At 33.8% G+C, this 72,089-nt stretch overlaps 1 protein-coding gene and 1 pseudogene across 1 annotated transcript; both read right to left on the bottom strand.

Moving 5' to 3' along the window:
* Positions 1-12,756: 12,756 nt before the first annotated feature.
* On the bottom strand, positions 12,757-43,608 carry LOC139855860 (peroxidase 43-like; annotated as a pseudogene).
* Positions 43,609-49,720: 6,112 nt separating this feature from the next.
* Positions 49,721-51,263, bottom strand: LOC139851980 (delta(12)-fatty-acid desaturase FAD2-like). Its single transcript, XM_071841184.1, has one exon. It carries the CDS (start codon positions 51,197-51,199, stop codon positions 50,060-50,062), a length of 1,140 nt encoding a protein of 379 aa, XP_071697285.1. The 5' UTR covers positions 51,200-51,263; the 3' UTR covers positions 49,721-50,059.
* Positions 51,264-72,089: the final 20,826 nt, after the last annotated feature.

Genomic DNA, 72,089 nt, shown 5'->3' with positions numbered 1-72,089 from the left:
GTTCAAAAAATGGATTATCGGAAATTTGAATTGGAGTACTTGGTCGACTGGATGAAGATTCTAAAGAAAAATCAACGGAGGTAATATTTGCTAAGTGTCTTGATCTAGTTACAGGTGGTGAACGTACAAAAGGTGGTGAACGTCTTGCTCGGTGCATTCACTGAATATCCTATTAGTTTTTTTTAAAAAGGAAAGAAAAATTATATAAGTTATCCAATCAATAGACTTTTCTGATTTTGCCCACGTTTCGAATAGTCAAAAGATGCAGCAGAGGGGCAGGATTCGTTTGGTCTTAATATAATTGAGGACTGTTTGGCTCCAATAACCCGGTCCACGTAAAAATCCAACTATTACTACGAACCAGAAAATTTTGATGTCTATTAATTTAACTACTTAAAATAAATTTTCGTAATTTTAAGAAATTTAGATAAGAAGTAGAATAAAAATCTATGTCCTAAAAACTAGAATAGCGAGAAATAAGAAAGAAAAAGAACGCGTCGAAAAAGAAAAAGAAAAGGGTTGAAAAATAAAAGGCGTCGAAAAATAAGAAATAAAAAGAAATGACTTATAGAACTTAAAAACACTCGACTAACCCAACCTTATTACTATCACTAACTTAAAATTATAATCGCAAATTGAGATTACTAATTGGAATGATAATTGATACATAGGTAAAAGGTGTCTAAAAATATTAAAGCTTACAAGAAAAACTATATCCCAAATGGCAATAACTTAAAAAGAAACTAAAACTTAAAAAGGCGTCGCAAAATTCTAAAGCACCTAAATCTTAGTCTAAAGAAAAAGCACTTAAGGGATTTTACGGCAAGGCCTAAAATCTAGAAATAAAAATAACTATGGCAAAAACTATGAATTAAAAATAAATACGAGCGAAAAATACAAAAATTACGCTAAACTATTAAAAAGGGACAAAATATAAAAATATATAAAAAGTTGTAAAAATTACAATTTTTATAAAAATATTATTTTTATATTATTTATTTAATAAAACTATTAATTTTACAATTTAAATAAACTAATTAAACTAAAAATACAAATTAAATAAATAACACTAAATTAAATTATATAATATATAACCCTAATTAGGGTTTAAATATAATAATAATAATTATTATCCGTAATTAATGCAGGCTGCAGTCAACTGTGGCGTGTCAGACGGGCTCATGCGATCGCATGAGTCCTAAGCTATCCGGCCATGCGATCGCATGGGCTAGGGTTTTGGGCCACAGAGTGGGCTGCTACAGTACCGGACTCGAGTTTTACTATATTGTTTTTTTTATTTTCTGTTTTTGCTGTAAAATATATTTATAAAATATATTTATAAATTAAATAAAACTTATATTTTTACAAACTAAAAAATAGAAATAAAGAAATTTTATAAAACTTAAATATTTACCAAACTCTTAAAAATATTTATATTTTTGTTTTTCTTTTAATATTTTTGAATATTTAAAATGTATTTTTACAAAAGCGTATTTTTTTTTTATAAAAGTAAACTAAAAAGAAATTTTTTTTTTATATATATATTAGCGTTGCGCTTCCGGCTTTTAAGCTAGATTGATCCCCGGCAGCGGCGCCAAAAATACTTGATGTTATGCGAGGTGTATATAAAATAGCTTTTAAATTTTACAAGGAAATACTATTAAATACGATACAATTTTACACAAGATATTTATTTATTTATAGAATGGATATACTTAAACCTTGCTACAACACTTATAGGCAGTGTACCTAATCGTACAGTAGTGTAGTTTTTAGTAAGTCCGGTTCGTTCCACAGGGAAAATCTTTAAACAAAGCTTAACGCTATATTAGTTTACTTTTATAAAAATACAAATATATATATAAGTAATATATTATTATAAAGGGGGATTTTTACCGTTTAATGACCGGTTTGTCGATTTTAAAACTTTAGTCGCAGTTAAAACCAAATGTAAAATAATAAATAAATACAAGACTTAATTTAAAGCGTAAAGTAAATAACGATAATGAAATTGCGAATAATAAAAGTGCGATAAAATAAACTTGCGATAATTAAAAAGTACGATAATTAAAAGTGCAATTAAATACAATAACAATAAAAATGCGATAATTAGAAGTGCAATTAAATATAAAATAAAGGAAATTAAATATGAAATAAAAGAATTATGCTTATTTAAACTTCCGTAATCATGATGTTTGACGTGTAAATTTTAGTTTTATGCCCATGGGTTAATTGTCCTTTGTCCTGGATTATTTAATATGTCCGTCTGGTTTTTGTCCATAACATTCCATCAGTCATAAATATAAAGTGCGAGTGTCCTCGTCAAATTATCCTTATACCCGAAGTCAAATATTCCAACTAATTGGGGACTTAAACTGTAACAAGATTTTAATACTTTGTTTAATAATTACACCAGGTTATCGACTGCGTGTAACCCAAGGTTTTAATACTTTGTTAACAATTATGCCAAGTGTCCTTGTACATAATTTCACCCCTGTTTTAATAATTCTAGTGGCTATTAATCCATTCCCGTGTCCGGTTAAATGAACGATTATTCGTACATATAAATACCCTTCCCATCGTGTCCGATTGAGTGTATATGGTTATTTATAGGGACGTCCAATTGTAAATCTTTATATTAAAATTAACAAACTATCATTTAGTTAAACAAATATAAAGCCCATTAATAGCCCATAGTCTAATTTCCACAAGTGTCGTTCTTTTGTCCAAACCCCAATTATGGTACAAAGCCCAATTACCCAATTTTAATATTTTTAGCCCAACATCATGAAAACTTCGGATTAAATAAGCATAATAATAACTTAGCTACGAGACATTAATGTAAAAATGTTGAACATAACTTACAATGATTAAAAATAGCGTAGCGTTACACGGACAGAATTTCGACTTACACCCTTACAACATTCGCTAACATACCCTTATTATTAGGATTTAAAATTAAAATTAAAATTAAAATATAAATATAAATATAAATATAAATATTACGTTGAGTGAAGAAGAAAAAGATGTGTTTATTTTGGCCAAAACGCGTTGAATTTATAGGACATGGGCTGGATTTCAGAGCCATGCGATCACATGGTTTTTGTGCCTCCAGGCCATGCGATCGCATGGCCAGCTGGGAGAAGTCACATATCTTTGTTTTCTTTCTTGCCGACGTTTATAAATAATAATATAATATATAAATAATTATAAGAATTATTTAAATATTATATTTTATTTATGTGCATAGTTAACTTGTAATTTTTAGTCCGTTGCGTCGAGCGTTGAGAGTTGTCTCTGGTCCCGGTTCCGGATTTTTGAACGTCCTTGCGTACAATTTAATATCTTGTACTTTGCGTTTTGAATCTTGTACTCTTGTAATTTTGAGACGTTTCTTATTAATAATTGGAACCTCATTGATTGTATTTTGTACTTTTGAGCTTTTTGGTCGTTTGCGTCTTCAATTCGTCGAATCTGTCTTTTGTCTTCACCTTTTATTATTTAAATGAATATCACTTGTAAATAGAACAGTTGCAACTAAAAGCTTGTCTTTCTTGAGGAATAATGCTATGAAATATATGTTCGTTTTTAGCATTATCACATGTCACATGGGTCAAGATTGCATTTGAACCACTCACAAACTAAGTCATCCACACGCGTGACATCTGGTATGTGCGAGGGACCCAACACTGGTACTAAGATCATTATTTAATTAGAACAATATGTTATACTCTTGGGTGCAGAAGAGTCATTACACGCGCGTATAAGCCTCTATTCGTGAAAGGACCCGTTCATATACATTATAAACGATTCACAATAGTTGATTACATCGCGAGGTATTTGACCTCTATATGATACGTTTTACAAACATTGCATTCGTTTTTAAAAGACAAACTTTCTTTACATCTAAAATTGACGGCATGCATACCATTTCATATTACATCCAACTATAATTGACTTAATATTAATCTTGATGAACTCAACGACTCGAATGCAACGTCTTTCAAAGTATGTCATGAATGACTCCAAGTAATATCCTTAAAATGAGCTAATGCACAGCGGAAGATTTCTTTAATACCTGAGAATAAACATGCTTTAAAGTGTCAACCAAAAGGTTGGTGAGTTCATTAGTTTATCATAATCAATCATTTTCGTAATAGTAATAGACCACAAGATTTCTGTTTATAAATATATGTACACTCGCAAGTGTATAAAAGTATTCTATAAGTTGTAGGCACCCGGTAACAAGCCTTAACGTTCATGTTTTACCCTCTGAAGTACACCAGATCAGGTGTGTTTAAAATAACCTCGAAGTACTAAAGCATCCCATAGTCAGGATGGGGTTTGTCAGGCCCAATAGATCTATCTTTAGGATTCGCGCCTACCGTACATAGACAAGTAGTTTAATGTTACCAAGCTAAGGGTATATTTCTGGTTTAAACCCACGTAGAATTTGTTTTAGTACTTGTGCCTATTTCGTAAAACATTTATAAAACAGCGCATGTATTCTCAGCCCAAAAATATATATTGCAAAAGCAATTAAAAAGGGAGCAAATGAAACTCACAATACTGTATTTCGTAGCAATTATGTATATGACGGAACTGAACAAGTGCAGGGTTTGTCTCGGATTCACGAACCTATATTAAGTATATATATTTATATGTTGGTCAATATCTGTCTAACAATTTAGGTCAAGTCGTAGTGTATCACAATCCTAATGCTCGAGACCGACATGCAAAAGTCAACAAAAGTCAACTTGACCCAAAATGACTTCCAAAATCTATACATGTTTATTATATAACTTATATATAGTCGTTTTATATATTTAAATATATTTATCAGATCTTATTATACTAAATAATACAAGCCATTTATTAATAAATAAAAATTTATATTTAAATTCATATATGATAAAAATATACTTTTATATATCTCAAGTAATAAAATTTATAAAATTCACTTGATATCATAAAAATATAGTGGTATGTATTATTAATGTAATTATATTACGTGTGGTAAAAATATCTTTGTACGCATATTTATTTGATTAAATAATATTGATAATAATAATAATGATACAAATAATAAAATGATAGTTTCAATAAAAATATTAATTTTTAGTAATAAAGATAATTTTAGTAATAACATCAACTGATAACAATTATAATAATAGTTTTAATAATAATATTAAAATTAATAATAATTCAGTTGACCATATCTTTTAATCCGTTCATTGAACCCACACGATTTCTAAATACATGCATATCATATACCTTATCTCAGTAGCATATGTATCAAATTCGTGATTTATCATAAACTATTTAACGACGAAACTAAGCATACAAACATGTATAATCATATATACTCGAGCACTAGTCAGGGATACACTATGAATATAAAAAAAATAAGATATGAATGCTCACGTATCAATATTGTGATTCAATATTGCAGGAAAGTACGTAGAAGCAACGAAAATGATAAACGTTAGGTTGACCTCACGAGCAATACCCTCGAACAATACCCATAACCTCCATAGCTATAACCCATAATTTCCTTAGCTCTATCCCGTTTGAAAACTTATTTTGAAATCGTCTGAATATAACTCCGTCGTAGTATTTTATGTATACTAATAATATCTTGAAATAATACTAAGTAAATATATATATGTAATTCGATTGAGAGAGTTTAGAGAAATATATTTTCAAGTTTCTATGAAATAATGAAACCTATTAAATTCTATTTATAATAGATTTTTGAATTATTAAAGTGAATTATTAAAGTGAATTATTAAAGTGAATTATTAAAGTATGAATTATTAAAGTGAATTATTAAAGTATGAATTATTAAAGTATGAATTATTAAAGTGAATTATTAAAGTATGAATTATTAAAGTGAATTATTAAAGTATAAATTATTAAAGTGAATTATTAAAGTATAAATTATTAAAGTATGAATTATTAAAGTGAATTATTAAAGTGAATTATTAAAGTTAAAGTAAAGTAAAAGTAAAGTAAAAGTAAAGTAAAGGTAAAGTTAAAGTATAGTAAAAGTATAAAACTATGTACGTATAATACGCGTATAAATATATTTAATATTAATTTAAATCGTTATATCATAAAACATTTTAGAAAAGTAGTATTATATATATTCATAATAGGTTTCAAGTTTTTAAATTACAGTCTGTTGGTGAAGCATGAGATAAAGTCCAAAGGTTTAATAAACGTATGAAATCATCTTAATGAAAAATGTCGAGTTACTTAACTTGTCGATATCCAACATCTAAGTTATTTACACTCCACATTCTTACTTATAGATCACTTTACCATTTTCCGAATATTGTCAAAAAGAATAGATTTCTTAAATCACAGTGGACCTCATAACATTGGCCCATAATCATATCATCATGTATCTGATAATTCAATCATTTGATATTATCTCTTAATTCTGTCGATAAATATATTGAAACAAATACGTTCATGTAAAGTATCATATATATCAAATACTTTGTTAATGTTTTCAGTTATTATATATTATATATACATATCTATATACACATAATTGTTCGTGAATCGTCAAACACGGTCAAAGGGTAATTGATTACATGAATGTAGTTCCAAACTTTTTGAGATTCAACATTACAAATTCTGCTTATCGTGTCGGAAACATATAAAGGTTAGGTTTAAATTTGGTCGAAAATTTCCGGGTCGTCACAATTCGCATGATTGGCGCTTTAGTGCACGTGCAGAAATTCTCACTTTTTTAAACATCACTCGTGCGAGTGAGCATCTCACTCCCGTGGGTGCTGAAGAAGAACAAAACAAACTGTTTTCAGGTTCTAGTACCCAAATTTTGATTTCTGCTTTTTGTGGTCATTTTGTTGGTGCACAAAGGTCATATAACAAGTATATGAACTAAACCAATCAACAAATGATCAAAACGTGTTTACTTTACTCGTGTTATCCATTACTAACCTTGTGTTGAGTTTGTCTCGTGGACAAGTCAATAAAATTTTAGGCAGTAAACACGGGTGTATCATCGGGTCAAGACCCTTTCTTAACTCAAATTTAACTATGATCAAATTCAACTTTTAAACTGTAATCAAATTCAACTATTAAACTGTAATCAAATTCAACTATATACATTATTCTATTAGCATTAACAAATATTAGCCAATACAAAATTCATTCCAAGAACTATTAAAGTCTTTACATAAGAGTCTAATATTTCCTTTACATCATAATAGTAGATGACTTAATTTGTTTAAACAAAGTTGACTATTAAACTCTTTGCATACTTATCTAATATTTTTATCAAAACCCGTCTTGGTTTTAATTCTTCCTATTGTCATCATGGATTGAGTGAAGTATGACTCAAATGATGAACCTACCACCATATATAAATCGACTAACATCTTCGTCGTCGGGTCATCTATTTATGCTGCATCGGATTGCAGCATTACAAAACCGTGTCTGATGTTATCAAGAATTTTAAAGTCAAAAGTGTCTTCGCTCCCATGATCCATTGGTAGCCTGATGTCAGAATTTCCGCTTTTAGGACATGTTGATGACAGTTCATGTAGAAAAATAAGGTTTAACTCGGGTCTGGACCTCCCTTTATGTATGTTGTGTTCACCTTTAGCTAATTTTCTACATGTTATTCGTTTGAGATAATACATAATTCAAATTAGTACATTTGTAATATGTATAACCTAAATAAGCAACTTAATTCCTTTATTTTCAGTTAGTTATTAAACTTTTACATGTGCGTCTAATATTTCCATTTGAACTAGTCTTGCTTCCAATTCTACCCTTTCGTACCATCGATTATATAAAGTTTACCTCAAAAGATAATTCTCCCACCAAAAAAGATTCCAATAATGCCTTCGTTATCGGGTCATCCATTAACGTTGTATCAGATCGTAGCACAGTAAAACCGCGTCTGATGTTATCAAGAGTTTTAGTGGCGGATGTTGGGATCGAATGGTGAGGTGCACCTTAGGCACCACACATATCCACCATATAATGAGTGGAAAGTTGTGGATCTTGCCGAAAGTGCAAGGTTGATTCTCAAAGAAATCGAAGAAGCCTTTTAATATTAAAGAATATCCGACGTACTCCCAGAAGCGAGGAGCTGGCAAGAATCCTGATAAAATTCCCATTGTATATGGAAAGTACGTACTCAACAAATTTTTACACTAGCCATTGGATGTTGTGTTTGTTATACTTAATATCAATGCTTAATTATTTACCATATGTCCCCAATATTACTATGTCCTATCTATCGTTGTAATTGTAATTAACATTGGATACCATTATTATTTCTTAAGAAATATTGATTATTGAGATGAATAATAAAATGGCGTGGTTGCACAGATGGCTCAGAAGCTAAACACCTTATTTCAAGAAATACTGAAATTATTAAACTTTAACAAAAAACTATTCGTAAAATTGTGGTTATTAATAAATATTCAAGTCATTTAAAGGAAATGATAGGTAAGAAAAGTAAAGAAATGGTATGATTATAGAATTACTTTTCCTTTGATTTCCTTCCTTTGTTTTGTACAAATAAAAAGGGAAAAATATCGATAATGACCTTTTATTATTTAACAGTTTTATACATAAATCAAAGTTCTTTAAAATGTTAAATGTGGCATCACCACATCAACTAAATTACTAAACACTTGGTCTGTCTTATTTCTTATTTTATATATTTAAATTAAACTGTAAATTAACTTTGTTATCAAACTAAACCATTATTGCCTTTTGTTTAGGTTAGATAAATTTCGTACACATGCTTCTAACATTTCCATTCCAAACCATTCTTTGTCATGATTCTTCCCAATTTCACCTTCACGCTTATAGATTTCGTTTCAAGCAGTGATCCTCCAACTACATAAGGTTCCACTAACGCCTTCCCATTTTTACCATGGATTGAGTGAAGTCTGACTCAATTGATGAACCTACCACCAGATATGAATCGACTAATGTCTTCATTGTCGGGTCATCTAGTAATGCTGCATCAGATTGCAGCATTATAAAACCTTGTCTGATGTTATCAAGAATTTTAAAGTCAAAAGTGTCTCCGCTCCCGTGATCCATTGGTAACCTGATGTCGGAATCTCCGCTTTTAGGACATGTTAATGAAATTTCAGGTAGAAAAGTAAGGTATAACTCAGGTCTGAACCTCCCTGTATGTATATTGTGTTCACCTTTAGCTAATTTTCTACATGCTATTCATTTGAGATAAGACATACTTCAAATTAGTACATTTGTAATATGCATAACCTAAATAAGCAACTTAATTCCTTTATTTCCAGTTAGTTATTAAACTTTTACATGTGCGTCAAATATTACCATTTGAACTAGTCTTGCTTCTGATTCTACCCTTTCGTACCGTCGATTATATAAAGTTTGCCTCAAAAGATAATTCTCCACCAAATATGATTCCAATAATTCCTTCGTTGTTGGTTCGTCCATTAGCGTAGTATCAGATTGTAGCACAGCAAAACCGCGTCTGATGTTATCAAGAGTTTTAGTGGCGGATGCTGGGATCGAATGGTGAGGTGCACCTTAGGCACCACACATATCCACCATATAATGAGTGGAAAGTTGTGGATCTTACCGAAAGTGCTAGGTTGATTCTCAAAGAAATCAAAGAAGCCTTTTAATGTTAAAGAACATCCGACGTACTCCCAGAAGCGGGGAGCTGGCAAGAATCCTGATAAAAGTCTTCCCATTGTATATGGCAAGTATGTACTCTACAAATTTTCCCACTAGTCATTGGATGTTGTGTTCGTTATTCTTAATATCAATTCTTAATTATTTACCTTATGTCTCTAATACTACTATGTCCTATCTATCGTTGTAATTGTAAGTAACATTGAATACCACTATTATTTCTTAAGAAATATTGACTATTGAGATGAATAAAATGGTGCAGTTGCACAGATGCCTCAGAAGTTCAAGCTCAAGTGCTCAACACTTTAGTTCAAGAAATACTGAAATAATTAAACTTTAACGAAAAAACTATTTGTAAAATTGTGGTTATTAATAAAAATTTCAAGTCATTTAAAGGAAAAGGAAAGTAAAGAAATGGTATGATTATAAAATTACTTTTCCTTTGATTTCCTTCCTTTGTTTTGTACAATAAAAAGGGGGAAAAATCGATAATGACATTTTATTATTTAATAGTTTTTATACATATATCAAAAATCTTTAAAATGTTAAACGTGGCATAACCACATCAACTAAATCACTAAACACTTTTCCTATCTTATTTCTTATTTTATATATTTAAATTAAACTGTAAATTAACTTTGTTATCAAACTAAACCACTATTGCCTTTGTTTAGGTTAGATAAATTTCGTACACATGCTTCTAACAATTCCATCGCAAACCATTCTTTGTCATGGTTCTTCCCAATTTCAACATCGCGCTTATATATTTCGTTTCAAACTGTGAACCTCCAACTACATACGGTTCCTCTAACGCCTTCCCATTTTCACCATGGATTGAGTGAAGTCTAAATCAATTGATGAACCTACCACCAGATATGAATCGACTAACGTCTTCGTCGTCGGATCATCTATTAATGCTGCATCGGATTGCAGCATTATAAAACCCCGTCTAATGTTATCAAGAATTTTAAAGTCAAAAGTGTCTCCGCTCCCGTGATCCATTGGTAACCTGATGTCGGAATCTCCGCTTTTAGGACATGTTGATGAAATTTCAGGTATAAAAGTAAGGTATAACTCAGGTCTGGACCTCCCTGTATGTATGTTGTGTTCACCTTTAGATAATTTTCTACATGCTATTCATTTGAGATAAGACATGCTTCAAATTAGTACATTTGTAATATGTATAACCTAAATAAGCAACTTAATTCCTTTATTTCCAGTTAGTTATTAAACTTTTACATGTGCGTCTAATATTTCCATTTAAACTAGTCTTGCTTCCGATTCTACCCTTTTGTACCATCGATTATATAAAGTTTGCCTCAAAAGATAATTCTCCCACCAAAAATGATTCCAATAATTCCTTCGTTGTCGGGTCGTCCATTAGCGCTGTATCAGATTGTAGCACAACAAAACCGAGTCTGATGTTATCAAGAGTTTTAGGGCGGATGTTGGGATCGAATGGTGAGGTGCACCTTAGGCACCACACATATCCACCATATAATGAGTGGAAAGTTGTGGACCTTGCCGAAAGTGCTAGGTTGATTCTCAAATAAATCGAAGAAGCCTTTTAATGTTAAAGAATATCCGACGTACTCCCAGAAGCTGGGAGCTGGCAAGAATCATGATAGAAGTCTTCCCATTGTATATGGCAAGTACGTACTTTACAAATTTGCCCACTAGCCATTGGATGTTGTGTTTGTTATACTTAATATCAATGCTTAATTATTTACCTTATGTCTCCAATATTACTATGTCCTATAAATCGGTGTAATTGTAATTAACATCGGATACCATTATTATTTCTTAATAAATATTGATTATTGAGATGAATTATTTACCTTATGTCTCCAATAAGCTCAACACCTTATTTCAAGAAATTCTGAAATCATTAAACTTTTACAAAAAAACTGTTTGTAAAATTGTGGTTATTAATAAATATTTCAAGTCATTTAAAGGAAATGATAGGAAATGAAAGTAAAGAAATGGTATGATTATAAAATTATTTTTCCTTTGATTGCCTTCCTTTATTTTGTACAAATAAAAAGGGAAAAAATCGATAATGACCTTTAATTATTTAACAGTTTTTATACATATATCAAATATCTTTAAAATGTTAAACGTGACATAACCACTTAAACTAAATTATTAAACACTTGTCCTATCTTATTTCTTATTTTATATATTTAAATTAAACTGCAAATTAAATTTATTATCAAACTAAACCACTATTGCCTTTTGTTTAGGTTAGATAAATTTCGTACACATGCTTCTAACATTTCCATCGCAAACCATTCTTTGTCATGATTCTTCCCAATTTCACCTTCGCGCTTATAGATTTCGCTTCAAACAGTGATCCTCTAACTACGTACGGTTCCACTAACGCCTTTGTGGTCGGATCATCCATTAATGTTTTATCAGATTGAAGCACCACAACCCAACTTTATTTGTTGTCCATGATCTTCATGTCAAACGTGTCTTCTCCGCTCCTATTATCCATTTCCAACCTCGTTTTGACTTCGTCTGATGGACAAGTCAATAAAAGTTTATGCATTAAACATGGGTGTATCATCGGGTCAAGACCCTTAGATCAAATTCAATTGTGATCAAATTAAACTATTAAACTGTAATCAAATTCAAACTATCTATTTTAATAGAAGTAACAAAGACTAGCCAATACGTTATTCATTCACAAACTATTAAAGTCTTTACATAAGAGTCTAATATTTCCAAATAGCAGATGACTTAATTCCTTTAAGCAAAGTTAACTATTAAACTCTTTGCATAGTCGTCTAATATTTTCATCAGAACCACTCTTGGTTCCAATTCTTCCCATTCTCGTCATGGATTGAGTGAATTCTGACTCAAATGATGAACCTACCACCAGATATGAATCGACTAACGTCTTCGTCGTCGGGTCTTCTATTAATGCCGCATCGGATTGCAGCACTATAATGTGTTCATCTTTAGCTAATTTTGTATATGCTACTCATGATAAGACATACTCCAAATTAATATATTCATATTCATAATATATATACTCTATAACCCAAATAAGTGACTTAATTCCTTTATTCAAAGTTAATTATTAAACTTATTACATATACGTCTAATATTTCCATTTGAACCAGTTGTGCTTCCGATTCTACCCATTCGCACCATCGATTGTATAAAGTCTGCCTCAAAAGATAATCCTCCCTCCAAATACGATTCCAATAATCCCTTCGTTGTCGGGTCGTCCATTAGCGCTGCATCAGATTGTAGCACCGCAAAACCGCGTATGATGTTATCAAGAATTTTTATGTCAAAAGTCTCCCCGCTCCCACGATCCATTGGCAACCTGATGCTTGAATCACCGTTTTTAGGACATGTCGATGACATTTCAGGTAGGAAACTAAGGTTTATACTCGGGTCTGGACCTCCACGTGACTGAAAGTTATATAGCCGGTCTTGCATGAAGAAACATGCAGTTGTACCAATTGTATGTGCAGCTGAAATCATTAGATAATAAAAGTTATAAAAATACATATATACTACATATTTCTAGACCGAAGAAGTGTGTTGTCAGTTAAAGTCGAATTTACTCTGTCAAAATTTGTGACGGTCAGTCAAATAAAGTGAATGTTGATGAATGTTACACTAGTCTCTGACTTGACTAAAAAGTCCATGTAAAATCTAGACCAACTAATCCCTGAATAGTAACTTATGCATCCTCCGACATGTAACTTTTACTGGCAGTATTATGCCTTCATATATAGTTGCCAAGTTGGTGATTGTCAAGTACATTTGATAGACAACAAAAGACGAAAATAAAAATAAAAATAGGTATTAGACCATACGTTACGTTCAGTGACGGAACTTGAACCTGACTTCAGAAGGGGTAAAATTAATGATAGAGGGTAAACACTAAAAAAAACCTTATTTTTCAGTAATGTTTTTTTCTTTAGTGTACTTTTTTTTTCAAATCCAGGTGAGACGGATACCACCCTACGGATACACTAAGATTCGCACCTGGTTACGCCAATAAACCCATATCGTGGGTTGCACATGTGGCAACAAGCAGCACCCAAATTTCATGTTAGATCATTTTTAACTGTGACCCAAGTGACAGTGACGTGGAGGTGGAGTCAAATGATGGACAATGCTACAATCTCAAGAAAAAGTGATTTTCTGACTATGACGTGACAATGTCTTGGAATATAATGAAGGTAAATAATGGTGATTGTAAATTTGAGTGAGTGAAAAAGTTTTAGATAATGTGGTAAAATATAATTGGAATTTGAGTGGAAAAAAGATAATTAATAATATAAATATATCCGTGTTAAATTGTGATTGATTGAATCATACTCAAACGCCATCCTTTCCTCCGTTATTTGGTTGACCAACGATGCCCTACCGTCACCGGTGACGCTGCTTTACCGGCATCACCGTCGCCAGATCACCGTCACCGAGGTCTTCTAACGCCGCGATAAAAGTTGTCTTATGGTGCATGTGCTTTAAGCGCGAGCGGGTGTGGGTTGGATTCCCACGACTAAACCAATGCGCGCTGAGGATGACAACCCTGAATTTGTTTGGCTAATCTTTTTTTATTTTTATTTCAAAATACAGTACTAGTATTATATTTTATCCAATCTACAAATCATATTTAACATGTCAAAAAATGTTAGTTAAATATGTAGAAAGAAAGTCATTTCTAATAATCAGATTAGTTTTTATGGGATAATTAAGCATTAGACTATTACTCCGTATCATATGAATGCATTAGCAAGATGCAAGTATAAGAAAGGGAAAATAATGACGATTAGTCCTTGAATATTGGGCTGGGCCATAAAACTAAATGTAAAGTTTCTATCAGCCGAGTGATGGACCTTGGGTTTTCATATACTCCTTTCGTCTCATAACAATCGTCCACTTACTTTTTGCACACAGTTTTAGAAAATTTCACTAACTTCATGCTCCATCAATCAAAAATTTTCCCTCTCCAGAATAACCTCTTCTGATTGGTTGAAACACAAAGTTGACACTTGTAATGGGACGTTCCAAAATAAAAACGTGGACACTTTAAGTGAGACGGATGGAGTAGTTTTTTAAGTAGTACTATAGAAATTCTTCTAGTTTTCATATTTAGTACAAACATATTCCCAGCAGGGGCAACCACCCCCTCCAACTATGGAGGTTCCGCCCCTGTCCACCATAATACAACATTTTCAATTCACACTGTCACATCAAATGAAAACTCCACTCACACTTACACCATCAACTCACACCACCAAATGGTGTTTGGATAACCCTTTCAATCATTAAATGTAACTCACAACGTTACTGCTTAAGGTGGGGACAATATGGCATTGAATTGGACCCTCTCAACCAGGTGAAAAAGTCAAAGAAAACACCCAATGAGGCCAAATATTATAAATATTGGCTTTTATTGAAATACCATGCGGATAGCATATCGATAGCATCAACCGAATAATAATATCGATTACTAAGACCACTCACAACTATGACATACTTTTTTAAAAAGACTGACTGTCACATCAGTGTCACATCAGCACTTCTTTAGAATGACTGCTACCAACCATAACACACTTCTTCTAAAGGACTAGGACCCACTCATCTTCATTTAATTTAAAAACAAAATTTTAAAAATATATTAAAACATTGCAGAGAATGATAGGTGGGAGCTAAAGTAACATTAAATTTAACAAATTTATTAATTTAACTTATAATTTTGTACAGTTTGAATGTAACAACACAAAAATGCCTTTGTTTTGCATGTTATTTATGAAAATATAAAATATAATACTTGGATGCATGAACAAATCAAATGAGGTTAAAAATATAGGGCCCACCAAACCCACATGTTACCGTCTTCTAAAGTTTATAAAATGAGAATGTCCACTTATGTCAAAAAAAAAAAAAATAGAAGGAAAAAGAATGTCAAATACCTATGGCGTCTTTTTCATTTTTAGAAATGACCTCCCAAATAAGTAACCATTGGGAGTAGTCTAACTGTTGGGTTTATTATTTTATTTCCATTTATGTAAAAGTAATGGTCCAAGCCCAACAAAAATAGGCCCAAATATTGTTTGACTTGGTCAAGCATTAGAGGGCATCTTTATTTCAAACTTGTGCAGCTGTCTTCATACGTAAGAGTGCAAGAGAGATTAAGAAAAAGAGTCAAAACCCTAATTCCCGTCTACAGTGACAGCAGGTCAGAAAACCTTCGATCCCCGGAGATCCGACCGTTGAATCTTCTTCATTTTTGGGCTGTGTCTTCCTGACATCAGTGCCAACATTTTCAACCGTTGAATTTGTCTCAAGTGTTCTGTAACTTGAGTTACAGCAGGTCGAACAGTAGCAGAATTTTGGGTGATGAAATTCTTCTTTTGTCTTTAATTGTTTCATATACTTGTTGATTATTGTTGTTCAAGAGTATGATGATGTTGTATGCCTCTAGTTGATCTAGAGAAGGATTATTGTATTGCTCTCTTTGTTGATGATAGTGAAATTTAAGTGGCTTACGAGTCCCGTGGTTTTTACTCTCGATTTTGAGGGGTTTTTCACGTAAAAAGTCTCATGTTTTAGTGTGCGCTTGATTATTGTTTAGCTACTGATTTGGAACAGATTTGGGTTGGTTTTGATATAGCTTGTTTGTTAGTTTCCTCACGGGTTCATACGGGTCGGGAAATGCTTGTCAAACGGGTTTGTTTCCGCTTTGTAGATTGCCCGTTGTGACCTATTTTCCCATCAAATTTGTATCTAGAGCTAGGTTATTTGATTTGACTTGTGTGAAAGATGGAAGCTAATACAAGTAAGATGATTAGTTTAAATGGTTCAAATTATCATGTTTGGAAAGGCAAGATGGAGGATCTTCTTTATGTGAAAGATTATTATTTGCCTGTTTTTACTGAGGATAAACCTGAGGAAAAATCTGATGCTCAATGGAAAATTTTGCATAGACAAGTATGTGAGTATATTCGGCAGTGGGTTGATGATAATTTTGTGAATCATATTACTGAGGAGACTGATGCTAAAGCCTTATGGAAAAAGCTTGAGCAGTTATATGAACGAAAGACTGGGAATAACAAGTTGATCTTAATTAAGCAGATGATGGCTTTGAAGTATCATGATGAGACTCCTATTACAGATCACCTAAATGCATATCAGGGTATTATAAATCAGCTTGCAGGTATGGGTATCAAGTTTGAGGATGAGATTCAGGGTCTCTGGTTACTTGGTACATTACCGGACTCTTGGGAGACTTTTAGGACATCTTTGTCCAACTCTGCACCGAATGGTACTATCACCATGGAATTGGCTAAGGGTAGTATTTTGAATGAAGAGATGAGAAGAAAGTCACAAGGTTCCTCTTCACAGTCAGATATCTTGGTCACAGAAACGCGGGGGAGAAGTCATAGTAGAGGTCAGGGTAAAAGAGGCAATCATCGTAGCAGCTCACGCAAAGGTAAATTTGCTAATGTTGAGTGTTATAATTGTCATGAAAAGGGGCACACAAAGTGGTATTGTCCAAAGTTGAAGAATGAGAAGAAAAAGTCATATGACAAGAATAAACAAAAGAAAAGTAATGGTGGTGATGATGATAAGGTTGAAGTTAACGCTATTACAGATGAGTTCTTTGTTTGTATTGATTATGATATGATCAATCTTACTCACGATGACACGAGTTGGATTGTTGATAGTGGTGCTACATGTCATGTTGCAATTTGTAGAGATCACTTCTCATCTTACACTCCAGGTGACTATGGATTTGCTAGGATGGGTAATACCGGGTTATCAAAGATCGTTGGTATTGGAGATGTTTGTTTGAAATTTGACATGGGAATGGAGTTAGTTTTGCATAATGTAAAACATGTTCCGGATATGAGACTTAATGTTATTTCAACAGGCATTCTTGATGATGATGGTTATTATAACGGTTTTGGTAATGGTATTTGGAAACTAACTCTTGGTTCTATGATAGTGGGAAGAGGCAAGAAAGACTCAAGATTATACATCACGCGTCCGAAGATCATCCAGAACATTGTTAACGCAGTGGACAATGTTGATTCTACTGAGTTGTGGCATAAAAGACTTGGCCACATGAGTGAAAAGGGGATGTCTATCTTGTTTAAGAAGAATGTGTTGTTGGGTGTTAGTGATATTAATTTGAGTAAGTGTTCTCACTGTTTAGCAGGGAAACAGACCAGAGCTGTGTTTAAGAGTCATTCTCCTTTTCGAATGGAGAACGTACTTGATCTAGTACATTCGGATGTTTGTGGGCCTATGAAGACTAGGACACTTGGTGGATGTTCCTACTTTTTTACATTCATCGATGATCATTCCAGGAAGGTGTGGGTTTATACCTTAAAGTCAAAGGATCAAGTATTTGAGAAGTTTAAGGAATTTCATGCACTAGTTGAAAGGCAAACGGGGAAGAAGCTCAAGTGTATTCGAACTGATAATGGCGGTGAATACATTGGGAGCTTTGATGCTTATTGTAAGGAGAATGGTATTCGGCATCAAAAGACTCCACCAAAGACACCTCAATTGAATGGCTTAGCAGAAAGGATGAACAGAACTTTGGTTGAGAGAGTTAGATGTTTGCTTTCACATACAGGGTTGTCCGATTCCTTTTAGGGTGAGGCTTTAAATACGGCAGTTCATATTATTAATCTAACCCCTTGTGTTCCTTTGCGTTTTGATGTTCCTAACAGGGTTTGGAGCGGCAAAGATGTTTCTTACCGTCATTTACGAGTTTTTTGATGTAAAGCTTTTGTTCATGTTCCCAAAGATGAAAGGTCAAAGCTTGAAATGAAGACTAAGCCATGTGTATTTCTCGGCTATGGTGAAGATGATTTTGGGTACATGTTATATGATCCAGTTCAAAAGAAACTTGTACGAAGCCGAGATGTTATTTTTTCAGAAGATCAAATGTTGAAAGATGTTGAGAAGACAGAGTCAGTTCCTCAACACAATGCCGATCTTGTTGATTTGGATCTAGTTCCTCCACAACATGTTGATTCAAATGTTGGAGATGATGTTCAGAATGATGAACATGGTACTGATATTGGTGATGCTCCGGAGCAGGTAGAGATTCCAGTACCAGATGTGCCCCCATTTGTCCCACTTAGGCGGTCTACCCGAGACCGTCATCCTTCTATTAGATATTCTGCTGATGAGTATGTATTAGTTACTGATGGGGGAGAGCCAGAATGTTATTTAGAAGCAATGAAAGATAAGCATAAGAAAGAGTGGGGTGAAGCTATGCAAGATGAGATGAATTCTTTGTATGAGAACAATACTTATGACCTGGTAAAGTTACCTAAAGGCAAAAGAGCTTTGAGAAACAAATGGGTATTCAAAGTGAAGACAGATGAGCTTACTTCACAACCAAGGTACAAAGCTAGGTTAGTCGTTAAAGGATTCAGCCAGAAAAAGGGTATTGATTTTGATGAGATTTTCTCTCCGGTCGTGAAGATGGGATCTATTCGAGTGGTTCTTGGGTTAGCTGCTAGTCTTGATCTTGAGGTTGAACAGATGGATGTCAAGACTGCTTTTCTTCACGGTGATTTGGATAAGGAAATCTACATGATGCAACCTGAAGGTTTTCGGGTTAAGGGTAAAGAAAATTATCTTTGTAGACTTCAGAAAAGTCTATATGGGTTGAAGCAAGCACCGAGACAGTGGTATAAGAAGTTTGAGTCGGTTATAGGAAAGCAAGGCTACCGAAAGACAACTTCAGATCATTGTGTTTTCTTTCAGAGGTTTGGTGATGATGATTTCATCATATTGTTGTTATACGTTGATGATATGTTGATTGTTGGTAAAAATATTAAAAGAATTGCGCAGTTGAAGCGAGAATTGAGCAAGTCTTTTGCTATGAAAGACTTGGGGCCAGCAAAACAGATTCTTGGCATTTGGATTTCTAGAGATAGAGGTGCTAACACGTTACATATATCACAAGAGCAATACATTGAAAAGGTGCTTAGTAGATTCAACATGGAGAATGCTAAAGTGGTTAGTTCCCCTCTTACTAACAACTTTAAGCTAACAGATAGAGATTGCCCTTCTTCAAAGGAGGATGTTGAGGAGATGGATAAAGTTCCATATGCTTCAGCGGTTGGTAGCTTGATGTATGCTATGGTGTGTACTAGGCCTGATATAGCTCATGCGGTAGGTGTTGTTAGTCGGTTTATGTCAAATCCGGGTAAGAAGCATTGGGAAGCGGTTAAATGGATTATGAGATACTTACGAAGTACTTTAAAGTTAGGTATCACATTCGGAAATGGAGAGCTGATGCTTGTTGGTTATACAGACTCAGATATGGCAGGAAACAAAGATAACATGAAATCCACTTCTGGATATTTGATGACTTTCACAGGGGGAGCAGTTTCATGGCAATCAAGGTTACAAAAGTGTGTTGCATTGTCTACAACCAAGGCTGAGTATATGGCAGCAACAGAAGCGTGCAAAGAACTATTGTGGATGAAAAGGTTTCTACAAGACCTTGGGTTTAAGAAATCACGATATGTGGTTCTTTGTGATAATGAGAATGCGATTCATTTGGCTAAAAATTCTATGTATCATAAGCGGACAAAACATATAAATGTGCGGTATCATTGGATTAGAGAACGTCTTGAAGATGGTTTGTTTGAACTTGATAAAGTTCATACCGATGATAATGGTTCCGACATGTTCACAAAGACTTTAGTAAGTGAGAAGCTCAAGGTATGTTGCTCGATCGTCGGGATGGCGAACTCTTCCACATAATTGGAAAGGGGGAGATTTGTTGGGTTTATTATTTTGTTTCCATTTATGTGAAAGTAATGGCCCAAGCCCAACAAAAATAGGCCCAAATATTGTTTGACTTGGTCAAGCATTGGAGGGCATCTTTATTTCAAACTTGTGCAGCTGTCTTCATACGTAATAGTGCAAGAGAGATCAAGAAAAAGAGTCAAAACCCCAATTCCCGTCTACAGTGACAGCAGGCCAGAAAACCTTCGATCCCCGGAGATCCGACCGTTGAATCTTCTTCATTTTTGGGCTGTGTCTTCCTGACATCAGTGCCAACATTTTCAACCGTTGAATTCGTCTCAAGTGTTCTGTAGCTTGAGTTACAGCAGGTCGAACAGTAGCAGAATTTTGGGTGATGAAATTCTTCTTTTGTCTTTAATTGTTTCATATACTTGTTGATTATTGTTGTTCAAGAGTGATAATGCTAAAAACGAACATATATTTCATAGCATTATTCCTCAAGAAAGACAAGCTTTTAGTTGCAATTGTTCTATTTAAAAGTGATATTCGTTTAAATAATAAAAGGTGAAGACAAAAGACAGATTCGACGAATTGAAGACGCAAACGACCAAAAAGCTCAAAAGTACAAAATACAATCAAAGAGGTTCCAATTATTGATAAGAAACGTCTTGAAATTACAAGAGTACAAGATTCAAAACGCAAAGTACAAGATATTAAATTGTACGCAAGGACGTTCGAAAATCCGGAACCGGGACCAGAGTCAACTCTCAACGCTCGACGCAACGGACTAAAAATTACAAGTCAACTATGCACTTAAATATAATATAATATTTAAATAATTCTTATAATTATTTATATATTATATAAATAAAATAAACCGTCGGCAAGAAAGACTCCAAACTGGAGTGAGCTGTATTTACAAACTCCGCGACTCGCGGAGTTTGAAGGCAAAAAGGGCCGCGAGTCGCGGAGCCCCAAATTCTGAAATTCCCTATAAAGCCAACCGAATTCTGATCATTTTTTTCATAACATATATCTATCTCTCTCTCAATATATACGTAAAAATATATATATAATTTATATTTTAATTTTAATTTTAATTTTAAATCCTAATAATAAGGGTATGTTAGCGAATATTGTAAGGGTGTAAGTCGAATTTCTGTCCGTGTAACGCTACGCTATTTTTAATCATTGTAAGTTATGTTCAACCTTTTTAATTTAATGTCTCGTAGCTAAGTTATTATTATGCTTATTTAATCCGAAGTAATCATGATGTTGGGCTAATTACTAAAATTGGGTAATTGGGCTTTGTACCATAATTGGGGTTTGGACAAAAGAACGACACTTGTAGAAATTAGACTATGGGCTATTAATGGGCTTTATATTTGTTTAACTAAATGATAGTTTGTTAGTGTTAATATAAAGATTTACAATTGGGCGTCCCTATAAATTACCATATACACTCGATCGGACACGATGGGTGGGGTATTTATATGTACGAATAATCGTTCATTTAACCGGACACGGGAATGGATTAATAGCCACTAGAATAATTAAAACAGGGGTGAAATTATGTACAAGGACACTTGGTATAATTGATAACAAAATATTAAAACCTTGGGTTACACTCAGTCGACATCCTGGTGTAATTATCAAACAAAGTATTAAAATCTTGTTACAGTTTAAGTCCCCAATTAGTTGGAATATTTAACTTCGGGTATAAGGATAATTTGACGAGGACACTCGCACTTTATATTTATGACTGATGGACTGTTATGGACAAAAATCAGACGGACATATTAAATAATCCAGGACAAAGGACAATTAACCCATGGGCATAAAACTAAAATCAACACGTCAAACATCATGATTACGGAAGTTTAAATAAGCATAATTCTTTTATTTCATATTTAATTTCCTTTATTTTATATTTAATTGCATTTCTAATTATCGCATTTTTATTGTTATTGTATTTAATTGCACTTTTAATTATCGTACTTTTTAATTATCGCAAGTTTATTTTATCGCACTTTTATTATTCGAAATTTCATTATCGTTATTTACTTTACGCTTTAATTTAAGTCTTGTATTTATTTTTAATATTTTACATTTGGTTTTAACTGCGACTAAAGTTTTAAAATCGACAAACCGGTCATTAAACGGTAAAAACCCCCCTTTATAATAATAATATTACTTATATATATATATTTGTATTTTTATAAAAGTAAACTAATATAGCGTTAAGCTTTGTTTAAAGATTTCCCTGTGGAACAAACCGGACTTACTAAAAACTACACTACTGTACGATTAGGTACACTGCCTATAAGTGTTGTAGCAAGGTTTAAGTATATCCATTCTCTAAATAAATAAATATCTTGTGTAAAATTGTATCGTATTTAATAGTATTTCTTGTAAAATTTAATAGTATTTTATATACACCTCGCGAAACATCAAGTTATTTTTGGCGCCGCTGCCGGGGAACTCTTAAACGCCGGAAGCGCAACGCTAATATAAAAAAAAAAATATTTTTAGTTTACTTTTATTAAAATTCGTTTTTATAAAAATACATTTTAAATATTCGAAAATATAAAAAGAAAAACAAAAATATAAATATTTTTAAGATTTTGTCAAATATTTAAGTTTTATAAAGTTTCTTTATTTTTTATTTAAGTATTTTGTTTTTATTTAAAAAGAGAAAAAAAAATAAAAAACCGAAAAAATAAAAAATAAAATATATATATAAATCTAGTTTTACGATTTTTATTTTTAAAATTATAAAGTAGTTCTATTTTTTATTCTAGTTTTTAAAATATAAGTTTTTATTATATAAATATTTTTATTTAAACAGAAAATAAATAAAATATAAAATAAAAATAAAAACGCGTCAATTTAAACTGTACCAGAGTTGAATTTTGGAACCCCGCGACTCGCGGAGTTTTACGCTTGAAATACCGCAACTCGCGGAACTACTCTGACACAGGCACACAGCAACCCTAATTTGGCATTTATTACGGAATTTTAATTATTATTATTAATTAATTAGTATTTAGGGTTAATTAATTTATTATTTAGTTTAAAGATTTAATTAATTTGTAATAATTATTTTTAATTAGTTTTATTTATGTAAAATTAATAGTTTTAATAAATAAATAATATAAAAATAATATTTTTATAAAAATTGTACTTTTTACAACTTTTTGTATATTTTTATATTTTGTCCCTTTTTAATTGTTTTAGCGTAATATTTTTATTTTTAGCTCATATTTAGTTTTAAACTTAGTTTTTGCCATCGTTATTTTTACTTCTAGATTTTTAGGCTTTCCCGTAGAATTCCTTAAGTGCTTTTTCTTTAGACTAAGATTTAGGTACTTTAGAATTTTGCGACGTCTTTTTAAGTTTTAGTTTCTTTTTAAGTTATTTCCATTTGGGATATAGTTTTTCCTGTAAGCTTTAATATTTTTAGACACCTTTTACCTATGTATCAATTATCATTCCAATTAGTAATCTCAATTTGCGATTATAATTTTAAGTTAGTTGTAGTAATAAGGTTAGGTTAGTCAAGTGTTTTTAAGTTTTATAAGTTTCTTTTATTTTTCCGTCACCTTTTATTTTTCAACCATTTTTCTTTTTCGACCTTTTTCGACGAGCTCTTTTTCTTTCTTATTTCTCGCTATTCTAGTTTTGAGGACATAGATTTTTATTCTACTTCTTATCTAAATTTCTTAAAATTACGAAAATTTATTTTAAGTGGTTAAATTGATAGACATCAAAATTTTCTGGTTCGTAGTAATAGTTGGATTTGTACGTGGACCGGGTTATTGGAGCCAAACAGTCCTCAATTATATTGAGACCAAACGAATCCTGCCCCTCTGCTGCATCTTTTGGCTATTCGAAACGTGGGCAAAATCAGAAAAGTCTATTGATTAGATAACTTATTATAATTTTTCTTTCCTTTTAAAAATTAATAGGATATTCAGTGAATGCATCGAGCAAGACGTTCACCACCTTTTGTACGTTCACCACCTGTAACTAGATCAAGACATTTAGCAAATATTACCGCCGTTGATTTTTCTTTAGAATCGTCATCCAGTCGACCAAGTACTCCAGTTCAAATTTCCGATAATCCATTTTTTGAACCCGACCTCACAATTGAGAATCTGGAGAATATTCAGGAACGATTCGTAGATCCTGAACCATTAAATTTTCCTCCGGAACCACCAATCATACAAACAGAGATTGTTGAGGAACGAACCATTAAATCAGAATCCTCTAGTGATTCCGATTCAACAAATTCAATTATGGAGAATCTGGAACCTTTAAGTATGGAAGACCGAATGAGAGCTAAACGCACTGGCCAAGTTCACGCAATTACTCATCCAGACATTAATGCGCCAGATTATGAAATCAAAGGACAAATTCTACACATGGTGACTAATCAATGCCAATTTAGTGGTGCGCCGAAGGAAGATCCAAATGAACATCTTCGTACCTTTAATAGGATCTGTACACTATTTAAAATCCGAGAAGTGGAGGATGAACAGATATATCTCATGTTATTTCCCTGGACTTTAAAGGGAGAAGCCAAAGATTGGTTGGAATCGTTACCTGAAGGGGCGATTGATACATGGGATGTTTTAGTTGAAAAATTTCTTAAACAATTCTTTCCTGCATCTAAAGCTGTAAGACTTCAAGCAGAAATTGTTACGTTTACATAGAAACCAAATGAAACTCTATATGAGGCGTGGACAAGATTTGGAAAGTTATTAAGAGGATGTCCGCAACATGGTTTAGACACCTGTCAAATAGTACAAATATTCTACCAAGGATGCGACATCACTACAAGGAAAGACATAGATATAGCAGCTGGTGGTTCTATTATGAAGAAAACCGAAACTGATGCTTACAAAATTATTGATAACACTGCTTCCCACTCACATGAGTGGCACCAAGAAAAAGATATCGTTAGATCATCTAAAGCAGCTAGAGCCGATTCTAGCTATGACTTAGATTCCATTTCCGCAAAGATAGATGCTGTCGAGAGACGAATGGAGAAGATGACTAAAGATATTCACTCAATACGAATTAGTTGTGAGCAGTGTGGAGGACCACATTTGACAAAAGATTGTCTCAGTATTGAATTAATAATGGAACAAAGAGAGAATATTTCATACATAAACCAAAGGCCTGGAAATAATTATCAGAATAATTATCAACCGCCAAGACCTATTTACAATCAAAACCAGAATTATAACAGAAATATTCCGTACAACAACCAACAAGGTCCTAGCAATCAACAAGTATCCAATAATACTTACAATCAGCAAAGACCTAATTTTCAAAACAAACCACCACAACAAACCGATGATAAAAATCCGAATTTAGAAGATATGATGATGAAGCTAGTTGAAACTCAAACGCAGTTTTTCACATCTCAGAAACAAACTAATGAACAAAATGCTCAAGCATTTAGAAATCAACAAGCTTCTATTCAAAATCTGGAACAAGAAGTAAGTAACCTAGCAAGGTTAATAGGTGAAAGAAAACCGGGAAGTCTACCTAGTGATACAAATGCTAACCCCCGGAATGAAACAGCTAAAGCCATTACCACAAGAAGTGGTACAACACTTAAACCACCTGAAATACCTGTAACTTCTGATGAAGCTATTCCTACTCCACAAGAACCACAACCTGATCAAGATAAGGAAAAAGAACCGGTAGTTGAAAAGGTTAATGAAGATAACACAGTTAAGGCTAAACCATATTTTAAACCATACCAACCACCACTTCCTTACCCGAGTAAAATGAAGAAAGAGAAACTTGAAGCCGAGCAATCCAAATTCTTGGATATGTTTAAACAGATAAATGTAAATCTTCCTTTCATTGATGTGATTTCAGGAATGCCTAGATATGCTAAATTCTTGAAATATCTAATCTCAAATAGAAAGAAAATGGAAGAACTCTCGGCTGTTACCATGAATGCTAATTGTTCAGCAGTGCTGTTGAATAAGATACCAGAAAAACTATCTGATCCAGGAAGTTTCATAATTCCATGTTTTCTGGGTAGTCTTAGTTCAATAGAAGCATTGGCAGACTTAGGTGCTAGTATAAATCTAATGCCGTATTCACTATACGCTAAACTAGACCTTGGAGAATTGAAACCAACAAGAATAAGCATACAACTAGCCGATAGATCAATAAAATATCCTAGAGGGATAATGGAGAACATGCTAGTTAAAGTTGGTACTTTAGTATTTCCAGTAGATTTTGTTGTTCTGGACATGGAAGAAGATTCTCAAGTTCCTCTCATATTAGGAAGACCATTCTTAAACACGGCTAAAGCAATGATAGACGTGTTCGGTAAGAAATTGACCCTAAGTATAGAGGACGAGGGTGTTACCTTTTCAGTTGATAGAGCAATGCAACAACCACAATCTGCAGATGATACATGTTATTATATTCAAACCATAGATGCACATGCAGAATTATTAGAAGAATTTCCAGAATTACAAGGAACAGGAGAATGTTCTTTAGGAGAAGGTAATGAACCAATTGATGAAGCTGAAATGTTAGCTACACTTATAGCTAATGGATATGAACCAACAACAGAAGAAATTCAAATGCTAAAAGAAGAAGACAGATATCGATACAAATCATCGATAGAAGAACCTCCGAAATTAGAGTTAAAGCCACTTCCAAACCATTTGGAATACGCTTATTTACATGGTGAATCTGAATTACCTATAATAATATCGTCTTCTCTTACTAAAAATGAGAAGTCACAACTCATTTCTGTGTTGAAAGCTCATAAACCAGCCATTGCATGGAAGATTCATGATATTAAAGGAATAAGTCCTTCGTATTGCACACATAAAATCCTTATGGAAGAAGGTCATAAAACGTATGTGCAACGCCAACGAAGACTAAATCCTAATATGCAAGATGTAGTTAAGAAAGAGATTATTAAACTGCTAGATGCAGGTTTTATATATCCAATCTCTGATAGTCCATGGGTAAGCCCAGTTCAATGCGTGCCTAAGAAGGGTGGCATGACTGTCATTACAAATGAGAAAAATGAGCTTATTCCTACTAGGACTATAACAGGATGGCGTGTATGTATTGATTATAGAAAATTAAATGACGCCACCAGAAAAGATCACTTTCCCTTACCTTTCATAGATCAAATGTTGGAAAGATTAGCCGGAAATAGTTACTATTGTTTTCTAGATGGATTTTCCGGATATTTTCAAATTCCAATAGCACCCGAGGACCAAGAGAAAACCACATTCACGTGCCCTTATGGTACTTTTGCTTACAAACGCATGCCATTTGGACTTTGTAACGCCCCTGCAACCTTTCAAAGGTGTATGATGGCGATTTTTCACGACATGATAGAAGAATGCATGAAAGTTTTCATGGATGAGTTTTCAGTCTTCGGTGATACATTTGAAACATGTCTAGCTAATCTGGAACGAATGCTTATTAGATGCGAACAATCAAATCTAGTACTTAATTGGGAGAAATGCCATTTCATGGTTAAAGAAGGCATCATTCTTGGACATAAAATTTCAAAAGAAGGAATTGAAGTGGATAGAGCTAAAGTAGATGTAATTGCTAAACTTCCACAACCCACCAATGTTAGAGGAGTTAGGAGTTTTCTAGGGCATGCCGGTTTTTATCGACGTTTCATAAAAGATTTTTCTAAAATTGCCACTCCTATAAATAAACTCCTAGAAAAGGATGCTCCATTCATCTTTTTCGATGAGTGTATCAAATCTTTTAATATTCTTAAAGAGAAACTCACTAATGCGTCGATCATGATAACACCAAATTGGAATCTACCATTTGAACTAATGTGCGATGCAAGTAATTTTGCAATGGGAGCCGTTTTAGGACAAAGGATTGAAAAACGATTTCAACCTATATATTATGCTAGTAAGACGTTACAAGGAGCACAAACGAACTATACAACTACTGAAAAAGAACTCCTTGCTATTGTCTTTGCTTTTGACAAATTTCGATCATATCTCGTTCTAGCAAAAACGGTGGTCTATACCGACCATTCTGCTCTTAGATACATATTTTCAAAACAAGATGCTAAACCAAGATTAATCCGTTGGATCTTACTCTTACAAGAGTTTGATATTGAAATCCGAGATAAAAGAGGAGCAGAAAATCTCGCCGCTGATCATCTTTCTCGTCTTGAAAATCCCGAGTTAGAAGTTCTAAATGAATCCGCCATACAAGACAACTTTCCTGATGAATATCTATTGAAGATAGATTATAAAGAAATTCCATGGTTTGCAGACTATACAAACTACTTAGTTTGTGGATTCCTTGAAAAAGGATTATCGTACCAAAAACGAAAGAAATTCTTCAGTGATATAAAACACTATTTTTGGGAAGATCCACATCTGTTTAAAAGTTGTCCCGATGGAATAATACGCCGATGTGTATTTGGAGATGAAGCTAGTAAAATATTAAACCATTGTCACACAGGACCAACAGGAGGGCATTATGGGCCTCAACTAACAGCAAGAAAAGTTTATGATGCTGGATTCTATTGGCCTACAATTTACAAAGACGCACACCTTCTTTGCAAATCCTGTGATGCTTGTTAAAGGGCCGGAAAAATAAGCCAACGTGATGAAATGCCACAAAATGTCATACAAGTATGTGAAGTATTTGACATTTGGGGTATTGACTTTATGGGTCCATTTCCAAAATCTCATAATAATCTATATATACTCGTAGCCATTGATTATGTATCTAAATGGGCGGAAGCACAAGCTCTCCCAACTAACGATGCACGAGTTGTAGTCAACTTTTTAAAACGTCTTTTTGCAAGGTTTGGAACACCGAAAGCTTTAATAAGTGATCGGGGTACTCATTTCTGTAATAATCAACTTGAGAAAGTTCTTAAAAGATATGGAGTAACTCATAAAATCTCAACCGCATATCATCCACAAACAAGTGGACAAGTTGAAAATACCAACCGAGCTTTAAAACGTATTCTAGAGAAAACCGTAGGATCAAATCCGAAGGAATGTTCCATTAAATTGGAGGATGCACTCTGGACTTTTAGAACAGCCTACAAAACTCTAATTGGAACCACACCTTTTAGACTTGTTTATGGAAAAGCATGTCATCTTCCAGTAGAAATTGAACACAAAGCATTTTGGGCTTTGAAGACATGTAATCTTAATTTACATGAAGCCGGACGTCTACGGTTAAGTCAACTAAACGAATTAGAAGAATTAAGACATGAAGCATACGAAAATTCGTTAATCTATAAAGAAAGAACGAAGAAATGGCATGATAAAAGAATCAGAAGTTCAAAAGAATTTACAGAAGGAGACAGAGTTCTTCTTTTCAATTCACGATTCAAGCTATTTCCTGAAAAATTGAAATCAAGATGGTCTGGACCATTCATAGTCAAAAGAGTTTTCCCATACGGAACGATAGAATTAATAAATTCAAATGGAATTGAATTTAAAGTTAATGGTCACAGAATTAAACATTACATACATGGTCCGATGGAAGTTGACAATGAAGTTAATCACAATTTCGATACCACAGCTAACTAAGTGTGGGGAGAATCAAGTCTTTAAAGGGGTTTATGTATTTCTGTTAGAGTTAGATTGTCTGTTTTCATGTAGTTCTCGAAAATGGAACCCGAATGGTCTTTCCCTAGCAGACCCTAAAGAACTAGTCTTCTCCTCCCATTCTGAATTTTTATTTTTCTAGGTTTTTACAAAATGAAGACTGCCTGTGAACTAAACCATGGTCTAATGCTACACGCTTTGATCACTAAACGTAATAATGACACACTTACGAGTGAAATAGTATCAGTAATCAGAGAAAGAATGGACGGAGTTAGAAAAGAATCCAGATGCGAAGATAATAAGTTACAATTTGGTAAAGGAAAATCAAAATCCGCAGCGAAAAGAAGAGCACGACACCTAGAAAGATGTCACAAATGCGGAAAATGGTCACATGGAGGTAAATGTTCAAATAATCAAACCTATTCAAATACCGAATTTGTTACTTTATGCAGAGACGGACCGTTCATATGTTTAGAAGAAAAGACACTGAATGCTCGAGGTTATGCCTATGTAGCCATGGAAAACCAATTAAACCGACTATCTTATGAATGGGATAGATCATATAACTAAGAATACTATCTCACAGGTAAGTCTGTACAGTTTTTATTTTTTTTATTTATTTTTTATTTTTAACCTTTTGATAATAAACGCTAATTTGTTCGCTATAAAGTATTAAATTAGTATTGAATAAAATTAGGTTTGGCGACCGAAATTATTGATATCATTCAAAAATTTATTACATCACTGCGAAATTTAACGTTTATTCTTAAGGTATAAATATCTTTAATCAATCAACCCAAAATATTTCAAAAATTCGTCATGAGTTAAATTAGGTATTGGAACCAAAATTACTTTACCGAAAAGAGGGGCGCATATTTTTGATAATATTTGATTGATTAAAGTGGGATAAAAAGCCAAAAAGATTTTTTAATTTTATTTTTACCATGTTTTTAAAATTAATATTTAAATCTTAAATTAATATTGTAAACTTTGTAAAAATAATATTTTTTAAATTGTAAATATTTGAAAAATTAATATAAGTTTGGTGTGAATTTATAATATGAATTTTTAAATTAAGTTTGGTGTGAATTTTTAATTTTAAAAAAAAATGAATTTTTAATTTTATGCATTTCAAATTTTAAGTTTGGTGTGAATTTTTAATATTAATTTTGAATTTTATATTTAAATTGTGTGAATTTAAAAACAAAAATTTACTTTATCTCATTAAGTTAAAAATATGATTTTTAAAATTCGTCGTAAGTTGAAGACTAGGTCTTTAAACCGAAATTGCTTTACCCAAGGGAGGGACGAGAACTTTTATTATCATTATTTTTAATCTTATTGAATTAAAGTATGCCAAAAACATTAAAAAATCCAAAAATCTTAGCTTTTAAAACAATCGCTACAAAAAGACAAATTTTAAAATTTTGTCGAAGGACGGACTAGGACATCGATCCGAAACGACCTCGTCCTAAATAACAACGGAAACAAAATTTTAAAATTAATTACTTAATTGTTTTAATTAGTATAAGATATATATAAAAAAAAAAAAATAACAAACTCCGCGACTCGCGGAGTTTGAAGCTTTAAACCCCGCGACTCGCGGAGGGATCGAATTACAGAAAAAAAAATAAGAGCTGGAACAGCTCAGTCCACACAACACCCACAGAAAACACTGCGAAAACAAACCTCAAAAACCCGAAAAAAAAACCCCAAAATCACAATTTTTAACCGTTAATCATCAAATCTTTTACTAAAATCATGTTGAGAAGGATGCTATCAAGGAATTACTCAAGAAAAACGGTAAATTTCTACACCTAAACACCATTTAATCCGAAAATTAGTGTTCTTCAGCAATTTTTTTCCCAATTTGATTTTGATGCTTTTTAGTGTAATTATGCTTAAATTGTTTATGTATTATGCTTGTATAACCTAGATTGATGCTATTTAACATGATTAGAAGCCTTAAACTTCAAATTTTGAGTAATCTAGGGTTTGTGTTCTTGAGCAAATTTGGGGCTTTTTGATATAAACAGGTTATGGCCGATTTTTGTCATGAATTGTTGCTAAATTAAGTAGTGTAACATGTTTAGGTAGTTAAATGAACCAAACTTTGAGCCTAAACATGATTTTGAGAATTAAAGTGGACTTTTTCAAGTCTAAAAATTCATGAACTTGATTTTTGAAAGATAATGCCATTTGAAACTTGTTTAATTGCTAGCAATGATTATTTTGACATGTTATTTGAGTTAAACGCTTATGAACTTGGCGAACATTTTCGTATATGCTTATTTGAAAAAGTGTAGATTTGATGAAAATATGAAAATGAGCTTAAGTTTGATATAAATTGATCATGTCATTGTAATTATTTTGATTGATGATTTTGCTGACACTAATGCATATTTGGATGCACAAAAATTGTGTTTGATGTGTTTTGTAGACTGAAAGGGGTGAATCTTCATCCCAAGCTCGCAATGCTCCTGATGAGAATGCGGAACAACAGGAGGTGGATAACTACTACAAGCAAGATATACCTCATCCAGTCATGACATTTTCTGATATGCACTTGGAAGATTTGCACCCGAATCTGAGATTTGACAGACTTTGGATAGATTATCCAAAATACCAAAGGGGTTTGCATACTCTTCATTCTAAAGTTGTTGAGATACCTAGGGTCATAGAATGGGGACCATTAGAAGCTGTAGAATTGGCCGGGCCAATTAGGGAATTACTTGCACAGAGGTATGGTAATTCTACTTTTAATGACTGGGTACGTTTATTCACCATGCGTAGACCTGTATATAAAGTATGGTGTGAAGAATTGTTGTGTAGTATAGAATTAAATGATCGGGTAGCTAGTTTAACCGATCGATCTTTTATTATATTTTTGTTAGGAGGTTCGATGCGCCACATGTCTTTACTAGACATGGCTCAGGCTTTACGTATATATATGCCTGAGGAGTTAGCATCTGCCGATTGTAGAGGGTTGATACTAAATGGTAGAAAGATAGATGAAAATTTTGATACACACGGTGTATGGAGTCAAATGACAAGCCATCACCGATTCAAAGGGGGAAATTACTCCTATTTGGATATAGATAGAGCTGAATTAAGAGTAATTCATAGGTGTTTAGCTAATTCGATTACACAAAGAGGTAAGAACAAGGAAAAGGTAAATGAACAGGATTTGTTTTACCATATGTGTATTCGAGACCCACAAAGCGCTGTAAGTATACCTTATTGGGTGGGTTATTATTTATCAGCTATGGTTAGGGGGATGAGACCGCATAGCATAATAGGAGGTGGTATTTTTATTACTTTGATTGCTGAATATCTCGGTGTGGATATAAGTCGGGGGGGATTATTAGTCGAAGAACTAGAACCCCGGGATATAATAGGTTTAAATGTATACCATGGTGCAAAAGTTTTGAAGAGGCGAAATAACGCCGCAGTACAATACCATGGTAGACATCCACAGGTTGAGAGAAACCAACAGCAAGGTAATGTAGGAGGGGGAAATGAAATGCAAGAAATGCAAAGGTTTATAGCTTCACAGGAGTACGAAAATGCTAGACAGAGAGCATTTGAAGATTGGCAAGTTCATCAAAACCAAATCATAGCTCATTGCCAACATATAGGTAGAAACTATATTCCTACTCCAAAACCCATATTCCCTCCCTGGTCTATAGAGATGCAACCACCGTATCCTACGTATAACCCTGCCGAAGCATTCTATAGCACCTATGGTTATGCTTGGAACCCCTATTGGTATCAGTATCATCCCTAGTCTACTTAGTTTTATTTATTTTGTAATTTGTAATATTGATACGTTTAATACTTACGTTAATATTGTAATAGTTTTTATAATTTTCTAACTTTTATTCTTAGATTTTAATGATTTTTGAATGTGGGGTAATATACCAAACTTCAAAAATATGTATATATGTTTGCAGTTTATCTTATGTACACAACAGGGTAAAACAACGCATTTTCAAAGACTGGCATTAAGTTCAGCAAAAGCAACTAATTTTGACGACAAGATGCAAAATATATGTGAAATAACAACAAGACGGAATGAACAAATGATGTGCACCATTTATCATTCAGCAAACAAACGCCAATATATTTGGAAACTTTGGTAAAAATTTAATCATTTTCACACAAATCACCCTCAATAATTTAAATTGTTACTGATTTCTTGCAAATGAGGGCATTGCAAGATCTTAAGTGTGGGAAGGGGTTAAATTCTTTCGGATTTTAAAATTTTTACTTTATACACTTGGTTACCATTAGAAATACTAGTAAAGTAGTAGTTGTATTAGAATCTAGTGCTCTCTGATAATAAAGAACAGCCCTAGTCTTATATACTGACTACCCAATTCTAGTAAAATTTTTCAAAATTTTCAATTAAATGAACTCAAAATCATGTTTATACATATTTATGAACGATAAAACTAGGTTTTAACACCGAAATTATTGTTACCTCAGAAAGGACATAAATTGAGAAACAAACCAAAATGTTAAAATTCATTTAAAATGGAATAGAGGACGATAAAAAGGAAAATAAAAGCCAAGTGTGGGAAAATTTACCAAGTTATCTTAAACATATGTCACATATATCTGTAACAAATAACTGAAAATACTTTTGCTTTGGACTAAACTAAACTGTTTTACCCGATGAAAGAAAAGAAAAGATGGATCTACACGATGAATCAATTCCATCATTAAAAGGAAGTAAAGTCTTCCGAAAAAGACACGCGCTTCTTGATTTAGGTCATGAAGTTGTCGTCCAGACCAGCTGTAGGTTGACGAAAAATCTAGAAAAGTCATCACTAAAATCAGCAGGAAATCCACGGACCTCAGCATCAAACAGGGTCGCCAAGTGGTCAGATTTATCCTAACCATGAGAAGAATTTATCTCGTACAATGGGGGGGCACCATGCAAATTAGCTGGATAAGACTAATGAATCAGATCCCCAGAAAGGATAATCTCCTTAAAGATTAAAAATCAGCTTTTAAAGCCTGATATTACTCAATCCTAGAGATTGACCTTAAAGATTGAGAATTACAAACTCATGGAATTCAATGATATCTAAACTCGAGCTTGAACGAGAAAATATTTTGATTAAAATTACAAACCGATTTGTTTTCTGAAAACCCTATTTTCAATGCGTTCATTACCATTGAACGTAAAATCCTAGGAATTCACCTGGAATTCATTAGGTCACCTGAACTAAATCGGGTGTCAACCGTAAGAACGGTGGTTGCATAGCTTGGTCAAAGACAGGACCTTGTGCCAGACCGAAAAATCATAAGGGTGAGCTTTACTATTGCTCCTACCAAGGATAGTAATTGCGTCCGACACGTTATAAACCATAATTAAAAGCATGTCAGGGGACACTGCCTTAACAGTTGCTTGTTCAACGCTTTCCTTTACAACCGGACGGTAGTTTACCGAAAGGTAATATATGGGACAAGTAAACTGGACGTGTTGCTTTCCAAATACAAGGTTAGCAAGTGGGTGACACAAAACCGCAAGTTTTGAGCTAAAATTTTCAAATCTGAAACCCACCAAACCCACACAAATATTTTGCAAATACCGGTGAAGGGTTATTCCGAAAAACTTATCTAAGGTAAAAGCTAGATTTAATTTTCAAAAGATCAAATGTTTTCATTGATCCAATTTCCTTAATGGATCTAAATTTTTATAGTCATGTGGGACTGTAAACCATATTGTTACTACCATTGTTTATACCGCCGTATAGAAATCACTGATGTACAAAGTGTGAAGAATAAAGAAGTGATTCTAGTATTTCAAGACGATATTGCTTGAGGACAAGCAACGCTTAAGTGTGGGAATATTTGATAATGCTAAAAACGAACATATATTTCATAGCATTATTCCTCAAGAAAGACAAGCTTTTAGTTGCAATTGTTCTATTTAAAAGTGATATTCGTTTAAATAATAAAAGGTGAAGACAAAAGACAGATTCGACGAATTGAAGACGCAAACGACCAAAAAGCTCAAAAGTACAAAATACAATCAAAGAGGTTCCAATTATTGATAAGAAACGTCTTGAAATTACAAGAGTACAAGATTCAAAACGCAAAGTACAAGATATTAAATTGTACGCAAGGACGTTCGAAAATCCGGAACCGGGACCAGAGTCAACTCTCAACGCTCGACGCAACGGACTAAAAATTACAAGTCAACTATGCACATAAATATAATATAATATTTAAATAATTCTTATAATTATTTATATATTATATAAATAAAATAAACCGTCGGCAAGAAAGACTCCAAACTGGAGTGAGCTGTATTTACAAACTCCGCGACTCGCGGAGTTTGAAGGCAAAAAGGGCCGCGAGTCGCGGAGCCCCAAATTCTGAAATTCCCTATAAAGCCAACCGAATTCTGATCATTTTTTTCATAACATATATCTATCTCTCTCTCAATATATACGTAAAAATATATATATAATTTATATTTTAATTTTAATTTTAAATCCTAATAATAAGGGTATGTTAGCGAATATTGTAAGGGTGTAAGTCGAATTTCTGTCAGTGTAACGCTACGCTATTTTTAATCATTGTAAGTTATGTTCAACCTTTTTAATTTAATGTCTCGTAGCTAAGTTATTATTATGCTTATTTAATCCGAAGTAATCATGATGTTGGGCTAATTACTAAAATTGGGTAATTGGGCTTTGTACCATAATTGGGGTTTGGACAAAAGAACGACACTTGTGAAAATTAGACTATGGGCTATTAATGGGCTTTATATTTGTTTAACTAAATGATAGTTTGTTAGTGTTAATATAAAGATTTACAATTGGGCGTCTCTATAAATTACCATATACACTCGATCGGACACGATGGGCGGGGTATTTATATGTACGAATAATCGTTCATTTAACCGGACACGGGAATGGATTAATAGCCACTAGAATAATTAAAACAGGGGTGAAATTATGTACAAGGACACTTGGTATAATTGATAACAAAATATTAAAACCTTGGGTTACACTCAGTCGACATTCTGGTGTAATTATCAAACAAAGTATTAAAATCTTGTTATAGTTTAAGTCCCCAATTAGTTGGAATATTTAACTTCGGGTATAAGGATAATTTGACGAGGACACTCGCACTTTATATTTATGACTGATGGACTGTTATGGACAAAAACCAGACGGACATATTAAATAATCCAGGACAAAGGACAATTAACCCATGGGCATAAAACTAAAATCAACACGTCAAACATCATGATTACGGAAGTTTAAATAAGCATAATTCTTTTATTTCATATTTAATTTCCTTTATTTTATATTTAATTGCACTTCTAATTATCGCATTTTTATTGTTATTGTATTTAATTGCACTTTTAATTATCGTACTTTTTAATTATCGCAAGTTTATTTTATCGCACTTTTATTATTCGAAATTTCATTATCGTTATTTACTTTACGCTTTAATTTAAGTCTTGTATTTATTTTTAATATTTTACATTTGGTTTTAACTGCGACTAAAGTTTTAAAATCGACAAACCGGTCATTAAACGGTAAAAACCCCCTTTATAATAATAATATTACTTATATATATATTTGTATTTTTATAAAAGTAAACTAATATAGCGTTAAGCTTTGTTTAAAGATTTCCCTGTGGAACGAACCGGACTTACTAAAAACTACACTACTGTACGATTAAGTACACTGCCTATAAGTGTTGTAGCAAGGTTTAAGTATATCCATTCTCTAAATAAATAAATATCTTGTGTAAAATTGTATCGTATTTAATAGTATTTCTTGTAAAATTTAATAGTATTTTATATACACCTCGCGAAACATCAAAGAGTATGATGATGTTGTATGCCTCTAGTTGATCTAGAGAAGGATTATTGTATTGCTCTCTTTGTTGATGATAGTGGAATTTAAGTGGCTTACGAGTCCCGTGGTTTTTACTCTCGATTTTGAGGGGTTTTTCACGTAAAAAGTCTCGTGTTTTAGTGTGTGCTTGATTATTGTTTAGCTACTGATTTGGAACAGATTTGGGTTGGTTTTGATATAGCTTGTTTGTTAGCTTCCTCACGGGTTCATACGGGTCGAGAAATGCTTGTCAAACGGGTTTGTTTCCGCTTTGTAGATTGCCCGTTGTGACCTATTTTCCCATCACTAACTACCATTTTCAATGGTAAATACACATAATTATATCACGAATGCCGGTCTCATTTTAGGACTTTGAAATCACTTTTTTTTTTTTTATATACATGAAAAGCAACAAAACTTGTATAGTTGTATAGGACTTTAAATCACTACTTTAAAATTAATTAGTTACTTCAATATGCTATACCAATGGTCCTTTAATATATAAATTACATTTTATTACGATTAAATCCTAAATATGTTGACAAGGATTACTTTATACACGGGCTATATATATATATATATATATATATATATATATATATATATATATATATATATATATATATATATATATATATATATATATATATATATATATATATATAGGCAGGATCAATGGGGAAGTAACCAATCAGGAGGAAGCGGGGGGAAGCAAAAAAAGTTTTTTTTCGTTTTTTTTGGAATTTTTTTTTTTCGACATCAAGATCACACGAAAATATGAACATTTAGAAAAGACACTTCGTGATGAATGTTTTTATTTAGGCAGGAAAACGATCGACAAAAATAACATTCAAGATAATATTGTTCGTGAAGAATGTGAACGTTTTTTTCATGTTTTTTGAAGTAAAATTTAGCCCGATTTAGAGTTTTAGGGTTTAGGGTTTGGTGTTTTGGGTTTATTCCATAAACCCAGAACACCAAACCCTAAACCCTAAACCTTAAAAATCTAAACCGTTCGTGTTAAAAACTCAATCTAAATCCTAAATCTGAACCCTAAATCTAAACCCTAAACCCTAAATTTCTAAACTCTAATATCTAAACCCTATAAACCCTAATATCTAAACCCTAATATCTAAAACCTCAACATACGCTCGAAAAATACGATAATTGTTATATATTACTTCTTCGAGCGTTTTCCCGCCAAAATAAAAACATTTATCACAAAGTGTCTTTATTAAATGTTCATATTTTCCTCCAATCTATAATGTTCGTGAACAAATTTTTTTAAAAAAACGAAGAATTGGTTACTTCCCTCTTGATCCTACCATTATATATGTATGTATGTATATATATATATATATATATATATATATATATATATATATATATATATATATATATATATATATATATATATATATATATACAGTACTTTAAGATCTACTTTCTATATATATATATATATATATATATATATATATATATATATATATATATATATACAGTACTTTAAGATCTATTTTCTACATTGATTGCCTTCGAGCAAATAGAAAGAAAGGTATCATTTTTAAAGTGAATTTTGAAAAAGCTTTTGATTGTATTAATTGAATTTTTTTTTGTTAGAAGTTATGATGTGTATGGGGTTCGGTTCTTAATGGTGTAAATGGATTCGATTGTGCCTTAATACGGCGTCTATTTCCATTCTTGTAGATGGTTCTCCGACGAATGAATTTTCTCTTGGAAGGGGTATTAGGCAAGGTGATCCGCTATCGCCTTTCTTATTTATTTTAGCGGCGGAAGGACTTAATATTCTTACTAAAGTTGCGCTTAATTCGGGACTTTTTAAGGGTGTTGAAATTGGGGTAGATAAAGTCTCCGTCTCTCATCTTCAATATGAGGATGACACCATTTTCTTGGGGGAATATAGTCGGTCGAATGGCGTAGTCTTCAAAATCTTCTTAAATGTTTTGAGCTTGCTTCCGGGTTAAAGGTGAATTTTAATAAAAGTTGTTTGTATGGTATTGGGGTAAAAAATGATGAGTTACTCGTGATTGCTAATCAATTCGGATGTCAAGTGGGCTCCATCTCGTTCACGTATCTTGGACTTCCGATTGGGTGTAGGATGAAAAAGCTAAAAGACTGGAACCCGGTTGTTGAAAAAATTAAAAAATCGTCTTTCGAATTGAAAAATGCGATCGATGTCATATGGAGGAAGATTAGTTCTTATCAAATCGGTCCTCTCGAGTCTTCCATTTTATTTCTTCTCGCTTTATCGTGCCCCACAATGTGTGTTAAAATTACTTGAGAGTGTGAGGAGAACGTTTTTTTGAGGAGGGGCGGAATCGGGTTCAAAAATTTCTTGGGTTAAATGGGATACTATCCTAAATTCGTATGGTAATGAGGGTTAAACATTGGGTCTCTTAAGGGTAAAAATTTAGCTCTACTCTCAAAGTGGTGGTGGAGGTTTAAAACTGAAACCAACGCTCTTTGGGTTAGAGTCATACGTAGCATTTACGGTTCGTGTGGTGGCTTGGAGATGGATGGTGATTTAAATTACCTCCCATCCTTGGGCACGTGGTATAATATTATTGTTAAAGGTAACATCGTTGAAGATTTGGGAATCGGATTCAAGAATTCTTTCGCTAAAGTTATTGGGAACGAGGCGGATACATCGTTTTGGCATGAGGTTTGGATCGGGAATAATAAATTGTGTGATGCTTTTCCACGGTTGTATCGTTTGGAAACAGTTAAACAAGCGGTTGTATCCATTCGTGAAACAGAGGGGAGCTCGAACAGTTTTACATGGGCTTGGGCCCATCAACCTATGGGCCATAGCATTGGGGATCTTGAAGATTTGGAACAGTTTATCTCGGGTATAAAGATTGGTGAGGAAAAGGATCGATGCAAATGGATCTTAGATGGCGGTAAACAATTCACCATTAAGAAACTGTCGGAGTTGTGTGACGAAAAACTTTCAGCATCGGGTAACAATTCGGGGGAGACAATACGCAATAATTCGGTACCAAAAAAGATTGAAGTTTTCGTTTGGCGACTTATGAAGAAAAGGCTTCCGGTGAGGATCGAGTTGGATAAAAGAGGCATTGACCTACATAGTGTGCGATGTCCTTTATGTGATGATGTCCTTGAAACAACGGATCATACCGTAGTCTTTTGCTCTCATGCGCATGATATTTGGACTCGGGTTTTTAGTTGGTGGGGATTGGGTGCTTTCTCGAATCTTAGCTTCAACGAGATTCTAAGAGGCAATTCCGGCGCCCCAATGACTACATTCGGGAAGAAAATTTGGCAAGCAATCGAATGAATAAGTGTGTATTACATTTGGAAAAATCGTAATAATAAAGTGTTTCGTGGGAATTCGTGGAGTGCTTCAGTTACTCTTAATGAAATTCAAGTTAATTCCTTCGAATGGATCTCTCTTCGTTCAAAGGGGAAAAAATTCGAGTGGCTTACTTGGTTGAGTAATCCGCACTCATATCTCTCGTGTTAGTTTAGTAGTTTGGTTGCCCATTTTGCAACCTATCTCGTATTGTAATCTTAGACATTGTACTTGTAAATTTTAAGTTGTGAGTAATAAAATTCCTTGCTTTTCAAGAAAAAAAAGAAAAAAAGATCTACTTTCTACTTTAGTATATATGACCTCCTGAACTTAGTCAATCAATATTAGACATGTTGTTATAAGATGAAATAAATCTATAAATATTTAATTTTTTCTCATTTATTGCAAAAGCAAACAATTTCGAGAATCAATAATGTGCAGTTGGTAGTTGGTAAATTTACTTACAGAAGTAGTAAATACTATGATGATCAATATGTTTTCTTTTATTCTAAGAATACGAAGTTAGCTATTGTCAATGTTTTATTCAATTCTCCTTAATGTTGATATCACTTTTTTTTTTTTTTTTTTTTTATATAAATCTATTTAATTTATGTATCAATTTCTTCTAGTTACACTAATATTCACAGATTTAACATCATATCATATTATACCGGCCCGGTGGCCAGTGTGGGTCCTAGAATCCCATTAGTGTAATTTTTTTTTATAGAATGTATATTTTAAAACGTGTAGAACATCACTAAATTTAAGGATATAACTTCATATTTTTTAAAAATTTATGATTGTTTTTAAATAAACAACCTTTAAAGTGCACTTAAAATATAATTACCTTTGAAAATATTTTCGGAGCCCCCATTGAGTTTTCATTTGAATTCGGCCATTGATTACACCTCATAGTACTTTGAGCTTTCTTGTAATATTAGCTACTCTAAACAAAGGGCATTTGGCCCAACGGTATCGTGGTGGCCCTCCAACCAAGAGGTTGAGGGTTCAAGTCTCACTTGAGACATATTCGTAGTTGTAAATATTCGTGTTAATGGTGTGTGTGAGTTTACCTTTAAAAAAAAAATATTAGCTACTCTAGTAGTGTGTAAATCAGTTATTGTAGTTGTACACTTGTATAACCATGAAGAAAGATAGAAAACTGAAAAAGTTAAACAGAAAATTACCACTAAGAACCACAAGGTCTTTCTCATTAAGGCCTTTTTCAATAAACTTTTGCTTCAAAACTTGAATTGATTCTGTAACATCAGGCATTCTTGCAGCCAAATCCACATCTGACACTAAACCATCTTTTCTCCCAGTTTCAATTTGGTAATTAGGCCCATGACTCTGTCAAAAAAATATAATTACCATCATCAACAATAAAACCAATGTAAAAAACATTTCTTTTGTACTCTTTATTATTATTATTATTATTATTATTATTATTATTATTATTATTATTATTATTATTATTATTATTATTATTATTATTATTAACGACTGTCAGGAGTCACTGACGGGGTCAAACGCGACGTCCGTACTCACTCACCGATCATTTCCCTAGACGAACCAATACAGTTCTACCGCCCCTCAGAAATAAACGCCCACGAAGAATCCATACGGGCATCGCGTGTGATAAAAACCCCTCTGATGAGGCTCAAACGCATACCCGTCCGAAATCTCCGATGCGTGAAATGGACGGGTAACTACAACGGAATTATTTTTGTAGCACATGGAAATCGAACCCCTGACCTCCCTTATGAGAAATCAAGTCTGACCCCATCGAGCGGAGTCAAGGCATGCCTTATGGTAGCGACTGCCTTTTAGGTACCACCAATGCACAAACACCTTGCGATTTTTTACTCTTTATTAAGTATTACTTACAACAGCAACAGCATCTCTTGCAGCCATAGCAACAATATCCGCACAAGAAACAACACCAGGACACATGCTTTCCAAATTTGCTTTTGCATTTTCGATTACATCCTATCCTTGTACCCCTTGATGCCCAAATGCCGTTCTCTCCGATTTTTCTCCGTTGTCTATCAAAATCGACCCGTCACACCCCTGTAAATTTCCATTTCAAACCGTATGCAATAAGCAAATGAACCGTTTTAATAATAAACATATAGATAGATTAAAAACGAACCTCAACGAAACAATCATGAAAGTGAAGCCTGAGTAATATAGCAGGAATTTGAGGATTAGACCTGGCTGCATCTCTCACGATTTTAGTAACAACAGATTCTGCATTTGGACACAACTTACTATAAAATCCTACTCGAAGTTCGGCTTCTGAAAACCCGATAAACAATTCGAATAATATGATCATAAACAATACCACCACCATTCTCATCTTCATCATTTTGAAGAAATATTTAAAAAGAGAAATATGTTAATGGTGATGATATGGTTATGGTGGCAGAGAAGAGTAAATTAGCATTTAAGCTTTTGCCAACAGAATACAAATATACAATCTGCTGGATAGTATTTATATATTGTTTTCATATACTCCGTATTATACAACTTTAATTTTTTTATTTGTTTTGACGTGCTTTAATGCTAACTAGTTTACGAACCCTCGCTTCGCGCCGGGGTTCAGTTTTCAATGTATTTTATAGTTTGTAAAATTATTTTGTGGCTAACGATGATGTCGTTGAAGCGCAACTCGAGTCGAACTAAAAGTTATAATCCGTAAAAAATTTAAATGTTATTTTAAATTAACAATATATGTGCATCTCTGCGTTTCGCTATGGATTGTCGACTTTTATAAATTTAACGCAAAATTGACGTGTATGAAAAGTACCTCGAATATTTACATTTTTTAAAAAGAGTCCATTTTGCGTATAGTTAGTGACATTGTGTTCCTAAAATTATTTCGAGTTTAACGATGGTGTCGGAAAAATTTAACTCGTTGCGAGCGAGAAGATATGACCCGTTGAATATTTGGATGAAGTTTAGTTAAGATTTTTTATGAAAATGATTATTTAACACTTTACTCCCTGTTTGTGGGGCCGGTTTTAATTTTTGAACAAAGTTTGGGGAGTTTTTTTTAAAAAAGGGAAAAAAAAGTGAAAACAAAAAAAAATAAAAAAAATAAAAAAAAGGTGAAATGACGAAATATATTATATAATATTATTATTGTTATAATAATGGGAAGGCGAGTCGGGTCGGGTCGGGGTAAGGGAGTAGGGTTGTGTGATGACCCGGAAATTTCTGATCAAATTTAAACTTAATCTTTGTATGATCAACATTTTCGACACGATAAGCAAAGTCTGTAAAACTGAATCTCAAAATTTTTGAACTATTCAAATACCTTTCGGTTATTCTCAACGATTCGCGAACCATTATATGTAAATAGATACATATATATACTATAACTTGAAAATGTAACAAAGTTTTAATTGCATGATACCGTACATTAAACTTATTGGTTTATATATCTATTTGAATATATATGATTTCAAGTTATTTAGTAAACGATAATAACATTCGATTATTGATTCGATTGATATTTAGATAAGTTAACTAAAACGTTTAAGATGAACCAGTAAAACACTAATTTGCTACAGTGTTTTCAAATTGCCACATTACTCAAAATGCTACAGTGTTTTCGAAAATCACTATTTGCTACAGTGAAATTGACTTTGCTACAGTGAATTGCTACAGTAAATGACCAAAACACTCAAATGTATAAGTTATAATTTGAGTGATATAATTTAGGGATAATTTAAGTTATATTGTGACAAAGGTACGAGTCACAAAACGAAAAGTACTAGTTTTCTAAGCGTACAAAAATGCGTTCGAGAAACCGGAACCGGGATATAAGTCGAGTGATGACGTACGACTTATCGGAACGAAAATTACAAATCAACTATGCACGTGAATTTAATATAATATATAATTAATTATATAAATTATATATATTATATTAATATTTAATTATGTCGACGAACTACAAAACAAATCAAATGTGAGCTGTCATTTAAGCTCATGCGATCGCATGAGCATACCAAAGAAACTCCATGCGATCGCATGGAGGCTGGATCCAGAAAACATCTATAAATTCAGTCGAATTCGTTCCATTTTTTTTCACATATATTACTCCGTATAATATTTATTATTATTATTATTATTATTATTATTATTATTATTATTATTATTAAGATTATTATTAATCTTATTATTTTTATTATTAGTGTTATTATTTTTGCGATACAAAAATAATAATGTACATAAAATATTACGACGGAGTGCTGTCCAAGTAATTTTCAAAACGAGTTCCAAGCGAGCTAGAGCTAAGGAAAATATGGGTTATTACCAAGGAGGTTATGGGTAATGTTCGGGGGTATTTTTGTGAAGCAAATCTCGTGTTTATCATCTCCGATGCGTCTACGTGCTTTTCTACAATATTGTATATCAATATTAAACAGTGAGTTTATAGTATCCCTTTTTAAATACTTTAAATATTTTTGGACTGAGAATACATGCAAATGCTTTATTAAACGATATACAATATTTATATGCGTGAGTTTCATTTGCTCCCTTTTTAATTGCTTTTGCAATATATATTTTTGGGCTGAGAATACATGCACTTTATTTTAAACGCAATGGATACAAGTACATACTAAATTCTACACTGAGTTTGAACCGAAAATCCCTTAGCTTTGGTAACTAGTAGCTGCCAGTTATAAGAACTGGTGGGCGCGAGTAGTAGTATATGGATCCATAGGGCTTGACATCCCCGTCCGAGCTAGAGCACTAGCCTTTTAACGGACGTATGCTATTTGAGAAGCGTACACGTTGGTTTGCGTGTATTATTAAGATGATTATACAAAGGGTATAAATTATATATACGTTAAGTTTAGTTACCAGGGTGCTCAATTTCGTAGAATATTTTGATAAACGTTTCTGGATGAAACAACTGAAATCTTGTAATCCACTTTTATTTACAGATTATGCGAAACACTAAAACTATGAACTCACCAACCTTTGTGTTGACACTTGTTAGCATGTTTATTCTCAGGTTCCCTAGAAGTCTTCCGCTGTTTGTTTACATGTTATACAAGCTATGTGCATGGAGTCTTGCATGCTTTATTCAAGAAAACGTTGCATTCACAAAACCATCATCATGTATCTATTTTGACTGCATTGTCAACGGAAGTATTATTGTAAACTATTATTTACGGTGGTTGTCTATATGTAGAAATCATCAGATGTCGAAAACCTTGGAATTAAATATTCATTTATGGTATGCCTTTTCAAAAGAATGCAATGTTTACAAAACGTATCATATAGAGGTCAAATACCTCGCAATGGAATCAATGAATGACGTGTTCGTCCATATGGATTTGGAGCGATCGTCACAGGTTGGGGGTGTTTTTTTTTTTTTTTTTTCTCGAGGGTGTGGGGTTTTTTAGTAAAATTAGGGAGGGGGCCGATTCGTACGTTGGATAAAGTTTGAGATCTTTAGTGTAAGATTGAGATAGTCCAAATAGTACTATTTATTTGGACTATCTAGATATATAGTATAGTATAATAATAATAATAATAATAATAATAATAATAATAATAATAATAATAATAATAATAATAATAATATCTACATTCATATTCATATTCATATTCATATCTATATTTCTATATTATTGGGTTACAGAGTAAGAAGTATAACACATTTACACGTCATGACTTATTTACTTTTGTAGATTATATATATTTTTTTTTTGGGTAAAGGTTATATTACCCGGTGAAGTTTTATAAATGAATCAAACTTTTAATACAAAAGGAAAATTTAGTGACACCACACTAACTTACAGCCCGGCCTCAGCCTACCCTCATAACCAAAAAACAACATCACCTCAAAAGCAAAGCAAACACAACTAAATTATGGGATCTTCCACTTGTCTTTCATATGCTTAGCTTGAACGGTATTCTTCCATTTAATAGATAGAAGCTTCAACCTCACAGTTGACATAATCACCTCAACCAGCTTCCCATGAGACCTCTTTCTGCCTTTGAAATATCTACAATTCCGCTCTTGCCAAATGAAATAAATAGCCGCTGAGAAAAGCAATTTCGCTACAATACATTTCGCAATTTTCCTTGTAGCAGTAGGCAAGATAACATCCAAGAAATCCTTCCAGCAAGAGCCTGTGATAGCGTAATCGATATGGCTTCTCATTTCATCCCATACCTTAGACGAAAATGGACAGGTGAAAAACAAGTGATTATGGGAATCTGGTTCCATCTTACAGAGAGGGCAAACGACCGGATCTGCAAACGACCGGATCACCGTCACCCATCTCCCATTGACGAAGCTTGTCTTGCGTTTTTAAGTTTTCGCCCATCACTAACCGTAGCATAAATGAATGTCTAGCGATACAATGGGTAAACCACACTACCGGAAACCATGGCACCTTGGTCGACCTATCTCGAATAGAATTCCACACGTTACTAACAGAAAAATCCGTCAAGTTTCCTTCACAATCGCGCCATTTGAGAACATCTGGACGCGGACGCGGAACAAGAGTAGGCATCTGAATATTATTCAAACCTGGGTAGCGAGAGAGCCATTCAGGAGGCCAATGACCATTACACTTCTCAATTAACTCGCGAACAGTGCAACGTTGTTCAAACCCAAATGGATATCACGATTAGATATCTCAATCGGCCCATAATCCGACCAATTATCATGCCAAGCAGACACTGAATTACCATCTCCAATCTGTGAAATGATATATGAGCGTATCGTATCCCGAATGCTTAATAATTTTCTCCATCCAATACTTACATCCGCCACTAGGGGCAACTCCCAAAAGTTTTTACCATTGTATTATATGAGATAATGAACAATGAAATGGTGACATAGAGGATCATACCTAGCTTACTTATTGTATTCTGATTAAGTTTTGTAAGTAAGATTAGTACCCGTTAATTTGGAATTGGTGTTCATTTTGGTATACTTATATTTATTTATGGGTATTTTTTTAAAGCGTTCAGTAGTGTTATTACTCCAGTTCATGTATTAATAATTTAATATTATTATTATTATTATTATTATTATTATTATTATTATTATTATTATTATTATTATTATCATTATCTTTATCTATTAGACAAAAATTATGAATAGTTTCGAGGGTATTTTCGACTTTTCACATTTTTTTCCCCCTTTAAACTAAATTCCATTTCACCACAAACACCCCCACACTTTGTTCAAAAATTAAAATCGACCCCCAAAACAGAGGGGTAAAGTGTCAAGTCAACATTTCATAAAAAATCTTAAATAAACTCCACTCAAATACTCAACGAGTCATATCTTCTCGCTCGCAACGAGTTAAATTTTCCCGACAACATCGTTAAACTCGAAATAATTTTACGAACACAATATCACTAACTATACGCAAAACGGACACTTTTTAAAAAACGCTAAATATTTGGGGTACTTTTCATACACGTTGATTTTTCACTCGCAGGCTCCGTAACTATTTTTCATCTATTAACAACAAACACATATGGGTCTTATTATTATTTTTTAATTATTTAGTGATTTTTTGGATATATCTCAGTAAATCTTCTAGTCTTAAATCATACGAAATGTTAATATAAGATAACGACTTAATTGCGTTAAATTTTTAAAAGTCAACAATTCCATAGCGAAACGCGGAGATGCACATATATTGTTAATATAAAATAACATTTAAATCTTTGACGGGTTATACCTTTTAGTTCGACTCGAGTTGCGCTTCAACGATATGATCGTTAGCCACAAAATAATTTTACAAACTAAACACAATAAAATACATTGAAAACCGAACCCCGGCGCGAAGCGAGGGTTCGAAAACTAGTTATTAACAAAATCGAAACATCTTGGCACCGAAACATAATAAAAATAGGAACTTTTGTTGCGTCATTTGTTAATCCATTTCCAAAACACGGTGCATTGGAAAAGTAAGGTTTCTAACAAAATATAGCCAAACCGAGGTACGTCCTTTTAGCATATGATGAATAACACCGCGATCACATGTGAGAGTTGATCCAGAGTATGAAACAAAACGCGTAAATCATGGGTAGTTTATGGGTGATTGACTGATTGTGGATGGTATAACGTCTCTTTTCGTGTTAAGTAGGACCCCACAAGTTCTTCTAAATGTTTTCGAAGATTGAATCAGTAATGAGCAATGCATGTACACACAAGATCGAAGTTTGCTAGCTAGTTTTATTGGCCTCTTAATTAACAACTTAAATCAATTTTGGCCATATGATTAAAAAAGTTAATAAAGAAAGGAAAAAAAAAGGGATGATTCTCGCACACACTTTTTTGATCCTCACACACCAATCGAGTATTATTAGAAGAGTAAAAGGTTAAAATAGGTGTGTGAGGATAAAAAAAAGTGTGTGTGAGAATCATCCCAAAAAAAAAATGATGTTATGTGCGACAAAATGCACAATTTTATTACTGGGAAGAGCATGTATTAACGTCAAAACTATCACCAAAGTACGTATCTAGTAAACGAAAACAAAACAATGAAATTAATTAAAAAACAAGAAGTAAAACCTTGAAGGAAAAGATCCAGGACTATAGGCCCATAATTGAAGAGTTTATTGGGCCTTTCTTCTTACCCATTTGACATAGTCAGCGAGCCTATCAAATTGACATAATATATTGTCATTTTTCAGATGACCATAGGCCCAAAGCTTACATCTTTTGTAGTGACACATTACTTTATCGAAATAATATAAATATAAATATAAAATAATAATAATCATAGTTTCTAAATATCTTCATGGCTTCTAATTTTAGTCTTTGTTCATCACTCACTTTTGTACCAGTAGATACCTTTGTTCTTTTCATTACTTTCATCAGCCTCAATGAACAAACAATTCATTGATTCTCTCCATAGCGCCACGAAAAACGGAGTGCTATCACTTTGATAATACTCACCAATAATCGGCCTAATCGCTTTAGTAGCTTCCATGGCATGATAATGAGGAATGTACGAAAACAAATGGTGCAACACATGTGTATCAGTAATGTTATGAAACACCTTGTTTAGAACTCCATAATCCCTATCAATAGTCGAAAATGCACCTTTCATCCAATTCCATTCGGAGTCATCATAATGAGGTAATGATGAATGAGTATGATGAAGATATGTAATCGTCACAAGAAACGCATTCATCACCATCATTGCACCACCATAGACACAAAAAACCCAACCGAAACCTTGAATCAATCCCATATTGTACATCAAGTACGAAAATATCAGAAGCCCGATATCAGAAATGAGAATCAAGATTCGCTCATTATCTGAAAAAATCGGGCTTCTAGGATCATAATGGCTTGCAAATTTATCATAAGGTCGTCCAGCTGCATTTATGGACAAATAAATGTACCATCCAAGAGTAAGTTTAACAACAAGACTCAAAATTCGACCAATAGGGTTGTCGAAGTAAAACCACCATTCACCAAGTTGTGATCTTGTTTTCGGGACATAAACTTCATCATGTTCAAGAGACCCCGTGTTCGCATGATGTCTACGATGGCTTATTTTCCACGAAAAATAAGGGGTTAAAAGGAATGAGTGTAGAATTAACCCTATAGTATCCTCTAGCAACATATTGTCACTAAAAGCATGATGACCACATTCATGAGCTATAAGCCAAAGTCCCATGAACACACAACCTTGAACGAACCAGTAAACGGGCCAAGCGATGTAATAAAGTGGTTGAGGAAGTTGTGGGATATAAGTTGTGGCGACGTAGTAGAAGATCGAGGCAGCTGTTAAGTCGGCGATTAGATACGAAAAGGATTTGATTGTGGATCTTTCGAAACAATGTGGTGGTATGGCTTTTTTGATATCTGCTAATGTAAATGGTGGTTTTGATGTTGGGGCTCTTTTGATCATAACTTGATCAGTAGGATTGGAATAACCAGCAGTTGCAGTCCCCATGTTTAAGAAACTAAAGTCACTTGTTTGATTAGAAACAAGGGAAATTAAGGTGAGTAGTTGATCGAGTTTGTGGTTTTGGATGTTCAAGTGTGTTCATATAGATAGAGTTAAGTACGTGTTATGTAGCCGCCTTTGTTTACTGCCTTGAGTATGTATAATAAGACTAAGAGAATAAAGTTCCAAATTTGGGGTGGTTGTAGACTTTTATTTATGTATTTTCCTTGTATTTCTATTTTTAATAGTTTATGTTTATTATATGAAACATAACAAATTTATGACAGAAATATATGGATAGTCTTTCTGGTTTGCTATAAAAAAAAAAAACATACAGATTGTTCAAACTTGATTTTTTAACTGAATAGTCCCGAAGTTTGCATTTTCGTTCTGGATAGACAAGCCATTTGAAGGTCGATAATTTTCTCCATTAACTTGCGACACATGACATGAACATGAGGGTATTTTCGTCTTTTTAGCTCATTTTCTTTTTCTTTCTTATTGAGTAACCTGTAACTCAACCCTTCTTTCTTTTCTTCTTTGTTTTTCTTCTTTGTTTTTCTCATGTCTCCTATATTTCTTTTTGTTTGTGATTACATTAACGGCAATAACACTATAATTCAACATAAATTAAGTAATTGACATAAACACAAACCTATCCAAAACATAAACACAAAATTATATTCAAATAATAAATACACAAACACACCTGCATATCTAGATTTTACCCTAACTAAAATACATTTCATCACAAAATAACACCACCACAAATCTGGAAGTGCACGAACATAAACATAAAAATTATAATTCAAATCCCACCAGACCCTAAACTCCATTATCTTGCAACCATATAAAGGTGAATTTTTTAACCCTATTCAACCACACGGTTTCAACTTTACCAATTTGTGTAACGACCCTCCTTTTTTCGTTAACTATTTCTGTTAATTCTTTAACGAGCATTATTTTGACTTTTGTGTTATACGTGAATTAGCTAACTTCTTTATGTTCCATTTATTTATAAATATTATTTGTAATATTTACGTGCCAACAACTTTTATAACAAGAATTTCTATTCTTCGTGATACATGAAGCTTGACGACCGTTAACCGACTTTTAAGTCCCATTTGAGGAAATAACATTTATGTGTTATTAAAATTTTAAATAAATGTTATTTTTAATATTTATTTAGTTATTATTAGTTAAGAACTTTTATTCTTAGTTTTATACGTTTAAACCTGACCACTGTTCGAGACGTTAACGGTTTAGCATTTTCGGGATCGTTAACTAATGAGGTTTTATATGCTTGTGGTTATAGAGTAAAAACATAAAGTTCCCGGGTACCCCATATTGCAAAACTCGATCAGCGATTGATACATAGGGAGGGGGTGTTGTGTCGTTTGCTAATAGTTGCTAGGTATTTAAGGGTAATTAAACCTAAACCTAATTAGAAAATCACTACAACCCAATTTTTCTTCCCTCTCTTCCCAGTCGACGATTATAGTCTACATCTTCATCATCACCGGCCATTAACATCATCTTATACCTTTGAATAATTACCCGATCACAAATCGGATACATAATCGCGTGCTACTCGATCTCCTCTATTTAATACTACATTCAACTGTTTGATTTGAGTAAAAATCTCAGAATCCTAATCTTTTATTTCTGATAATATATAGTGTAATTAACTCTAGTGCTCGAGTCTTTGTTTGTATGCATGATTTTAATCGTTAATCTGATTGTTTGATGAATTGTTGTTAAATCTCGAATTTGATATGTTTGCTACTGATATTAACATGTTATTTTCTGTTTATGAGAAGTGTATAGTTGTATTGCTCTCGAAAAATTAATAATTTTCTGTTTAGAAATCGCATGTTTCGATTTACTGATCAAAAGTTATGATTAATTGAATTTCGGTATGAAACTAGGGTTTGATTTATGGCATTCGGGAAATATAGGAATTGAAACCATGTCTCAATATGTTTATAAATTTGTTCCTTTCAAAAAGACAATAACTTTTCATTTAGAATTTGCGCGTATTCAATTTATGGATTGTATATTATGAACAAAACGTGTTTTACGAAAAAACTGATTTGACCTTTGCTTGCTCGATTTGTGCTTGTGATAATTTGTATGTTGAGATGGCAAGATCTTATGGAAATTGTTCAATTACATGTATAGTAAGACCCTTCAATTGGCGGTAACATGATTTGAATCGTTATGTGGTAGATGTGCTACTTGTAAACACATGTCTCATTCTTGTTGTCAAATCTGTCAGTTTCAACTTTCACGAATAAACTGTACAAATTGACTAAACCATTTCTCTTTAAAAACTTACAAAATGTATTTTGACTTGTTCTTGAACTTCTCCAATTGAACTTGCATCATTTTGAATTTTTTTTTATTTTTTATAAGTGTTTTTCTCAGACCGCGCAAGCTGAAAATACTATTGAGGAAAATTGCTATATCTTAAGTTCTATAAATGCTTAAATAGTGAGATAGGACTTCTTAGAAAGCTAATGATCTAATACGGATCTGTAAATTACCACGATGACGTGCTTCTTGTGCTATGAGATATGACTGACTCTTTGTGTATGATCATGACATGCTAAGTGATCGTCGATCGGTGAAACATTATATGATATTAAGTAGAAGATAACATTTTGTTATTTTGCCTTGTTATGAAGTTTGACCTTGACTTAGATGTTTGACTTTGTCCTAGTATATAAATGTTTGTGTAGTGGTTAGAAGTGTTGTGCACTAGTTGGGTGAAACCAAGTAGTAACACTACCGAACGCTACCGTTTTACTAGTACAGTCATGTTATTAAATGATACTACTATACTATGAGTGTTGACATTGTTTGGTGATGTTGACCATAGTTGACTTATGAGTTGCCTTTTGGTTTGACCTTTGACTTTTTAGTTGAGTTTTGTTGACTTTTGCGTGTCGCTCTCGAGCATTAGGATTGTGGTACACTATACCTGAACCATTGTGTTAGACATTATTTGACCCACTTAGGTATATTTAGTTGGTCACTGTTGTTTGTCGTGAGTGCTCATGTGACGATCCTTCCAAATCCCTTTGGACGAATACATCATTCATTGATTTTATAGTGAGGTTTTGACCTCTATATGATACGTTTTGTAAACATTGCATTCTTTTGAAAAGGCACACCATAAATGAATATATAAATCCAAGGTTTTCGATGTCTGATGATTTTTACGTATAGACAATCACCGTATATAATAGTTTACAATACTACATCCGTTGACAATGCAGTCAAAATAAGATGCATGGTGATGATTTTGTGAATGCAAAGTTTTCTTGAATAAAGCATCTATGACTCCATGCACATAGCTTGTATAACGTATAAGCAAACAGCGAAAGACTTCTAGAAACCTGAGAATAAACATGTTTAAAAGTGTCAACACAAAGGTTGGTGAGTTCATAGTTTTAATGTTGCTCATAATCTGTATATAAAAGTGGATCACAAGATTTCAGCTGTTCCATCCAGAAACGTTTATTAAAATATTCTACGAAATTGAGCACCCTGGTAACTAAACTTAACGTATATATATTTTATACCCTTTGTATAATCATCTTAATAATACACGCAAACCAACGTGTACGCTTCTCAAATAGCATACGTCCGTTAAAAGGCTAGTGCTCTAGCTCGGACGGGGATATCACACCCTATGGATCCATATACTACTACTCGCGCCCACCAGTTCTTATAACCGACAGTTACTGGTTACCAAAGCTAAGGGATTTTCGGTTCAAACTAGGTGTAGAATTTAGTATGTACTTGTATCCATTGCATTTAAAATAAAGTGCATGTATTCTCAGCCCAAAAATATAGATTGCAAAAGCAATTAAAAAGGGAGCAAATAAAACTCACCTTAGCAGCACATAAGGTCATTTACCAAAAAGTGACCGAAACTCGGAATGCAAAATTAACCGTAGATCTCAACCTATAGAACATATGTTGATCAATACATGTCTAATAAGCTAGGTTGGGTCATAGTGTATCACAATCCTAATGCTCGATATTGACATACAAAAGTTATCAAAAGTCATTTCAAAAAGTCAACCTGACCCAATATGATCTTTTAAAATCTATACTATAGTTTGAATTATCATGGTAATTGAAAATAGTTTAACATTTCACAGGGTTTCCCAATTCTTGAATAATTAGACTATAGTTTTATAAAGCTTTAAAATATGATAAAACAGTCAATTTTGACAATTGTTCAACAAATCGAGACGTGCCTTATATAGAAATTCATTTACTCGATTAGTAATATTTGAAAATCCAAATTATCAATCTTATAAACAAGTTGTTTAAATATCAATTGCAGATTAAAAAGCAATTTCAATTAATGTTAATCATAATTCAATTGTCCATATCTTTTAATTCGTTCATCGAAATTACGCGATCTCTAAATGAAAAGTTATTGATTTTTCGTCAGCTTTCCAAAAACATGCATATCATATACCTTATATCAGTAATATATGTATTAAATTCGTGATCTATTATAAACTATTTAACGACAAAATTAATCGTACTAGCATGCATAATCCTATATACTCGAGCACTAGTCAGGGATACACTATTAATATATAATAGATAAGATATAAATGCTTACGTATCAATATTGTGATTCAATATTGTAGAAAAGTACGTAGACGCAACGGAGATGATAAATACTAGTTTGACTCACGAGCAAAACACTTGAACAATACTCAAAACCTCCTTAGTAATAACCCATAGTTTCTTTAGCTCTATCCCACTTGAAAACCCATTTTGAAAGTGACACGCTCATGACCTCGTCGTAGTATTTTAAGTGATATAATTAGTAATAATAATAATACTACTAATAATAATAAAATAAATAATAATAATAATCTTAATAATAATAATAATAATAATAATAATAATAATAATAATAATATTAATAATATTAATAATATCAATATAAATAATAAATAATAATAATAATATTAAAGAAGGAGTAGTATGTGTAAACAAAACTCGAGCAGAAACTGGACTTTTATAGGCAACTTTTTGGAATCTGATGCCCATGCGATCGCATGGGTTTTTAGTTTATTTTCCATGCGATTGCATGGCCGCCTGATCCAGCTCAAAATGTTTTTGTTTTCTTGTTTGTCGACATATTATTTTATAATATATATAATATATATAATTTAAATAATTAATTATATATTATAGTAAATTCATGTGCATAGTTGACTTGTAATTTTCGTTCCGATGACTCGTACGTTGTCACTCGACTTATGTCCCGGTTCTGGTTTCTCGAACGCATTTTCGTACGCTTAGAAAAATCGCAATTTACGTTTTGTGACTCGTACCTTTGTGAAAATATAGTCTTAAATTATCAATAAACTATATCATTCAAAGTGTATCTTAAACTTTCGAGTGTTTTGATCATTTACTTCTATAAATCATTGTCTCGCTATTTGTTAATATATATATATATAATAACAAATCGTTTTATGACCAAGTTAATATATATTTTCAACATTCATAAACACGTTTTAAATATACGTCGCAAGTTATTCATATAATTAATATTCCAACTTATCATATATATTCAAATAAATATTTAAACCAATAAGTTTAATGTACGGTATCAAACAATTAATACATTGTTACGTTTTCAAGTTATAGTATATATATATGTATCTATATACATATAATTGTTCGCGAATCGTCAAGAATAACCGAAAGGTATTTGAATATATGAAAGTAGTTCAAAAATTTTGAGATTCAGTTTTACAGACTTTGCTTATCGTGTCGGAAATGTTAATCATACAAAGATTAAGTTTAAATTTGGTCAGAAATTTCCGGGTCATCACAGTACCTACACGTTAAAGAAATTTCGTCCCGAAATTTGAGTGAGGTCATCATGACTAACAATAAAAATGTTTTCATGACGTATATGTGTTGATAAATAGAGTTTTATCACCGTTGAATAATATGGATAAAACAATCCGATTATTCGAAGCGTATGAGAGAAGTTATCGTAAAAGAGTGAAATGAACAATAGAGATTTGTCTTAACTCTTGACATATTAACGATTGATTTCCGTAATTTAAGGAATAGAAAATCTTCATAATCTAAATAAGATTTGATTCTTCGGAAATTAAGGAGATTAAGATCTTCTTTAATTAAATGCGTAATCTGCCTCGATTGCTATGTCTGATATTTTATTATAAATTGACCTCTTTCGTTTCATTTATTTTCACCACTCCTATAAGCTTCTTCCTTATTTCATACTTCCTAATAGATTTTGAAAATGCTTAAGCCAGTTCTGATTCTTGATATTTTCTTGGCTATCGTATCCTTCATTCTTCTTTTTTCATCTGCCACCAGAGGAGGTTATTTTCTTCTACTATTACCTTGGGGTTATAGTGTTTTTCATTCTCCCGTGTCTTTATATTGCTATACGCATTGATATACACAGTTTGTAATTTCGGGGTTTTTATCGGGCTTTTTATTCTTCATTATATTTTGGAGCTTCATGCTTTTATTTTTCCTTCCCGACTTCAAGTCAAGCGAATAATGGTCCAGAATTCGTAGGTATGGAGTTTTAGATGAACATAGTTAATGTTCTAAGAAGGTAATCGTAATGGCACGATCTTGATTTGTCAAATTACTAGAATATCTGGAAAGATAGAACTATCATGAAGATATGTTCTTAATATGTTTGGAGATTGGGTAGAATGTAAGAGTCGTGTAACATGGCACATGATGACGGTATGATCTGTGAACCTTTATCACGTTCCATTAGAAACTCAGCATGACTTACTGTAATATAATCACGTTGATCAAGTGTCATTATATTATACTAACTCATGCTTCAATTCCCAACATTATTTCAAACATCAATTTTTTTGAAATTTTCAGATTTTTGAAACTAAAATAGTTTCTTGCATGATGTAATACAGATAGCGCAAAGAGATAAATGATTTCAGATAAGAATAGTTGTGAAAATATCTTCAGGAATATCGAAGATATTTATAATGAAAGATACGACGATATCTTAGAATTTCTATTATTGAAGGATGATGAAGAAGACTTGTTCATAAAGGTTTAGAGTCAGGAGCAAGGTATTCGTTAATGACTTCAGCAGACACTGAATCATTTGGATTCTTTGAAGGTAGGTTTAGTCTTTGTGATTTGTCCACAGCCTCCTTCATGGTTTGCTCAATTCGTTTTCAGTACCAAATTTTCTCTTTTTCTGTGCTTTTCCAACACACTACTCTTTATCATCAAACTTTTGACTGTTAAAGTAGTTTACAGTTTTTGCTGCTTCATCAGTATTTTTCAAGATTTCGAGAACTAGTTCGTAGTTTAGGGTGTTTTTCAGAAACTTCACATTCGAAGTCTGTAAGTCTTGAAGGTAAACGTTATATGTATATATATAACTGTTGGCGAAAAATTGCTATGAAATTCAAAATACTGATTTGCTAATTCCCAGTAGTTGGTATGACAATTGTTGTTACAAGTTGTATATGGGTACTTGATAGAGTTTCAATGAATAATTATCGTGATTTTTCGGAGAGGCTTAATGATCAATGTAGTTGTTGATAAGTTTGTAGCAACCCGAACAAAGTCGTCATTGACGGCGCTGTCTACTTAGGTCCCGTTACGTGGTCATAAGTCTTTAAAACAACGTTTGACCAAAAGTATGTCGCATTCATTTCAAAAGTAAAGATGTTTCAAGGTTTACAAGGTAGTTCGACAACTAGTTACATTACAAAGTTTAAAGTACAATTTAAACATATGCGACACAATATTAAAGTAGCCAAAAGACGCTCCACGTATGCATGTATACTCGACATCCAAGCAAGTATCAAGGTAATGAGCGGAAACATGTATCACAAAACGTTCAAAGACCTGAGAAAAACATAGAAATCTGTCAACGAAAACGTTGGTGAAATCATAGGTTTAAGTAAGTAAGTACAAGTGAACCACAAGATTTGCAACAATGATGTAATAGTAATACATTCCAAAAGTTTGTTTCACGAGCACCCAATTATCAATGCTTAACATTCCTTCCATAGAACCCCATCACAATAGTGTTAGAACATACACTGTTTCTCGAAAATATATTTCATTCATAAACGGTAGCGAACCATTTGAATGAGGGTTTGTCAAACCCATATGGCCATATAACATAAGTTCTCGCTTACACCCGGCAAGTGTAACTAATGATAATCGAATTGAGGATTTTTGTTCAAACTCATATGTAGAATGTTTGTTTTCCTGTACTTGTGTTCACTTAGTAAAAAGAAACGTTTATGTTTTCTCATCCCAAATGTAAGTGCAAAAGAGTAAAAGTGGGACTATGATCTCACCTTGTGTGCACGAGTAATAAGTACTTCAACAAGTAATGTGTGCAAAGAACAATGCTAGTCTTGACCTAAACAAATAGGTTTATATCAATATCGGTAAACACGATAGGTCAAAGTGTTCAATTAGTCCTATGGCTCGTTAAGACTCGATCATAATAGCATGTGAATCAAATTGTCATGTTTCATGCAAGGTACAAGTATAAAATCATGTTAGAACGATTGCACAAACATTTGGTTAAGTTTGATTAAAAGTCAACTTAGGTCGGGTCAAAGTCAATGAAAAAGTCAACACGTTCGGGTCGGGTCCCGAACTATTTTTCTGAGGTTTTTAATCATATATGAGCATGTTAGAACAAGTTACATGTGAATCGGAGGTCCATAGCATAGCAAACATTTCCCGTAAAATGACTAACGAAGACAGAAGCCTGTCAGTGTATCTGGACGGCGTCCAGATTGTCTGGACGGCGTCCAGCTTTGAAGGCTGGGACGGCGTCCAAATATCTGGACGGCGTCCAGCTTTGAAATCTGGGATGACGTCCAAGGATCTGGACGGCGTCCAGATTGGTATTCAAGTCTGATGCAGAAAACTTCTAAGTGCACGAACTAAAAACCAAACTAACACATTTTATGATCCGCAAACAACCAAAACATGTATCTTATATCATCGGAAATGTATTTTGACGAGGAAAACATCTAAACACATTTCATCAATCACATTTACCTTTACAACAACAAAAATCACATTGAATGCTCAATCATTTAATGCATTCAAGTTCATAAATGCAAATCAATGATTCGGCAACCAATTTACATGAATGATATGCTGTCTCGAAGGTAATCAAGCATACAATACAACCTAATACTTACTAATAACATTTCATGTCATTCCAAGCATCAAAAGTCCATTTCACGTTCATCAAACCCTAACCCAATTTCACCAAAATCACTAATCAAGTTCATGAAGTTTTCTAAAGCAACCTACACATCAAATTGAAGCTAGTGATACTAGGAACACATTTAATACTTACACTTTATCATAACAACAACATTAAATCATCCAAAACTCAAAATCAAACACACACTATTCATGTTCATGCTAGTTACACTAAAACAACGAGATCGAGCATATAACTCATATATTCATGTTAGACTTGAGCCATAGACACTAACTAACAACTTTATAAGTTAAAAACATCAAGAACACAAAATCTAGTGATTTTAGAAAGTTACCCAAATGTAATGAAATTGGTATGGAATCGAAGAGGAAGTTGCAAGGATTACAAAAATGTAATTTGTTTTGCAAAACACCCGCTAGCTCGGATTTGGATGATGATTCTTGTTGGTGTTCTTTGAGAGAAAAAGGAAGTAGTAAAAGATGAGGATGAAAATGAATGGATGAAAGGGGTTTGACCCTTTGACCTAGTCAAGGGTTTGATCCATTGTCAAGTTTAGTCCCTCAACTTTCGTTCGGGTGCGTGAATTACCTAAACGAGATAATTTAAAATGCGTATCAACGGGAGATGTTTTAAACATATAACGGACTTTAAAATGAACAAACGGAAAGTAAACGAAAAAAGACGGGATGTTACATTGCCTACTCCTTAAAAGAAATTTCGTCCCGAAATTTAAGTAGGCGTAGCAGTCGTTGTTTCTTCCTCTGGACCTTGCATTTCCGAGTTTGCGAATAGATGAGGATATTTCCTTTGCATTTGATCTTGTCTTTCCCAAGTAAACTCGGGTCCCCTTTTGGCGTTCCAACGGACTTTGACAATTGGAATTCGGCTTTGTTTTAATGTTTTGACGGAGGTGTCCACAATTTCAACCGGTTCCTCCACGAAATGAAGTTTGTCATCAATGGTAAGCTCCTCGAGAGGAATGACGATATCGGGTTCGGCAAGGCACTTTTTCAAGTTGGATACATGGAAAGTAGGATGAACGGAGCTCAATTGAGGCGGAAGATCTAAACGATAAGCAACGGTTCCTACACGCTCCAAGATTTCGAAAGGACCGATATACCGCGGATTTAGCTTCCCGCATTTCCCGAAACGGATTACACCTTTCTAAGGTGCAACTTTTAACATTACGCGATCACCGACTTGAAATTCAAGATCGTTGCGTCGTTTGTCGGTATAGCTCTTTTGACGACTTCGGGCCGTCCTAAGCCTATCTCTGATTTGAATGATTTTCTCGGTTGTTTCATGAATGAGTTCGGGTCCGGTGATTTGTGTGTCGCCTACTTCAGCCCAACAAAGAGGTGAACGACATTTTCGACCATATAAAGCTTCGAATGGTGCGGCGTTAATACTCGCATGATAACTATTGTTGTAGGAGAATTCGGCGAGAGGCAAGTTCTTATCCCAAGCTTTTCCAAAGTCGATAACACAAGCTCGTAGCATGTCTTCTAAGGTTTGAATTGTGCGTTCGCTTTGTCCGTCGGTTTGTGGATGATATGCGGTGCTCATGTCTAAATGCATTCCTAACGCTTCTTGTAAAGTACGCCAAAATCTAGAAACAAATCTGCCATCTCGGTCGGAGATAATCGATAAGGGTACACCGTCGGGCTACGATTTCTTTAATGTAAAGTTGTGCTAGTTTCTCCATGTTGTCGGTTTCCTTCATGGCTAGGAAGTGCGTGGATTTGGTGAGACGGTCAACAATAACCCAAATAGTATCATAACCGCCAACCGTCTTTGGTAGTTTGGTGATAAAATCCATCGTTATCCTTTCCCACTTCCATTGCGAGATTTCAGGTTGTTGGAGTATTTCGGACGGTCTTTGATGTTCGGCTTTGACTTTAGAACATGTCAAACACTTGGCAACATAAGTAGCTACGTCTCTTTTGATGTTCGGCCACCAATATTGTTGTTTAAGGTCATGGTACATCTTATTGGCACCGGGGTGAATTGAGTATCGTGACTTATGTGCTTCATCTAAAATAAGACTTCGTAGGTCCCCATAACTAGGCACCCAAATCCTCCCGGCAAAATATCGGAGTCCGGTTTCTTTAACTTCGAATCGAGAGCTGAGGACGTTCAAGTGTTCAAAAGAGATGTTTTCATCCTTGAGAGCCTCGTCTTGGGCTACTCGAATTTGGTTATTAAGGTTGGTGTGGATGGTGATGTTTAAAGCTCGGACACGAAGAGGCACCGCTCTTTCTTTTTGACTTAAGGCATCGGCTACTACATTTGCCTTTCCGGGATGGTAACGAAGCTCACAATCATAATCGTTTAAAGTTTCAATCCACCGTCGTTGTCTCATGTTTAGTTGTTTTTGATCGAAGATGTGTTGAAGGCTTTTGTGATCGGTGAAGATGGTACTTTTGGTTCCATAAAGATAGTGTCTCCACATTTTAAGTGCGAAGACAACGGCTCCGAGTTCGAGATCATGTGTCGTATAGTTTCGTTCATGAATTTTGAGTTGTCGAGAAGCGTAAGCAATGACTTTCGTTCGTTGCATCAACACACACCCAAAACCATGTTTCGAGGTGTCGCAATACACAACAAAATCATCGTTGCCTTCGGGAAGTGACAAGATAGGAGCGGTGGTTAGCTTCGTTTTCAAGATTTGAAATGCGGATTCTTGTTCGGTTGCCCAAATGAATTTCTTTCCCTTGTGAGTTAACGCGGTTAGAGGACGAGCAACTAAAGAGAAATCCTTGATGAATCTACGATAGTATCCGGCGAGACCCAAAAATTGACGAATGTGAGTAGGAGTAGTAGGAGTCTCCCATTTACTAATGGCTTCGATTTTTGATGGATCGACTTTAATACCTTGATCACTTACAACATGACCAAGAAACTGAACTTCCTTCAACCAAAATTCACACTTGGAGAATTTGGCATAGAGTCTTTCTTGTCTTAAAAGTTCAAGCACAAGTCGGAGATGTTCCTCGTGTTCTTCTTCGTTTTTAGAATAGACCAAAATATCATCGATGAACACGATAACGAATTTGTCAAGGTACGGTTTGCACACTCGGTTTATAAGATCCATGAACACTGCCGGTGCATTAGTGAGACCAAATGGCATGGCAAGGAATTCATAACTACCATAACGAGTACGGAAAGCGGTTTTGGAGACGTCTTCCTCCTTAACCCTTAGTTGATGATAACCCGAACGGAGATCGATTTTCGAATATACACAAGACCCTTGTAATTGATCAAAGAGGTCATCGATGCGAGGAAGAGGATATCGGTTCTTAACCGTCAATTTATTTAGTTCACGATAATTAATGCACATTCGTAGGGATCCATCTTTCTTCTTAACGAATAAAATCGGAGCGCCCCACGGTGAATGGCTAGGTTGGATAAAACCACGATCGAGTAGTTCTTGGATTTGACTTTTCAATTCTTGCATTTCGGATGGAGCGAGTCTATATGGTGCATGTGCTATGGGTACGGCTCCCGGAATAAGATCGATTTGGAATTCTACCGGTCGATGAGGTGGAAGACCCGGCAATTCGTCGGGAAATACATCGAAAAAGTCACTAACAATTGGCACCTCATCGATATGCTTCTCATCGAACTCGACTTTCCTAACGCGGGCAAGGATCGCAAAACAACCCTTATGGAGTAGTTTTCTAACTTTAAGGCACGAAACGAGGTTGAGTCCGGTGCAACTCTTATCGCCATAAACAATCAAAGGTTCACCATTCTCGATAGGAATTCGGATTGCATTAAGATCACAAAGGATGTGAGATTTCGTCTTGGCTAACCAATTCATACCGATTATTACATTGAAGCTTCCTAGTTCCATGGGTATCAAGTCAATTTCAAACTCATTACCCAAAATGTTTAATGTGCACCCCCGGTAATATGTGTCGGCACTCAATAGTTTCCTGTTGGCCACTTCAATGGTATAAGTGGTATCTAATGGAAACGGTGGAGTGCTAAAAGAATGAGTCAAAGTCTTGGATACAAAGCATTTATCGGCACCCGAATTGAATAAACAAGTAACATAAGTGTTGTTGAGAAGAAACGTACTCGTGACTAATTCATTTTCATAACGGGCTTCCTCGGTGTTGATGTTGAAAGCTCGGCCGCGCGTATTGGGGTTATCTTTCCTCTTCGGGCATGCATTTCTATAATGGCCCGTTTGGCCACATTCATAACAAGTGCCCGTTTTTGGTGCATTGGGCCCCTTTCGAGCGATGGGGGCAACACTTTTACACTCATTGGCCTTATGACCAACTCCTTAGCACCGGTGGCAAATTAACTTGCCACATTCACCAAAGTGATGTTTGTTGTATTTGTTGCAAAGAGGTAGGTTCCCGGCATAACCCTTCTTGCCGTCGGAGGTGTAAGGCTTCTTAGCAAAGTTGTTGTTTCTTGTTTGGGGGGCTTCCCATTTTCTTTTGTTGTTACCCGACTTATCCTCGGCTTTAGGTGCCGGCACTACAATTTCGTCCACCATTTCTATCAATTTACGGGCCATGTTCAAAGCTTCTTGATGATTAGTGGGTTTGGATGACATTACTCCGTGTTTGATGCTCTTTGGAAGACCATCCATGTAAAGTTCAACCCTTAAAGCTTCGGGGTTCACAAGATTTGGGCACATCAAGGCTAGTTCAGAAAATCGTTGATTATAAGCCTTGAGATCATTTCCGACTGCCTTTAAAGTCCTTAGCTCTTGTTCGAGCCTTCGGGTTTCTTGACGAGGGAAATATTCGACAATCATCTTTTCCCTCAAGTCGGCCCAAGAGAGGGCGTGAGCTTCATCGGTACCCACCGATTGTACATAGGTGTTCCACCACGTGAGGGCGATACCGGCAAAGGTGTGGGTGGAATATTTGACTTTATCTTGGTCTCGACAACCGCTTATGCTAAGAACGGCTTCCGTTTGTTCGAACCATCGAGTGAGTACAACCGGTCCCCCGGTTCCATCAAAAGTGTGAGGTTTGCACCCCATGAAGGCTTTATAGGAGCATCCCTCGCTTGAGTTACCAGCCCCTTGATTGTTGTTGTTGTTGGAGGAGTGACCGGCCATGGCTGCATCCACGACGGTGGCTATCATCCGTTGTAGAGCTTGTTCGAGAGTTTCATGGCGTGGCACACGACGAGGAGGCATTGTTCCTTCAAAACACAAGAATACCGTTGATTAGTATTTTTAATAATACTAATCATGATATGGAATAAAGATAGAGAAAAATTTTCTTGACTCGCCTTAAATTCTTTGTGTCATAATGTCGGAACGTTCATATGAGTCACCGTAATATAATCCCGGAAATTATATTACCCTAATTCATATGTGCATTCGACATTACTTCACTAAGTCAAGGTGGCGCGTCAATCAAATTAAACAACGTGAGATTAAGATGAAATAAAAGTAGATATGAGTAGAAATGTTCGAGTATGGATGCACAAGTAGTCAAGTAATTCCTACTTCAAGTCTATATGCCGGTTGTAGTCTAGACTCACTAATGTACCCTATGACTCGGGGTTGACACCAATGAACTCTAAATCCCTACAACCAACGCTCTGATACCATCTGTAGCGACCCGAACAAAGTCGTCATTGATGGCACCGTCTACTTAGGTCCCGTTACGTGGTCATAAGCCTTTAAAACAACGTTTGACCAAAAGTATGTCGCATTCATTTCAAAAGTAAAGATGTTTCAAGGTTTACAAGGTAGTTCGACAACTAGTTATATTACAAAGTTTAAAGTACAATTTAAACATATGCGACACAATTTAAAAGTAGCCAAAAGACGCTCCACGTATGCATGTATACTCGACATCCAAGCAAGTATCAAGGTAATGAGCGGAAGCATGTATCACAAAACGTTCAAAGACCTGAGAAAAATATAGAAATCTGTCAACGAAAATGTTGGTGAAATCATAGGTTTAAGTAAGTAAGTACAAGTGAACCACAAGATTTGCAACAATGATGTAATAGTAATACATTCCAAAAGTTTGTTTCACGAGCACCCAATTATCAATGCTTAACATTCCTTCCATAGAACCCCATCACAATAGTGTTAGAACATACACTGTTTCTCGAAAATATATTTCATTCGTAAACGGTAGCGAACCGTTTGAATGAGGGTTTGTCAAACCCATATGGCCATATAACATAAGTTCTCGCTTACACCCGGCAAGTGTAACTAATGATAATCGAATTGAGGATTTTTGTTCAAACTTGTATGTAGAATGTTTGTTTTCCTGTACTTGTGTTCACTTAGTAAAAAGAAACGTTCATGTTTTCTCATCCCAAATGTAAGTGCAAAAGAGTAAAAGTGGGACTATGATCTCACCTTGTGTGCACGAGTAATAAGTACTTCAACAAGTAATGTGTGCAAAGAACAATGCTAGTCTTGACCTAAACAAATAGGTTTATATCAATATCGGTAAACACGATAGGTCAAAGTGTTCAATTAGTCCTATGGCTCGTTAAGACTCGATCATAATAGCATGTGAATCAAATTGTCATGTTTCATGCAAGGTACAAGTATAAAATCATGTTAGAACGATTGCACAAACATTTGGTTAAGTTTGATTAAAAGTCAACTTAGGTCGGGTCAAAATCAACGAAAAAGTCAACACGTTCGGGTCGGGTCCCGAAATATTTTTCTGAGGTTTTTAATCATATATGAGCATGTTAGAACAAGTTACATGTGAATCGGAGGTCCATAGCATAGCAAACATTTTCCGTAAAATGACCAACGAAGACAGAAGCCTGCCAGTGTATCTGGACGGCGTCCAGATTGTCTGGACGGTGTCCAGCTTTGAAGGCTGGGACGGCGTCCAAATATCTGGATGGCGTCCAACTTTGAAATTTGGGACGGCGTCCAAGGATCTGGACGGCGTCCAGATTGGTATTCAAGTCTGATGCAGAAAACTTCTAAGTGCACGAACCAAAAACCAAACTAACACATTTTATGATCCGCAAACAACCAAAACATGTATCTTATATCATCAGAAAGGTATTTTGACGAGGAAAACATCTAAACACATTTCATCAATCACATTTACCTTTACAACAACCAAAATCACATTGAATGCTCAATCATTTAATGCATTCAAGTTCATAAATGCAAATCAATGATTCGGCAACCAATCTACATGAATGATATGCCGTCTCGAAGGTAATCAAGCATACAATACAACCTAATACTTACTAATAACATTTCATGTCATTCCAAGCATCAAAAGTCCATTTCACGTTCATCAAACCCTAACCCAATTTCACCAAAATCACTAATCAAGTTCATGAAGTTTTCTAAAGCAACCTACACATCAAATTGAAGCTAGTGATACTAGGAACACATTTAATACTTGCACTTTATCATAACAACAACATTAAATCATCCAAAACTCAAAATCAAACACACACTATTCATGTTCATGCTAGTTACACTAAAACAACGAGATCGAGCATATAACTCATATATTCATGTTAGACTTGAGCCATATCCACTAACTAACAACTTTATAAGTTAAAAACATCAAGAACACAAAATCTAGTGATTTTAGAAAGTTACCCAAATGTAATGAAATTGGTATGGAATCGAAGAGGAAGTTGCAAGGATTCCAAAAATGTAATTTGTTTTGTAAAACACCCGCTAGCTCGGATTTGGATGATGATTCTTGTTGGTGTTCTTTGAGAGAAAAAGGAAGTAGTAAAAGATGAGGATGAAAATGAATAGATGAAAGGGGTTTGACCCTTTGACCTAGTCAAGGGTTTGATCCCTTGTCAAGTTTAGTCCCTCAACTTTTGTTCGGGTGCGTGAATTACCTAAACGAGATAATTTAAAACGCGTATCAACGGGAGATGTTTTAAACATATAACGGACTTTAAAATGAACAAACGGAAAGTAAACGGAAAAAGGCGGGATGTTACAAAGTTTACTGCTAATGTGGTGGAATATGAAAGGTTCCCTGGTAACAATGATGAAGGGGTAATCGTTATAATAAGGCTTATTCGAATGAATAATTGAAGGTGATTTGCTGGAGTGGTGACAAAACTGTTTATTTTGAAAAGGGATTGAAAAGTTATTTTAGCTAATAAATGCCAAAGGGTCTGACACGGATACGTGTTAAACTATGACTTTGATTTCGAGGGTTTTTCAGGTACAAGACTGCGGTAACATGTGGTTAGATCATCATCTCGATGATTCATTATTTGAAGTGTCTTCAGGAATTTCGAGGAATTTGAACATAGATTGTAATCGTTATTATTCATATGATGTTCTAGGAATTTGAATGATACAAATACTTTTCTGGGTTCTATGATGTTCTAGCACAGTTTTGAAGTCAAAGTATAGCTTCGAAAGATGTAGGAATCTAAGAATGATGTCTTTTGTTAAATCTTGACTTTGGATTTTGATTTATCAAAATCAAAATATGTAATCAAATTTGGATGAGGATGGTTTTTTTGATTTTTATAAAAGAATATATATTGTTGTGAAAGTAGTGAGTATAGTTGATGATTTGTTGAATCAGAATCGAAGAATGTAACATATTAATAGTGAATTTATATATCTCTCGGGTATTAACTACCCATTAAAATATTCTCACCATTAACAGTTTGTACAAAAGAGTTTTCTTAATTACATTCTTTATGAAAATACACCTACATATATATTTTCTTTAGATGTAATCATGATTTAAATGAGTTAACATAATATTAATCTCATCTGGTTTTCGACTAGGACTAGAATATGCAATCTCTAAAACTTTTAGAAACTACATATTCTCTGCAGAATATTTCTTCGATGAAGTTATGAATCAATACTTCATCGTTTGTTGTTGTTGGTATTCCTTGGTATCTATGGTGCATATGACGTTGATGTTCGAGGTACAGATTGTGATGTTGAGGTGTGGGATGCGGATGTTGTTGTTGGTGGTGGTGATGGTACTGTTGGTGTTGCTGATGGTGGTACTGTTGCTGTCGGTGCTGCTGCTGGTGCTTGTAACCTTTGCACCACATTATCCAAAGCCACTACCCGAGCGCGAAGCTCGTTGACTTCTTCTATTACACCGGGGTGATTGTCGGTTCGGACGAGTGGATGAATAAGATCTAGAATTTGAGATAATATATAATCGTGACGAGACACTCTGGAAATGAGAGAGAAAATGGTGTCTCGAATAGGTTCGTCGGTAAGTGCTTCAGGTTCTTCGCCAAGAGGGCAATGTGGTGGATGGAAGGGATCACCTTCTTCTTGTATCCAATGACTAAGCAGGCTACGAGACCATCCCCAATTCATCCAAAATAGGTGATGGCTAATTGGTTGATCCATTCCAGTTACACTGTCTTCGAAATTCAGGTGAATATCCATATCGAAATAGCTGTCGGAGTTTAAGGAATTTGAACTTGATACGTGATCCATCTTGTATAATTAGAGGGATGATTTTTGATATGAAATAGATATAGAATTTAGATTGGTACTCTTCAACACATAATTTACATATGTATATATAATACCAAAATCCCGCAAATTACGGAGAAATTTTTGGAAGATGTCAGGAAAAGTTTACAGTAACAGATATGCTAAGATATGAATTTTTGTCTATACACTATTTATGCAATAAATGCAGGAAAACGTGTCTAGACTTAAGAATGATAAGCATATTATTTCCGACAAGAAATGATAAGTAAAACTTTTAACATGCAGACACGGTCGAAGTCCAGACTTACTAATGCATCTTAACAACTATCAGTTAGACACACTCATGCAAGACCTGCTAGGACCAAACCCTCTGATACCAAATGTGACGATCCTTCCAAATCCCTTTGGACGAATACATCATTCATTGATTTCATAGTGAGGTTTTGACCTCTATATGATACGTTTTGTAAACATTGCATTCTTTTGAAAAGGCACACCATAAATGAATATATAAATCCAAGGTTTTCGATGTCTGATGATTTCTACGTATAGACAATCACCGTATATAATAGTTTACAATACTACATCCGTTGACAATGCAGTCAAAATAAGATACATGGTGATGATTTTGTGAATGCAAAGTTTTCTTGAATAAAGCATCTATGACTCCATGCACATAGCTTGTATAAGGTATAAGCAAACAGCGAAAGACTTCTAGAAACCTGAGAATAAACATGTTTAAAATTGTCAACACAAAGGTTGGTGAGTTCATAGGTTTAATGTTGCGCATAAACTGTATATAAAAGTGGATCACAAGATTTCAGTTGTTCCATCCAGAAACATTTATCAAAATATTCTACGAAATTGAGCACCCTGGTAACTAAACTTAACGTATATATATTTTATACCCTTTGTATAATCATCTTAATAATACACGCAAACCAACGTGTACGCTTCTCAAATAGCATACGTCCGTTAAAAGGCTAGTGCTCTAGCTCGGACGGGGATATCAAGCCCTATGGATCCATATACTACTACTCGCGCCCACCAGTTCTTATAACTGGCAGTTACTAGTTACCAAAGCTAAGGGATTTTGGGTTCAAACTCGGTGTAGAATTTAGTATGTACTTGTATCCATTGCGTTTAAAATAAAGTGCATGTATTCTCAGCCCAAAAATATAGATTGCAAAAGCAATTAAAAAAGGGAGCAAATGAAACTCACCTTAGCAGCACATTGAAATGTCCCGTTCTTATTGATTAAAAACGTTCCATATTAATTGATTTCGTTGCGAGGTTTTGACCTCTATATGAGACGTTTTTCAAAGACTGCATTCATTTTAAAACAAACCATAACCTTTATTTCATCAATAAAGGTTTAAAAAGCTTTACGTAGATTATCAAATAATGATAATCTAAAATATCCTGTTTACACACGACCATTACATAATGGTTTACAATACAAATATGTTACAACAAAATAAGTTTCTTGAATGCAATTTTTACACAATATCATACAAGCATGGACTCCAAATCTCGTCCTTATTTAAGTATGCAACAGCGGAAGCTCTTAATAATCACCTGAGAATAAACATGCTTAAAACGTCAACAAAAATGTTGGTGAGTTATAGGTTTAACCTATATATATCAAATCATAATAATAGACCACAAGATTTTATATTTCAATACACATCCCATAAATAGAGATAAAAATCATTCATATGGTGAACACCTGGTAACCGACATTAACAAGATGCATATATAAGAATATCCCCATCATTCCGGGACACCCTTCAGATATGATATAAATTTCGAAGTACTAAAGCATCCGGTACTTTGGATGGGGTTTGTTAGGCCCAATAGATCTATCTTTAGGATTCGCGTCAATTAGGGTGTCTGTTCCCTAATTCTTAGATTACCAGACTTAATAAAAAGGGGCATATTCGATTTCGATAATTCAACCATAGAATGTAGTTTCACGTACTTGTGTCTATTTTGTAAATCATTTATAAAACCTGCATGTATTCTCATCCCAAAAATATTAGATTTTAAAAGTGGGACTATAACTCACTTTCACAGATTTTTACTTCGTCGGGAAGTAAGACTTGGCCACTGATTGATTCACGAACCTATAACAATATATACATATATATCAAAGTATGTTCAAAATATATTTACAACACTTTTAATATATT

This window comes from Rutidosis leptorrhynchoides, chromosome 6 (assembly GCF_046630445.1).
Source record: "Rutidosis leptorrhynchoides isolate AG116_Rl617_1_P2 chromosome 6, CSIRO_AGI_Rlap_v1, whole genome shotgun sequence".
NCBI classification, from domain to species: domain Eukaryota; kingdom Viridiplantae; phylum Streptophyta; class Magnoliopsida; order Asterales; family Asteraceae; genus Rutidosis; species Rutidosis leptorrhynchoides.
The sequence above is the reverse complement of the archived record's forward strand: the minus strand, read 5'-3'. Positions and strand labels throughout refer to the sequence as shown.

Bases quoted from the DNA above. Each gene is read 5' to 3' on its own strand.
- LOC139851980 (XM_071841184.1), bottom strand. From the start codon at position 51,199: ATGGGGACTGCAACTGCTGGTTATTCCAATCCTACTGATCAAGTTATG.